Source organism: Bufo gargarizans, chromosome 3 (genome assembly GCF_014858855.1).
Source record: "Bufo gargarizans isolate SCDJY-AF-19 chromosome 3, ASM1485885v1, whole genome shotgun sequence".
Lineage (NCBI taxonomy): Eukaryota > Metazoa > Chordata > Amphibia > Anura > Bufonidae > Bufo > Bufo gargarizans.
In genome coordinates, this window is record NC_058082.1 from 322,911,932 (window position 1) to 322,984,020 (window position 72,089).

At 43.6% G+C, this 72,089-nt stretch overlaps 2 protein-coding genes across 2 annotated transcripts; one reads left to right on the forward strand and one right to left on the reverse strand.

Annotated features, from left to right (window-relative positions):
• Positions 1-19,075: 19,075 nt before the first annotated feature.
• On the reverse strand, positions 19,076-33,949 carry C3H1orf109 (chromosome 3 C1orf109 homolog). Its single transcript, XM_044287110.1, has 5 exons — positions 33,815-33,949; positions 26,534-26,806; positions 23,500-23,679; positions 21,043-21,164; positions 19,076-20,316 (listed from the first exon to the last, which is right to left on the reverse strand). The coding sequence occupies exons 2-5, from the start codon at positions 26,803-26,805 to the stop codon at positions 20,273-20,275; spliced, it is 618 nt and encodes a 205-aa protein (XP_044143045.1). The 5' UTR covers position 26,806; positions 33,815-33,949; the 3' UTR covers positions 19,076-20,272.
• Positions 33,950-33,976: 27 nt separating this feature from the next.
• SNIP1 (Smad nuclear interacting protein 1) lies at positions 33,977-44,524 on the forward strand. Its single transcript, XM_044287109.1, has 4 exons — positions 33,977-34,274; positions 38,074-38,185; positions 41,113-41,642; positions 42,752-44,524. The coding sequence occupies exons 1-4, from the start codon at positions 34,117-34,119 to the stop codon at positions 43,044-43,046; spliced, it is 1,095 nt and encodes a 364-aa protein (XP_044143044.1). The 5' UTR covers positions 33,977-34,116; the 3' UTR covers positions 43,047-44,524.
• Positions 44,525-72,089: the final 27,565 nt, after the last annotated feature.

The window sequence follows — 72,089 nt, forward strand, 5'->3', positions numbered from 1 at the left end:
TTTTTATTGTTTATGTATTTTTATTTTGGGTTAATGGGGATAATTTTTATATATTTTTTATTATTAAACTTTTTTTTAACCCATCTAGGAGGCTACTAGATTTTAGATTAGATTTTTTTAGCTTATACTATAGGCCCACATTACTGCCGGTTGCAGACATTAGCTGCGGGCCTCTGCTATGGTGCCTGCTGCACGCGCGAGCGGGCAACATGTTTAAAGACTTGTACATGTAGCGGCTGGGAGCGAAAGGGTTAATAGGTCTAAAGTAGGCTTAAAGGGAATCTGTCACCAGTTTTACACTGCTAGGTTCTAACAGCTCTACTGCATGCCGAACGAGTACCCATTTTCATGAGCTCACAGCTCTCCCTACCCACCTGCCTATGATTGACATTTTCTTTCCAAATGAATCAGCAGCAGATGGGCGGGGAGAACCAGGGGTTCATGAAAATGGGTACTCGTTCAGTATACGCTGGAGCTGTTTAGTACAAGATTTTAGTAAAATTGAGTCAATCCCCGCAGAATCTTTTTCAGATATATTGGGCAGACTAGATGGGCCAAATGGTTCTTATCTGCCGACACATTCTATGTTTCTATGTTAATTAAAGAAAGTGACCCAGCATTTTACTAAGGGGATCTGTCACTAGTTTATGTTGCCCTTAGGACACCAAAATACTGGTCACAGATTCCCTTTAAACAGGAGGACAAAATGTATTCAGTTAGCAAAAACATTGGCCATCTTGGTATAGGGCAAGGTTTAGGGCAAAAACAGCAGCCTCCATTGTAGAAGTATAGCACATAATCTTCTCAGTAAAAAAGTGGTCAACTGAGAAAACCAATATAATCTTGACATTTACTATGTTACTATATTATTTGTTTTGGCAATGTGTACTATGTGAGGAAAGTACACATGAAAATGTACCATAATATATATTAGCATATATACAAAATCTTGGTTTAGGCAACATTTACTTACAATGAAATTTCATGGAGTAATTTATTTTTTCATGCAGATTGGAAAAGATCAACAGAAACATTAAAGATTCCTACTTCATACAGCAAATTATAACTCCCTATGGGAGCTCATCATACACGTACTATATTATAAACAGGTGGAAATCTCAGATTTCATCTAACCGAATGAGTGCAATTATACATCAAACTACGTATCCCCAAGAGTAGAACTACACCCTTTAAATTATTTAAGAGCCAGAATGAGTTGAAACAGAGCAGACAAAAAAGAACCAGTGTGCGTGGTTCAGATATAAACCCAATCTATAATCTCTCAGGCAAAGTTTGAAGTTTTTGTGTCCCAAGTAAATTGTTTTACATCTAAGCAAGAATAACACATTACAAGTATGCAATTGCTATGAATGGGTTACATCATTCAGCAAATTCTGCCTACCTGAAAACACAGAAAAACATGACATTTTTTCAGACAAATGTAATATTTCAAAGAGTATAACCATGGTGTAATATGCATCTTAGGAAAGTCATTATCATAATCATAATCTTCTTGTGTATATATTCACTTGGATTTTAAAAGACCTATTTAGGCAGGCAGGCAGGCAAAACTGGCCCATTTACAATGGCATATTTTCTGCTAGTAACAACCAACACTTGATATAGCAGAACAGCCGGCACTCATTTTAGCTTCATTTACATGCAGCACAATCATTGGCACTTTTTGCGAACTATTGTTAAAGGGAATCGGTCAGTAGTTTTGACCATGCTAAACTGCTGATAGCATTAGGGAGGAGCTAGAGAGAGCTGAACAAACATACAGGAGTAGTGTATGAACTTTTATTTCACCAGATTCTGCTCTTGCAAGTGCACTACCTGCAACTTCATTGCGGTCAGCAGCACATCCTTATTTACACAGAGAAATGTCCTACCAAAAAATGATGATTGTAATCAGTGCAGTTTCTAGGTAAAACTCCCCCCCCCCCCCCCCCCCATCAAAACTGCTTGATGAAATCATATCAGAAGAGTACTTGCAACCGTCTCACCATATTTTTATTTTTATGCTTAACACAAGATTTAATGAGCGCAAAAGAAAATCATAAATTACTGCTTAAACTGCTAAAAGTCGCAGGCAGAGTGGTACAGGAGAACTGCAGTATAAAGGAAGTAAAGACTAGTCATGAAATACAATTATCAATAATGTGCAAAAGCAAAAAACTGTCATGCATTTAATAACTAACTAAAACCCAATCACAGCAGGTCTCAACTAGCACACGCAAGTAAATTTACAAAAACCAAATAACATATAAAACCAGATTCAAAGCATAGATGGCAAGGCGGATTACTGTATACTGTACATAAAATGTATGGAGGTTACACCATGCCGGACAATATAACCTCTGTGCCATGCTGTTTAACCACTTCAGCCCCGCTAGCTGAAACCCCTTTCATGACCAGAGCACTTTTTACACTTCGGCACTACACTACTTTCACCGTTTATCGCTCGGTCATGCAACTTACCACCCAAATGAATTTTACCTCCTTTTCTTCTCACTAATAGAGCTTTCATTTGGTGGTATTTTATTGCCGCTGACATTTTTACTTTTTTTGTTATTAATCGAAATGTAACGATTTTTTTGCAAAAAAATGACATTTTTCACTTTCAGCTGTAAAATTTTGCAAAAAAAAACGACATCCATATATAAATTTTTCGCTAAATTTATAGTTTTACATGTCTTTGATAAAAAAAAAATGTTTGGGCAAAAAAAAATGGTTTGGGTAAAAGTTATAGCGTTTACAAACTACGGTACAAAAATGTGAATTTCCGCTTTTTGAAGCAGCTCTGACTTTCTGAGCACCTGTCATGTTTCCTGAGGTTCTACAATGCCCAAACAATAGAAAAACCCCACAAATGAACCCATTTCGGAAAGTAGACACCCTAAGGTATTCGCTGATGGGCATAGTGAGTTCATAGAACTTTTTATTTTTTGTCACAAGTTAGCGGAAAATGATGATGATTTTTTATTTTTATTTTTTTCTTACAAAGTCTCATATTTCACTAACTTGCGACAAAAATTAAAAAATTCTAGGAACTCGCCATGCCCCTCACAGAATACCTTGGGGTGTCTTCTTTCCAAAATGGGGTCACTTGTGGCGTAGTTATACTGCCCTGGCAATTTAGGGGCCCATATGTGTGAGAAGTACCTTGCAATCAAAATCTGTAAAAAATGACCGGTGAAATCCGAAAGATGCACTTTGGAATATGTGCCCCTTTGCCCACCTAGGCTGCAAAAAAGTGTGACACATCTGGTATCGCCGTACTCAGGAGAAGTTGGGGAATGTGTTTTGGGGTGTCATTTTACATATACCCATGCTGGGTGAGAGAAATATCTTGGCAAAAGATAACTTTTCCCATTTTTTTATACAAAGTTGGCATTTGACCAAGATATTTTTCTCACCCAGCATGGGTATATGTAAAATGACACCCCAAAACACATTCCCCAACTTCTCCTGAGTACGGCGATACCACATGTGTGACACTTTTTTGCAGCCTAGATGCGCAAAGGTGCCCAAATTCCTTTTAGGAGGGCATTTTTAGACATTTGGATCCCAGACTTCTTCTCACACTTTCGGGCCCCTAAAAAGCCAGGGCAGTATAAATACCCCACATGTGACCCCACTTTGGAAAGAAGACACCCCAAGGTATCCAATGAGGGGCCTGGCGAGTTCCTAGAATTTTTTTTTTTTTGCATAAGTTAGCGGAAATTGTTTTTTTTTTGTTTTTTTCTCACAAAGTCTCACTTTCCGCTAACTTAGGACAAAAATTTCAATCTTTCATGGACTCAATATGCCCCTCACGGAATACCTTGGGGTGTCTTCTTTCCGAAATGGGGTCACATGTGGGGTATTTATACTGCCCTGGCTTTTTAGGGGCCCTAAAGCGTGAGAAGAAGTCTGGAATATAAATGTCTAAAAATGTTTACGCATTTGGATTCCGTGAGGGGTATGGGGAGTTCATGTGAGATTTTATTTTTTGACACAAGTTAGTGGAATATGAGACTTTGTAAGAAAAAACAAAAACAAACAAAAAATTTCCGCTAACTTGGGCCAAAAAAATGTCTGAATGGAGCCTTACAAGGGGGGGTGTGTGTGATCAATGACAGGGGGGTGATCACCCATATACACTCCCTGATCACCCCCTGTCATTGATCACCCCCCTGTAAGGCTCCATTCAGACGTCCGTATGATTTTTACGGATCCATGGATCGGATCCGCAAAACACATGCGGACGTCTGAATGGAGCCTTACAGGGGGGTGATCAATGACAGGGGGTGATCAGGGAGTGTATATGGGTGATCACCCCCCTGTCATTGATCACCCCCCCCTGTAAGGCTCCATTCAGACGTCTGTATGATTTTTACGGATCCATGGATCGGATCCGCAAAACACATGCGGACGTCTGAATGGAGCCTTACAGGGGGGTTATCAATGACAGGGGGTGATCAGGGTGATCACCCCCCTGTCACTGATCACCCCCCCCCTGTAAGGCTCCATTCAGACGTCCGTATGATTTTTACGGATCCATGGATACATGGATCGGATCCGCAAAACACATGCGGACGTCTAAATGGAGCCTTACAGGGGGGTTATCAATGACAGGGGGTGATCACCCCCCTGTCACTGATCACCCCCCCCCCCCTGTAAGGCTCCATTCAGACGTCCGTATGATTTTTACGGATCCATGGATACATGGATCGGATACGCAAAACACATGCGGACGTCTGAATGGAGCCTTACAGGGGGGTGATCAATGACAGAGGGGTGATCACCCATATAGACTCCCTGATCACCCCCCTGTAAGGCTCCATTCAGACGTCCGTATGATTTTTTACGGATCCACGGATACATGGATCGGATCCGCAAAACACATGCGGACGTCTGAATGGAGCCTTACAGGGGGGTGATCAATGACAGGGGGGTGATCAGGGAGTCTATATGGGGTGATCAACCCCCTGTCATTGATCACCCCCCTGTAAGGCTCCATTCAGACGTCCGCATGTGTTTTGCGGATCCGATCCATGTATCAGTGGATCCGTAAAAATCATGCGGACGTCTGAATGGAGCCTTACAGGGGGGTGATCAATGACAGAGGGGTGATCAATGACAGGGAAGTGATCAGGAAGTCTATATGCGTGATCACCCCCTTGTCATTGATCACCCCCCTGTAAGGCTCCATTCAGAGGTCCGCATGTGTTTTGCGGATCCGATCCATTTATCAGTGGATCCGTAAAAATCATGCGGACGTCTGAATGGAGCCTTACAGGGGGGTGATCAATGACAGAGGGGTGATCAATGACAGGGGGGTGATTAGGGAGTCTATATGGGGTGATCAGTGGTTCATAAAAGGTTAATAAGTGACAGGGGGGGGGGTGTAGTGTAGTGTGGTGTTTGGTGCTACTTTACACAGCTACCTGTGTCCTCTGGTGGTCGATCCTAACAAAAGGGACCACCAGAGGACCAGGTAGCAGGTATATTAGACGCTGTAATCAAAACAGCGTCTAATATACCTGTTAGGGGTAAAAAAAATCAGATCTCCAGCCTGCCAGCGAGCGATTGCTGCTGGCAGGCTGGAGATCCACTCGCTTACCTTCCGTTCCTGTGAGCGCGCGCTCACAGGAAATCCCGGCCCTCGCGAGATGACTCATATATGCGTGACTCTGCGCAGGGCTGCCACCTCCGGAACGCACATCTGCGTTAGGCGGTCCGGAGGTGGTTAATAAACAGTATAACCCCTACACAGTGTAGAGGTATACTGTATATTGTGTGGCACAGTGTAGGCTATATGTGTATAACATAAACATATTCCACATGAAAACTTACAATTACTTGGCTTGGCCCTTAGGGATCTCGGACACTACTTCAACACTTGGCTGGGGGGCTCGGTGGAGTTGATGTTGTGTTTTACCCTAATGAGAAATATTTCATAATAAGGATTTGGAGAAAGGGCAGAGGGATAGCAGAGCAGGGAGAGGTCATACCATGTAGGAGTAAAAAAAGCCCACCATAATGCCCCCCCCCAGTAGAAATAGTTCTCCTTATAATGTGCAAAACATACCCTCTTGTAATGCCCCCAGTTGAGCTAATGTTCCCATAATGTGCCAATATTAAATACCCCTTCTCAGTGCCCCCGTAGATGACCCCATAGTGCTCCTCTCCCCCTTCCCCATAGTACCCACCATAATGTGTCCCAGTATAAAATGCCCCTATACAGAGCCCCCCATATAAAATACTCCTTCTTTTTAGCCTCAGTAGATGCCCCTATAGTGCCACCCAATAATGTGCGAGTAATAAGTGCCCCAATGGATGCCCCCTAATCATGTGCCAGTAAGAAGTGCCCCCATAGATGCCCCCTAATCATGTGCCAGTAAGATGTGCCCCCAATCATGTGGCAGTAATAAGAGCCTCCATAGATGCCCCCCAATCATGTTCCAGTAATAAGAGCACCCCACCATCATGTGCCAGTAGCCCCCTTATGTGCCAGTCACCCCCCTATCATGTGCCAGTAGCCCCCCCCCTTATGTGCCAGAAGCCTATCATGTGCCAGTAGTCCCCCTTATGTGCCAGTAGCCCCCCCAATGTGCCAGTATCAAGTGCATCTCTCCTTCCCACCCATCCCCCCATGTGCCAGTTTCATAGTGCCAACCCCCCCATGTACCAGTATCAGGTGCCAACCCCCCTACCCCCATGTGCCAGTATCAAGTGCCTCCCACTCCCCCCATGTGGCAGTAACAGTCGGGTATTTAAAAAAAAAAAAACACTTATACTTACCTTCATGTCAGCGATGCGATGCAGCGCTGTATGTCCATATATGGAGTCAGTGCTTGTGTATTCTAATTTAGCCTGTATTTCAGAAAAGTTTCTGCTGGGACTCAAACCCACGACCTTCTGTATCAGAGGAAAGGCACTTAACCACACAGCTATAAGAGCGGCATAGCTACTGCCTGAAAAAATATGAGACTTCTCGTGTAGACTCGTTTATAGTTTTGATAGCTAGTGTACATTCATACACATGGCAGCTGCCCCAGCGCACTCAGCTCTGCTATATCTCTATATATGGTAGCTTCCCCAGCACACCTAGCTCTGCTACATGACAGCTGCCCTTTCACACTCAGCTCTGCTATATCTCTTTATATCTATCTACTGTATAGTAATACTTAGAGATATCTAGATATAGCAAAGCTGAGTGTGCAGTATCTCAGTGCCATAGCACACTCAGCTCTACTAGATCTCTATATATGACAGCTGCCCCAGCACACCCAGCTCTGCTACATCTATACACATGACAGCTGCCCCTGCACACTCAACTCTACTATATCTCTATACAGTTGCAAGAAAAAGTATGTGAACCCTTTGGAATTATATGGATTTCTGCACAAATTGGTCATAAAATGTTATCTGATCTTCATCTAAGTCACAACAATAGACAATCTCAGTCTGCTTAAACTAATAACACACAAATAATTTAATGTTACCATGTTTTTATTGAACACACCATGTAAACATTCACAGTGCAGGTGAAAAAAGTATGTGAACCTTTGGATTTAATAACTGGTTGAACCTCCTTTGGCAGCAATAACTTCAACCAAACGTTTCCTGTAGTTGCAGATCAGAAGTGCACAACGGTCAGGAGTCATTCTTGACCATTGCTCTTTACAGAACTGTTTCAGTTCAGCAATATTCTTGGGATGTCTGGTGTAAATCGCTTTCTTGAGGTCATGCCACAGCATCTCAATCGGGTTGAGGTCAGGACTCTGACTGGGCCACTCTGGAAGGCGTATTTTCTACTGTTTAAGCCATTCTGTTGTTGATTTACTTCTATGCTTTGGGTCGTTGTCCTGTTGCAACACCCATCTTCTGTTGAGCTTCAGCTGGTGGACAGATGGCCTTAAGTTCTCCTGCAAAATGTCTTGATAAACTTGGGAATTAATTTTTCCTTTGATGATAGCAATCCATCCAGGCCCTGACACAGCAAAGCAGCCCCAAACCATGATGCCCCCACCACCATACTTCACAGTTGGGATGAGGTTTTGATGTTGGTGTGCCACACAGTGTTGTGTGTTTCTTCCAAACAACTCAACTTTGGTTTCATCTGTCCATATAATATTTTACCAGTACTGCTGTGGAACATCCAGGTGCTCTTGTGCAAACTGTAAAGGTGTAGCAATGTTTTTTTTGGACAGCAGTGGCTTCTTCTGTGGTATCCTCCCATGAAATCCATTCTTGTTTAGTGTTTTATGTATCGTAGATTCGCTAACAGGGATGTTAGCATATGCCAGATACGTTTGTAAGTCTTTAGCTGACACCCTAGGATTCTTCTTCACCTCATTGAGCAGTCTGCGCTGTGCTCTTGCAGTCATCTCTACAGGACGGACCCTCTTAGGGAGAGTAGCAGCAGTGCTGAACTTTCTCCATTTATAGACAATTTGTCTTACTGTGGACTGATGAACAGCAAGGCTTTTTGAGATACTTTTATAACCCTTTCTAGCTTTATGTCTTCTGAGAGCTCTTTTGTGTGAGGCATCATTCACATCAGGCAATGCTTCTTGTGAAAAGCAAACCCAGAACTGGTGTGTGTTTTTATAGGGCAGGGCAGCTGTAACCAACACCTCCAATCTCATCTCATTGATTGGACTCCAGATGGCTGACACCTGACTCCAATTAGCTCTTGGAGATGTCATTAGTCTAGGGGTTCACATACTTTTTCCACCTGCACTGTGAATGGTGTGTTCAATAAAAACATGGTAACATTTAATTATTTGTGTTATTAGTTTAAGCAGACTGTGATTGTCTATTGTTGTGACTTAGATGAAGATCAGGTCACATTTTATGACCAATTTGTGCAGAAATCCATATAATTCCAAAGGGTTCACATACTTTTTCTTGCAACTGTATATCTATCTACTGTATAGTAATACTTACAGATATATAGATATAGCAGAGCTGAGTGTGCAGAGGCAGCTGTCATGTGTATAGCTGCAGCAGATCTGGGTGTGCTGGGGTAGCTGTCATATATAGAGATATAGTAGAGCTGAGTGTGCTGGGGCAGCTGCCATGTGTATTAGATGTAGCAGAGCTGGGTGTGCTGGGGAAACTATCATATATAGAGATATAGCAGAGCTAAGTGTTCTGGGGCAGCTGTCATATAGAGATATAGCAGTGCTGGGCGTGTTGGGGCAGCTGTCATGTGTATAGATGTACACTGGCTATAATAGCTATAACAGAGTCTACAGTAGAAGTCTCATATTTTTTCAGTCAGTAGCTATGCAGCTGTTATTTGCCTCCGATACAGAAGTTCATGGGTTAGAATCCCAGCAGACACATCTCTTCCTCTCCTGAGGACGGCAATACAGGTGACTAGGATTTGTCGGATTGGAATCTCATAGCGTGCAAGTTGTGACACAGGCAGGACGTCTATAAAGCAGTAAGGGCACTGCTGGGAGGTGAGAGAAGGCCGCCGCCCTGCATGTTGTTACAGTGTGTGGTGTTTGTGAGTCGCTAAACCAGCCAAGGAGCTTCCTCGCTGCTGGCGCCCCCCTTCTGACAGCGCCCCGGGCGGCCGCCTGGTTGAAGAAACTGCCCTGATTGTAATGTCCACCTAAACATTGTAAGGATGCCCAGGAGCTAAGGCAGGGATGTAATATTACCACTTTACAAAGTGCTGGTGTGGCCTCATCTGGAATACGCAGTCCAGTTGTGGGCACCAGTCCATAGAAAGGATGCACTACAGCTGGAAAAGTACAGAGGAGAGGAACTACAATTATAAGGGGTATGGAGGGATTAAAAGAATTACATTTATTTAGTCTTGAGAAGAGACGTCTAAGGGGGGACATGATTAACCTATACAAATATATAAATGGACCATACAAAAAATACGGTGAAAAGCTCTTCAATGTAAAATTTCCTTAAAAGACAAGTGGGCACTGCCTCTGCCTGGAGAAGAAAAAGTTTAGTCTCCAGAAGTGTCAAGGCTTCTTTAAAGTAACAACTGTGAATCTGTGGAATAGACTTTATCAGGATGTGGTCACAGCAGGAAGAGTGGACAGTTTTAAAAAGCGCTTAGATGAATTCTTAAAATTAAATAACAATAATGCTTATGAAAATGAGTACAAGTCTGGGCCTTACTTCCCTTTTTCTAAAATTTGCGTACCTCCCTATCCCTTGGTTGAACATGATGGACTTATGTCTTTTTTCAACCATATTAACTACGTAACTATAATACTGGTGTATAATCCAGACATAAAAATATTTAGCAATTACAATGATGTATTTTAATGTTACTGGCCCTTGGAAACATAACTAACCGTTAGTTTGGCTAAACTAACTTTCCCATACTGAATCCCTTTCAAGTCAACATATTGTCTACTGTAATTATTATTTATTGTCATCTTATTTTTATATAACCATTCAGTAAAAATGTATTAAATTACATTATTTAACACAGACAATGTTATGACTCCACGTCTGTGTTTAATAAACTTATTGGGAACTATATTGTACCCTTGGCCTGGGTAATCGGATGTCATCCACAAACTGCCATAAAACAGTGCCCCTTAGGCAAATGTATTAAAAGGACTTGCTCGGCTTTGCAGCGCGTTTCGCAAGGTTAGCGCGTGACCGTGCAGACCTGCTAGAGCTCTAGACCGACCCCTCTATTGTAATGTCTGGAATTAATTCTAGTCAAGCAACATTTTATAAATCAAAAACATCAAATGTCAGCCAAGTCATCCAAGTTCACACTCACTCCATTACAGGCTTATTTTAAACAAAGGGCTTTAAACAGGAGGCTTTTATTAGAAATACACATTTTTTAATTAGTGATGCCATAAGCGGCTAACATTCAAAGGTTCCAGTTTATATTTGGGAGTGTTTGGTAATAAAATGTCCTCAGTCATATTTATATAGCGGTAAATGCTTTTCATTTCTTAAACTGTGTGTATGGTCTATCTGGACTGGGATTTCAATTAAAATATACAATTATTTTCACTTTTAGATTGTAAGGCTATACAAGTGAAAGCTATATATTTTGTGAATCAATCATAAAAATCCTCAGTATTTCACATATTAAAGCATACCTTTCAAGCATGCACAAAAAGCCTTATATGTCCACATCATTTGATATAGGGCACACCATAGTCACGTATCTGCAATCCTCTCTCTGGTTACCTGTATTGGATACCAAAACAACAGGGCAAGTGTGCTTGGCTGTTTCCTTTATGGGATTTTCCAGGATTTAAACTGAACCTGATTGATGAGGTCCAAATCTTGGCACCCAATAGATGAGCTGCATGAAAAGGCTACGGAATCCTGTGGATATGCCATAAATGTCTAAATGAAATAAAATTACTTCTGCCTGCAGCAACCACTAGATGGGGATATATAGTGCATATAAAATATAAAGAAACTCTATCACTAGGAACTTCACTGTTAACCAATGCAAAATATCTTGTAGGGCTAATCCAGTAAATTTATACCTTTGATTTAGCAATCCATGGATTTAATCTGTGGAAAAACTACTTTTAATCCACATGCAACTGAACAGTTGCAAGTGCACTTAGGGTGGGCCCAAGCCTATCTGTGCATCCTAGCTCCTCCTGCTTCCTCTACCAGCCACTCCTTCTTTGACTGACAGGGCCAGGCGAGATGACTATGCAAGACCCTGGCCCTGTCCATCAAGAAGCAGAAAGACAAAAAAGACAATGCAACAGCAGTCTGCAAACACGAATAAAGTACAATAATGCCATAATTATACTAAATATTCTGGTGCTAATGCTACGCTCACTGTATAAATTTGAGATTCTTGGCAAATACATTTTGTACAAAATTATTTGTGCCTCTCTGCCGGTGTCAAGGCGATCTCTATAGGACAGGAACCTAACACTAAATGCTACCTGTTATGGTGCCATACTGGCCACCATAAAATACAGGAAATGTAGGTTCCACATGGATGCTGGGTCCACTAATTCACTGAAAGCCTTCTGGCACCAGGAGAGGCAAGATATACAGTGGGCTCAGCATACATGCTGGACCTGCATTCATTGGATTTAATGGAGGTCATTATGGCACTAAAAGGCAGAGTGAACCCAGCATGCATGTGGAACCTGCATTCCCTGTATTTTATGGAGATCATTAAATACTAACAGGTAGTATTTAATGTTAGGTTACCATCTTATAGAGATCACCTTGACGCTATCGGACAGGCACACATATTTTCGTACAAAATGTATTTGCCAAGAATCTCAAATGTATAAAATTACCGTAGCATTAGCATCAGAATACTTTCTATAACAATGGCATTATTGTACTTTATTTGTCTTTGTGCTTTCATCCATGGCAATGTGCACCTGCGCATTGGGATCTGCTGACTGACCTTTTTTTTCTTTGCATCAAAAAGCAGAGGTAGGAGCTGGCAGAGGAAGGAGGAGGTGCAAGGGTAAACATAATAACTTGGGCCCGTGATCATCGAACAATCAAGCGTTTCATTCAAAATAGTCAACGGGGTCGCAAGAAGCGTGTGGAAAAACCAAGGCGCAAATTGCACAAAAATTACAAGTACTTTTGCTCCAGAATGAGGCAATAGATGGCTTTGTGAAAAGTATTATTACATTCAGCTTGAAGGCCTGCTTAAGAGTCAATTTAATAGCGAAATACTTCCTTTAAACCAGTGCTTCTCAAATAGTGGGGCGCGCCCCCCAGGGGGGGCCCCAGGCTCCGTAAAGGGGGGCTTGTTCAGGGCCAGCCTTTGGGGTGTGCGTTATGCGGCAGGGAGATGAGCGCTTCCATTGTGGAAGCGCTCATCTCCCTTCCTCTGATCAGAGGCAGGCGCAGGCGCTGGACGCAATGTACGGAGCGGGGGCCGGGGGAGGGACTGGGAGGAGGAGCTGGGGGCCGGCAATAGCGGTGGGGCGGTGCGGTCACTGTACTATAGCCCCGCCCCACCGCTCCCTCCGGTATACTAATATAAAATGTATTATTGAATTAAAAGTTATTAAACATGCCCCCCTCACTCCTAATAGTACCGTATATCCGAATTTCTTCTGTATAATGCCGGCAGGCAGGCCGGGCGGCCGGCGCGTCCCTCAGTGATGTCACGTGCCTGCGCCGCCTGCTTTATGAATGAAGCAGGCGGCGCAGACAAGTGACGTCACTGAGGGATGCGCCGGCCGCCCGGCCCGCCTGCCGGCATTATACAGAAGAAATTCGGATATACGGTACTATTAGGAGTGAGGGGGGCATGTTTAATAACTTTAAACGGCGGCGGCGGGCACACGGAATCTGTGGATGGCAAAGTTAAGGGGTGGGGGTCTGTGGATGGCACTGTTATGGGCTGGGGGGGCACTGTGGATGGCATTGTTATGGGGTGGGGGTCTGTGGATGGCACATATATAACACTATTTACAGTCGCGCGGGGGGCGCAAAATGTTTTCTTCTTCCTAGGGGGGGCATGACAGAAAATAATTGAGAAGCACTGCTTTAAACAGATTTCAAAAACGTGAAGGAAAGCAGGTGACTGGGAGCTCTGAAGCTTAAAAATATGAAGATCTGACACCTAATAAGATAAATTATAGTATTAATCTAAATACAATTTTAGACATTAAAGTGTTTGAATGTGTATATTATTCACTTCAGTTTTCTAGTAAAAGCAATAGCCTAGCAATGAACTGTTATATTAGTATAATACGATTATTAGATAAAAAATACAACACGTGATCGTTCACCCATACATCAACAAAAGATACATCAAGTAAATGTCTTTGTAAGATATAATAAAAAACAGTTTGGAAGTACATCTCAGTTTGTTATGAACACAACATAAAGGCATGTTAATAATTTTGTATACTACACTGTTTGCATGACACGTTTATCTTCACAGTGATGCTTCCAAAAATGCTGGTGCCCTTACAGGTCGGCTGTATGCACTTAAAAGGGTTATTCCCATCTCAAATATGTATGGTATAGGTGAATACCATATGAAAAGTTATAATATTTAAACATAACATTTAACCTCTAAAAAAAGAGGAGTATACAAAATACAGTCATGTGAAAAAATTAGGACACCCTTTGAAAGCATGTGGTTTTTTGTAACATTTTTAATAAAAGGTTATTTCATCTCCGTTTCAACAATACAGAGAGATTAAAGTAATCCAACTAAACAAAGAAAACTGAAGAAAAGTCTTTTCAAGATCTTCTGTAAATGTCATTCTACAAAAATGCCTATTCTAACTGAGGAAAAAGATAGGACACCCTCACATGTATTCCCTCTTAAATTGGCTCAGATCTCACACAGGTATATCACACCAGGTGCACATAATTAGTAGATCGTTACTCTGCATGTTGAATGAGGCTTGCCCTATTTAAACCTCAGACATTTAGTTTGGTGTGCTCCTGACTGTTGAACTGAGAGTGAGCACCATGGTGAGAGCAAAAGAGCTGTCAGAGGACTTCAGAAAAAAGATTGTAGCAGCCTATGAGTCTGGGAAGGGATTTAAAAAGATCTCAAAAGATTTTGAAATCAGCCATTCCACTGTCCGGAAGATAGTCTACAAGTGGAGGGCTTTCAAAACAACTGCCAACATGCCCAGGACTGGTCGCCCCAGCAAGTTCACCCCAAGAGCAGACCGCAAGATGCTAAAAGAGGTCTCCAAAAACCCTAAAGTGTCATCTCGAGAACTACAGCAGGCTCTGGCTACTGTTGATGTAGAAGTACATGCCTCTACAATCAGAAAGAGACTGTACAAGTTTAACTTGCATGGGAGGTGTGCAAGGAGGAAACCTTTGCTTTCCAAGAGAAACATCGAGGCCAGACTGACATTTGCCAGAGATAAAGTTGACAAAGACCAGGACTTCTGGATTAATGTTCTTTGGACAGATGAGTCCAAAATTGAATTATTTGGACACAACAGCAGAGGACATGTTTGGCGTAAACCAAACACAGCATTCCAAGAAAAGAACCTCATACCAACTGTGAAGCATGGAGGTGGAAGTGTCATGGTTTGGGGCTGCTTTGCTGCAGCAGGACCTGGTCAGCTCACCATCATAGAATCCACGATGAATTCTACTGTGTATCAGAAGGTGCTTGAAGAACATGTGAGACCATCAGTTAGAAAATTAAAGCTGAAGCGGAACTGGACCATGCAACATGACAATGACCCAAAACATACTAGTAAATCAACCAAAGATTGGCTGAAAAAGAAGAAATGGAGAGTCCTGGAATGGCCAAGTCAAAGTCCAGATTTGGATCCCATTGAGATGCTGTGGGGTGACTTGAAAAGGGCTGTACGTGCAAGAAACCCCTCAAACATCTCACAGCTGAAAAAGTTCTGCATTGAGGAGTGGGGTAAAATTTCCTCAGACCGATGTCGAAGACTGGTAGATGGCTACAAGAACCGTCTCACTGCAGTTATTTCAGCCAAAGGAGGTAACACTCGCTATTAGGGGCAAGGGTGTCCTATCTTTTTCCTCAGTTAGAATAGGCATTTTTGTAGAATGACATTTACAGAAGATCTTGAAAAGACTTTTCTTCAGTTTTCTTTGTTTAGTCGGATTACTTTAATCTCTCTGTATTGTTGAAACGGAGATGAAATAACCTTTTATTAAAAATGTTACAAAAAACCACATGCTTTCAAAGGGTGTCCTAATCTTTTCACATGACTGTAGATATGAAGCCCGATGGATTTTTTTTTTTACTTTAAACGTTTTTTCTGCATGGGTTAAATAAACAACTCAGTTATGGATGTTTCATTTAATTCCGGTGTCCTTTTTATGGAATATTTGATAGGGCTCTCTAGGGCTTTTAAGTAGGGGCAGGTTCCAGACGGGATCCCCTTGTCAGGGTGGGTCCATAGGGCCAGGGTAGTACCTCCCCCCCCCCCCTCATTAGGGACGGATTTTAGTTGTCTTATTTTGTTTCCCTTTGATTAAAGGAATCCGTACCGGATACCCCCAATAGCGGAACAGAATGGTCATCTGAACACCAGGATGTGGTAGGAGAATTGTGTTCTTTAAATACCGATTCTGGTTTGGTACCACCATGCAGCTGGATACAGCGGTGTAGCAATAGTTTATTTTCTAAGGAACATCTAGATATTATCTAGTTTGTATATTTCTACAAATATTTTTAGTGGCCTGATTACGTTACGCTTTAATATTTTATAACTTTTCATATGGTATTCACCATAATTACATTCTGGTGAACCGCCGTTATTCTCCTTACTGCAGTCAGTGGAGTTAGAGTTTTTGATTTGTCAGGTCCCTAACACATAATATACACATATGATAATTCACACTCTAAGGCCTCATGCACACGACAGTATTTTTTCACGGTCCGCAAAACGGGGTTCCGTTGGTCCGTGATCCGTGACCGTTTTTTCGTCTGTGGGTCTTCCTTGATTTTTGGAGGATCCACGGACATGAAAAAAAAGTTGTTTTGGTGTCCGCATGGCCGTGCGGAGCCAAACGGATCCGTCCTGAATTACAATGCAAGTCAATGGGGACGGATCCATTTGACGTTGACACAATATGGTGCAATTGCAAACGGATCCGTCCCCATTGACTTTCAATGTAAAGTCAGGAGTCCCTTTTATACCATCGGATCGGAGTTTTCTCCAATCCGATGGTATATTTAAACTTGAAGCGTCCCCATCACCATGGGAATGCCTCTATGTTAGAATATACCATCGGATTTGAGTTACATCGTGAAAACTCATATCAGACAGTATATTCTAACACAGAGGCGTTCCCATGGTGATGGGGACGCTTCTAGTTAGAATATACTACAAACTGTGTACACGACTGCCCCCTGCTGCCTGACAGCACCCGTTCTCTTACAGGGGGCTATGATACGCACAATTAACCCCTCAGGTGCCTCACCTGAAGGGGTTAATTGTGCGTATCATATCCCCCTGTAAGAGATCAGGGGCTGCCAGGCAGCAGACCCCCCTCCCTCCCTCTATTGTATTATCATTAATGGCACAGTGTGCGGCCCCCCTCCCTCCCTTTATTGTAATTAACTCATTGGTGGCACAGTGTGCGGCCCCCCCCTCTATTGTATTTAACTCATTGGTGGCACAGTGTGCAGCCCCCCCCCCCTATTGTATTTATCTCATTGGTGGCACAGTTGGCGGGCCCCCCCTGCCCCCTCTATTGTATTTAACTCATTAGTGGCACAGTGTGCGCCCCCCCCCCCCCCCCTCTATTGTATTTAACTAATTGGTGCCAGAGAACACCAAGATTGGCAAATTCACCACTGGCGCCCTGTGCTCTTCACAGATGAAAGCAGGTTCACACTGAGCACATGACAGACGTGACAGAGTCTGGAGACGCCATGGAGAACGTTCTGCTGCCTGCAACATCCTCCCGCATGACCAGTTTGGCATTGGGTCAGTAATGGTGTGGGGTGGCATTTCTTTGGAGGGCCGCACAGCCCTCCATGTGCTCGCCAGAGGTAGCCTGACTGCCATTAGGTACCTAGATGAGATCCTCAGACCCCTTGTGAGACCATATGCTGGTGCGGTTGGCCCTGGGTTCCTGCAAGACAATGCTATACCTCATGTGGCTGGAGTATGTCAGCAGTTCCTGCAAGACGAAGGCATTGATGCTATGGACTGGCCCGCCCGTTCCCCAGACCTGAATCCAATTGAGCACATCTGGGACATCATGTCTCGCTCTATCCACCAACGTCACGTTGCACCACAGACTGTCCAGGAGTTGGCAGATGCTTTAGTCCAGGTCTGGGAGGAGATCCCTCAGGAGACCATCCGCCACCTCATCAGGAGCATGCACAGGCGTTGTAGGGAGGTCATACAGGCACGTGGAGGCCACACACACTACTGAGCCTCATTTTGACTTGTTTTAAGGACATTACATCAAAGTTGGATCAGCCTGTAGTGTGTTTTTCCACTTTAATTTTGAGTGTGACTCCAAATCCAGACCTCCATGGGTTGAAAAATTAAATTTCTAATTTTTAATTTTTGTGTGATCTTGTTGTCAGCACATCCAACTATGTAAAGAACAAAGTATTTCAGAAGAATATTTAAATAATTCAGATCTAGGATGTTATTTTTGTGTTCCCTTTATTTTTTTGAGCAGTGTATATGATGGATGATTTTCATTTTTGACATTAATCATGGGATAATCCCTTTGAAGGCTGCTTGGTGAATAGGTCTTTTCACTACTATAATGAATTGTGTATCCCAAAGTTCTTGTTAGTGTTGGCTCCATGTTTCTGTCTCAGCTAGACTAGTATATATTTAATAAAGGGGTGACCAGAGTCATGCGACACTCTGCTTGTCAACAGCAGCTAGGATGCTTCTCCTAAGGAAACTTGATGTCACGGGCCTGCTGTCAGCCTCCGCGATTAGCACCGCTAGCATTGCAGAATTATAACATGCATGGTCTGGTGTATGTGTTGAAATCTACATTTAAATGGGTGATAACTGCATGGTTGAAGAAATTGGGTGAAAACAGAAGTTATGATTCATGTGTCTGGAAAGACTGCAGGCTGCAGATTACATTCCCGAGGCATTTCATCACATTAAATGTCCTTCCAGAATCACATCATAAAATCACTGCCAGAGCAAACAGTGCAAACAAGCCGATAAAAAGGAGCCAGTAACATGCGGGTCTGTGTGCCTGGCATTACGCTGACAATTAGCTGGTGAGCTCCTAAAGCACACCACCAGGCATCCTTTAGCTACATGACTGCCCATGGGTGAGCAGCCAGGGGGCTTCTCAACAGCATGCACTGTATGGCTACTTAGGTCATATTCATATATCTAATATAGTAGTCACCTAGTTCAGTGGGTAACATTCACGCTGCACTGCTGCACTTTCATTGCGTTGCGATATAGCAGGGCTGGCCAACCTGAGGCTCTCCAGCTGTTGCAAAACTACAATTCCCAGCATGCCCACACTGCCTACAGCTATCAGCCTACAGCAGGGGATGGTGGGAGTTGTAGTTTTGCAACAGCTGGAGAGCCGCAGGTTGGCCAGCCCTGCGATATAGCATCACGACACTGGGATCTTTGGCCATGCAACGTGTCACCATGTAGCCCTAGCCATGAGATCAGGCTCCTGTGTGCTTTAGGCAGGATTTGCATTCTCAAAATAATTTGTCTTGAAAAAATAGCATTTATTGAAAAGAAGAGTACAACATAACGATAAAGCCACATTTTACTTTGACCTACAATTGCCATGATTTAACTTTCTATTGCATTATATAGTCAATATTGTAGAGAAAGAGGTCATGACACATTAGTATGCTACCATGTATGCGATGTGAAACACTTTAGGACTAACCTTGAAGGATTACTGAATTAACATTGTATTTCTATAAATATCATATAAAACTTGTACTGTTTTTGTCACACAAATCACTTTTTAGGATGACAAAGGAATGCAATGGATAAGTCGTAAAAGCCTGAACTGAATACATTAACGTACAGTCCCTGCAACGCAGCACAATAGCACCACCTGCTGGACAGTTTGTAAAATACAGACACAGAAAAATATCTTTTATTTCTGTGGCATAAAACATGAGAAATAAACACTGATTCTTGTGGTTGACATGTACTTGTCAGGGATTATATTTTCAAGTGGAGAGAACAAGGTCCTTCTTCTTGCATCAATCACCATAGAAGCGAAAGACACAATTCAGCAGCCTTCTTAGAGCGTAGAATGTAAGTGTAAAGTATAGGCGCCACTACACCGCGGTTGGTGGTAGTACAGTGGTAACTTACAGCACTACTACAGGGCATTGTGGCCGGCACTATTAATGTACGGCGTATACACTAAAGTAGTTCCACTTCATGTGGTTGTACTCTTATTAGAATACTATGTGTGGGTACTTATAAGGATGACTCCATTCTTTGAATCCTGTATAGAGGACTTATTTTGCAAATGTAAGGCTACAGTATATATTAGCGCATGTGCAGACAAAGCACATTCTGCTGCATGAAAGCGCAAGCTCCGGAGAGGATGCGTCTGGGGTAGCGGTCACTTGGGAAAATCATGCCATCTTGATTACCATGGACGTGGTCGCTGCCAGACCGAATTGAGGGGACACTGAGCTGGGGTGCTCAGGTAAGACATGAGGGAGCCGGGGGATTACTAGGCTAGTGCCTACAAGATCAGGGCATTATAGAAATCTTCTGCTGCAGAAGTACTACAAAAGTTCTAGTCAGAAAGCACGTACAATAACTGACCGAGCTCTGAAACCACTGGGACCATCACTGAGGTACACACTATGTCCATGGCTTTAGTCTGTGGCTTCTCGAAACAATGATACATTCAGCAACATATCTGCAGGAAGACAGAAGAATTACTATAATCTGTATATGGTACAACAAAAGCATAAAGATACTGTACCCATGCAGCCACGTAAGAATCGCTGCTGCAGATGTGAAAGTAGCCTAAGCAAGTAACTGACACATCTACTATTAAAGTGTTAGGCACTATGTGTAGGCTGCGCTTCAGAACTGGCACAATTGGTGGCCCCCACAGACTCTGGGACCCTGACTTAAATACACCCTGGCCCGTATCCATATAGGAACAACTTTGGGATCACGCTGTATTCCCATCTTAACATTTATGGTACCTCCATAAGATATGCCATAAATGTCCGATTGGGGCAGGTCCCATCTCTGCACCGATCTCAAGTACAGGAGGTTACAATTTCTGTGAAAGTGGTAAACTTCTGGGGTCATTTATCTAAACTGGTGTGAAATAGAACTGGCTTAGTTGTCCATAGCAACCAATCAGATTCCTCCTTTCCTTTTCCAATGGGTCTGTCAAAAATGAAAGGTGGAATCTGATTGGTTGCTACGGGCAACAAAGCCAGTTCCACTTTACACCAGTTTGATAAATGACCCCATTTACTTTTCATTAAGACATGGCTCTGGTGAGCCAAGCATGGCCATCTGTTACACAGTCACCCCTTCATTTGAATAGGTGTTATGTAATAGCATCTGCACCCTTGTTCTAGGGCTGGCTGGGAACAAATATCATTTTCAATCATTTGTACATTACCTTCCACAAGATGTTGATTTGTAGCAAATTTGTCATCTAATCTTTCCCAAGAATGAGTTAAATTCTTGATATCAGACAAGTGATTTTCCTGCACTTGTAGAAGAAGCTTCCTTTGTAAGTATCTATATCATGGTTAAGGAACTTTTTTCTAAATTTCAAACCTCTCTCAAAAGCACTAGAACTTTAGGGTCCTACGTACACGGCTGATGTGGGGCCTATACTGAGTGTCAATCAACAATATACAAGTCACTCGTTTTAAATGGCTTTCACAGAACCCGATGCAAAGTGGAAAGGGGAGTGTATGCTCTGCTTACATGGAGCAATGTGCTGCCAACAAACAATATTAAAGGGGTTGTCCCACAAAGATATTCTGGTTTTTAAACCAGCACCTGGACCCTGTAAGGTACACAGCTGGTTCTAGCCTTGTTAGAAAGAGACCGTCATGTACTGTACGATGTCTGATTTTTATATTTTATATTAATCATGAGATAACCCCTTTAAGTGGTGCAGGAAAGATTTGATCATCCAACATCTTGTCATTTTGCTAGTTTGTCAGGTGATTGGTGGCCGCTTTATAGGGAACAATAACTGACCCAAGCCTGATCTGCATAAAAGGGACCTTAAACTCGCTTGTGTGAGACCAGTCTAACGCATAGAACTCGCAGCGTGTGTCTGCTGAAGCTCCCGTCCTGACAGGATTGCATAGCATTATATTGATTTATGATGCTATGTAACCCGTAGAGTTCTGGAATGTATTGCATAGCACAGACATAATGCTGTCAGTGTTATACTTTACATTCTAGAACTCTACAGGTTACATAGCATCATAAATCAATATAATGCTATGCAATCCTGTCAGGACGGGAGCTTCAGCAGACACACGCTGCGAGTTCTATGGAAGTGACAAACAAAAATGCAAAAAACAGAAAACTGTTCTGTCAGAAAGGGGTTAAAGTATCCATTATTTAACCCATACTATGTAAAATGTAATCGGAAATGCCAGAAATGCTGCTTTTTTTCTTCTTGCCTCCAAACAAATTAATTAAAAAGCAATCAAAAAGTTGTACCACTAAATGGTACGAATGAAGATGTTAACTTATACTACAAAAAACAAGCCATCACATAGATCCATCAAAAAAGAAAAAAAAATATGGCGACACAAAAACAAATTACTGTTTCTTTGTGAAAAAGTAATAAAGTAAAGTTAACATATTGTGTATGCAGAGTGGGGAAAAAATGTAATTCATAAAGCAAAAAACAACAGTGGAATTGAAGAGACTACCTAAAAGTTTACTGATATGTACCCCAAAATTTAACACAAAAAAACAACTAGTTTTCATACAGATGTGTTGATGGAAAAAAAAAGTTAAACCTTTTGCATGCCTGAAAAAAAAAAAGGCATTTTTTTTTTTTTTGCTCATATAGCGCAGTTTGGGTTACTGTTACATAATAATTTAAAGTGGGTTTCCAAGATTTTGAAACTAATGACCTATCCTCAGGATAGAAAAGTGCAGACGGTGTCAGCAGCATCTCACATCATCGACTTTATTCGGACTTCAAAGCAATAATACAAATGGCAACGTTTCGGCTGATAGACAGTCTTTGTCAAGCCTACTCACATTGTGTTACATACATCAATTTATAGTAAAAACAAGTGCGCCACCCCCATCCGGATTATCTAATTGCGGGCAATGGCACGGCCTGACCAATGAGAATGCGTATTTACTTAACCTAATACACCTATATGCCTCACCTGAGTATCCAACAATCCTCCTAAAGGTCCATCATCGCATAACGTCTGTAATTGCTAAGACTCAAATATAGAGCAAAACAACACTTGCCATGTCCGCCGTGCGCATGTATACCAGCTGTCCAATCATTCACATCATCATCAATGGTCCACTAGTGTGAAAGTACCTTTAAAGGGCCAATAGAAGGATTATTACAGGCTTTTCAGCTCTTTGCTGTCTGTAATAGGGTTGTCTTCCATCCCGATTCCTTCCTTTCCTCTAATATGGTCCCCCTAATGCAGTCTACATTTACCATTATGCATCTGGCTTTGCAGAGACAGAGGGGGCTGAGTCTTATCACATTAAGAACAAGGAGTGATAGATCAGAACAGAAAAATTGCTGTCTCCTTACTCACGTTGCAGAGTAGTACATCCTAGGTGATGCAGCTTCAGCCTGTCTCTCCTGCCTCCTGCTTGTGATAGGTTTCTTCATGACAGCAGTATAAAACGCCAATATTAATAAATTCTCCCCATGGTGTTTGGGAATACTGGGGACTGCAAACATCTGTGGGTATACTGTGATATAAGCTTGTATTAAGACATGTCACACAGACAGAGTATTCCAGCACGTGCGGAGACATGTACTGGTATGGCTACAGGTACAAGGAGTCCATCTAAGATGGAAGAATGTTATGTCAGTCCATTTTGAACAGTTTAGAAAGGATACTGGTTTCGGTAATATTTTTCTGTGTCTTGCAGCCACTCCAACATGTCAGCTACAGAAGGGCTGTGAGAAGTGCGCTCCAGGGATGCCTCAAGGCTAAGCTTCTCTGCACTCACCTCATAAACATAGAGGACCGATCCCACCTGGTGACTCACAGAGTCCCTTACTCTTTGGAGTACACACCTGCAAAAACATATAGCATATATCATACCTTCCTGAAGGAATCGGCCAAAGAAATTTGAAGAAGTAAACATTAGACAAATTGCTTAGGATAAAGTTCTACATGGAAAAAGTATATACAGTGCTGTGCAAATGTTTTACCCTGGGTTCACACCTGAGCGTTCGCGATGGAGCGCTCTGTATGCGCGATTGTACCAGAGACAAGCGAACGCCCATTGTCGCGCGTTCCCGGAAGTCTATGTACGGGAACGCGCGACAAGACGCCCCAAAGAAGCTCATGTACTTCTTAGGGCGTCGGGCGTTTTACAGTGCGATCGTACACGCTGTAAAACGCCCAGGTGAGAACCATGCCCATAGGGAATCATTGGTTTCTCCTTGTTGAGCGTTTTACAGCGCGTAGGAACGCGCTGTAAAACGCTCAGGTGTGAACCCAGGGTTAGGGTCCATTCACACGTCCGTTTTGGTGTTCCGCATCCGTTCCGATTAAAAACGGAACGTTATGCGGATCCATTCATTTTCAATGGAATCAGCAAATAATCGGACAGCACTCATGGTGCTCTCCGATTCCGTGTTTCCGTTCCGTTCCGTGGGTTACGTTATTCGGATCCTGGAAAAAAAAATATACCCTGTCCTACTATTTGTCCGATTTTGCGTTCCGTCATCCCATTCTAGTCAATGGATCCGTCGAAAATCTGGAAGACATGCTAAAAGCATCCTCATGTCATCCAGATTTTCGGATCCGCAAAAAACAGGAACGTTTATCTGGAAAGGTAAAAATACTGACGTGTGAATGCACCCTTAGGCAGGTGTGAAAAAAATGCTGCAGTGTAAGAATGCTTTCAAAAATAGAAGTGCTAATAGTTTAAATGTATTCTGCAGCAGGACAACCACCCCAAACATACAGCCAAAGTCATTAACCCCTTCAGAACCCTTCACCTTAAGGACCAGGCCAAATTTTGCTATTTTGACATGTGTCACTTTATGTGGTAATAACTTTTGGAAGACTTTTACTTATCCAAGCCATTTTCTCGTGACATAATGTATTCTATGTTAAAGGTAAATTTGACATGATATGTTTTATCTTTATTTGTAAAATATATTTTTTTTTTATTACAGAATATTCGCTATTTTCTAAATTTGAATTTCTCTGCTTTTATGATAACTCATAAAATAGTTATTACCTAACATTTACCATATTTCTACTTTTACGTTGGCATCATTTTCTAAATGTTATTTTTTTATTTTTTAGGACATTAGATGCCTTAGAATTTTAGAAGCAATTCTTAAAATGTACAAGGAAATTTTCCAAAACCGACTTTTTTCAGGGCCAGTTCAGTTTTGAAGTGACTTTGAGGGGGCTAACATAATAGAAACCACCCATAAATTACCCCATTTTAGAAATTACAACCCTCATATTATTCAAAACACATTTTAGAAAGTTTGTTAACCCTTTAGGTGTTCCACAGGAGTCAAAGCAAAAAAGGAGGTGAAATGTAAAAATTTAATTTTTTTATTTCCATTTTCTTGTAAGACAGCAAACCTCAATATTTATTAGCCTAATTCTGTAGTGTACAGATACATCCTATATGTTGTCATAAACTGATGTGTGGGCACACCACAGGGCTCAGAAGGTAAGGAGTAGTGTTGAGCCAAGAGAGCTTCGAATGCTTCATCGGAAGTCGCTTCATTCAAAACTTCGGAATAATACTGTACAGACTGTCTGGACTCCAATGAGCTGAAGTAAGTTATTCGTGAAGTTGATCGTGACTTCGTTGAATAACTTCAGTAATTGATTTTTAAAGTGGAAAACCACTTTAAAACTTGAAACTGAACTCTGCTTCGGTTTCAACTACTACCTCAAATTTTAAAGTGGTTTGTTACTTTAAAAATCAACTACTGAAGTTATTCAACGAAGTCACGCGCGACTTCGCGAATAACTAACTTCGGCTCATCGGAGTCCATACACTAGTGAGGAGCGCCATATGCTTTTTGGAGAGTAGATTTTGAGGTACAATGGAAACCCCCAAAAAGTGACCCCCATTTTAGAAACCACACCCCAAAGGAATTTTTAAAAGCGTTTAGTGAACCAAAAGGCATTTCACAAAATTTAGAAACACTTGAGTGTGAAAATGGAAAAAAAAAATAAAAAATTTTCTTACAGGCCATAATTTTTTTTTTTTCACAAGGTGTAACAGGAGAAAATCACCCACTGGTTCTACAAGGATGAAGCTTTGTTATAGGATGTTTTGGGCACCCATGCAGTTCACAGTCTGCCCATCAAGTGCAGGGAAAGCCTCATGGGTTTTCTTTTGCATGAGACTTTTTTCAAAGTGCAAAAGTGTCTGTACTGACACTTGTACAGGCGTTGTTGTGACTTCTGGTCACTGGAAATGTTGATGCAATGGGAGTTATGAAAATAGCGCAGTATCTGTCCGATTGGCTGTTTCCGTAAGCCTGGCTACCAGGCGCTAGCGGTTAGTACCATCTCACCGTGGAATCGACAAGATGGGACAACCCCTTTAAATTAGACGTTTCTACACGGTCTTACAGATTACGTTAGCTGACAAATATGTTCCTCAACTCCCTTATAAACATGGTGTAGCCAAGCATGCATGTACAGTAGAGGAGATAAGTATCACCAGATGTATCTTGCAGCTACTTATGTATGTGGAAAATGAAATCCCCCAAAAAATCAGACTTTTTGAAAAAGACCACACAGGTCGAAACGTCGTATTGTGTTGGTGAATAAACCTTTGGAAATTGAAGACTGGAGTGCTGCGTTTTTTATACAAGCGATTCACGATGTATACAGGTATCAAATACACAAACCTAACATGCAGCCACAATGGAAACCTACATCTTATCATTTAGCTTCTCAAGGGTGAGGTCCACCGCCGCCTCAAGCTTATAACGAAGACGATCCTGTAGATCAGGAAAGCCACCCAGAGGAGTCTTTGAGAAGGTAACTTTTTGGCAAGACTGCAACTGCTCAGCCAGGTTACTCAATGAGCTCACCAGGGGACCACATGCCAGTATAGTCCGCTTCCACTCCTCCTGCTGTTGGTCTATAGTATCAAAGCACCGTCTGAGGGACTGCTGCACAGAAAGCAGCGCTGCATCTTCTGGCATGCTAGAATGGGAACACACAAAAGCACACAACATGTCATAGAAAAGTCCACCATATCAGCTACTACCTTTCCCAAGATACCAAATGTGGCTCGTCAGCAACAAACAGCACAGTCACCTAGAGTCCTGCAACTGCCTGGCATTTAGGGTTGCACCGGGTATCGAATTACCTATACCCAATCGATAATTTTGTACTCAGATCGACACAATACCGGGATTTGCCATTTATCTACTGCGCAGCCTAGTATCTGTTAGAGAACATGGCACGCGCCACTCTCTGTGTGTGTGCTCCTAAGCAGCAGAGTGTAGAAAGAGGGAGTCCCTCCGTCCCCACTGTGCCGCGGCTGCTGCTGTCACCAATGAAAAGAGAGGGGGGGGGGAGGGGAGGAGGGGAGGGGCTGTGGCCACTGCGCCACCAATAAGGATAACTAACCTTTTAATACAAATGTAGGCGGCGGGTGCCAGCGGTAGAATCACATACCCGGCACCCGACCTCTATGTCATGGCGCTGCGATCTGCCGAACCACGGCAATTAACCTCTCCGGTGCCGCACCTGAAGAGTTAATTGACAGGGATCGCAGCACCTTGTCATAGAGGTCGGGTGCCGGGTATGTGATTCTACCGCTGGCACCCGCCGCCTACATTTGTATTAAAAGGTTAGTTATCTTCATTGGTGGCGCAGTGTGCCCCCCCCCCAACCCCAGTATTATAAATTATAATCATTGGTGGTGCAGTGCACCCCCCCCAGTATTATAATCATTGGTGGAAGTGGCCACAGGGTCCCGCCCCCTTATTGGTGGTGCAGGGGCAGCTTCCGATGTGAGCCCCAGCAGTTAAATCGCGGGGCTCTGATCGGTTACCCTGTCAGCCAGGACACTACTGAAGCCTTGGCTGCCATGGTAAGCTCCCTGTTGCTGTGTGCACAAAGCACAGGGCAGCAGGGACCGTGTGAAGTCCTATTCACCCTAATAGAGCTCTATTAGGGTGAATAGGACAAGGGTTCTAGCCCCCTAAGGGGGGGCTAATAGTTATTAAGTGAAAAGTAAAAAAAATATTTAGTTAAGAATATTAAGTTTAAAGGGAACCTGTCACCTCAAAAATGCATCTACAACCGCCAGCAGTACCTCGTAGTAGCCCGCAGCCTGTTAATATGTTTAATCCTGTTGTCCGATGCTGCGTAAGTTCGAAAAACGCTGTTTTATTCTCCATCAGCGCTAAAGTGCCGGCCAGCTTGAAGTCAAGGGGGCAGCGGCCTTCTTGCTCCAAGTCAAGGTAACCACGCCCCCTAACCGTCCCCTCTTGCCTGAAAGTGACAGTCTGCAGTGTGGCCGCGATTCCCCAAGTCTCGCGCATGCGCATTGCGCCGCTGAAACCCAGCTAACAGCAGCAGGAGATGGTATAGCTCATTACTACAGAGCGCACCGCGCATGCGTGAGACTTGGGGAATCGCGGCCACACTGCAGGCTGTCACTCTCAGGCAAGAGGGGACGGTTAGGGGGCGTGGTTACCTTGACTTGAAGCAAGAAGGCCGCTGCCCCCCACTATGGCGCTATGGAGAATAAAACTGCATTGTTTGAACTTACGCAGCATCGGACAACAGGATAAAGCATATGATTATTTACAGTTTGCGGGCTACTATGAGGTACTGATGTCGGTTGTAGATGCATTTTTGAGGTGACAGGTTCCATTTAAATCAGCCCCTTTCCCAATTTTACATATAAAATATATAAATAATAAACAAATAAACATATTACTTATCGCCACGTCCGAAAAGCCCAAACTATTAAAGTATTGTAAAAAACATCTCCTATGCATCAGAACGCTGTAACAGAGAAAAAAAGGCGCAATTCGCCATTTTTTTTGTCACCTTGTCTCCCCCCAAAAAAATAGGATAGCACTGTTCTATTATGGGCCAGATGTTCCATAAAATGTGGTATGCCCGTGGCTTTTTGGTGTTTGTTTTTTTTGCGTAGTACTGAATGGTATTGAGTATCGCAAGACTTACTATACAAGGTTAGGCTGCAGTTTTCTTGCAGACTGAAAATCATGGCAAAACCACAATGTGTGAACACAGCCTTGAGCTTTATAGTCGGACCCACAGTTACAACTCACTTTTACTGCTTACCTAACATGAGTGGAAATGTACTAAGCAGATCACACCAGACTTCTGTCACCATGACGTACGCCACACTTAGGCCTCACGCACATGGCAGTTGTCCGGCCATGCCCGTATTGCGGCCCGCAAACTGTGGATCCGCAATATACGGGCACCAGCCGTTTGTGCACCGCATCATGGATGTGCCCTACAGACATGTAAACGGCATTACAATGCACTCAAGGCGGCAAAGTTATAGTGCAGCTGTCATGAGACAAGGGCACCCCTAGGTGCTCATAGAAGATTAGAGGGGTTGTCTGAGATTTTGATACTTACAGTATATCCTCAGGATAGGTCAACAAACCGGCGCCGCTGCAGCTCTCAGACCTCCCTGCCGTCAACATGCAGTTTAATGCAGGACACGTGGACGCCGCAGCATTGACGTGTCCCCCATGTGTCACATGACCCAAACCATTTGATGACGCAGGTAGACCTAAGAGCTGCAGCAGGGTTGGGGGAGTGAAGGAACAGGAACCCAGCCACTCAGGTAAGTTTGATTCCCTCTGCATGTCCAGCCACACTACAGGGTATGCCCAAAAGGCATTTGGGGGTGACCCACCACTTTAAAACAATGTGGAACATTTTCAAAATTCGCCTTTTTTTTTTTTTTTTTGCAGTCATATTTGCTAAAATTTGCGCCTTATTTATTATCTTTTCATAAATCTGGTTTGTCTTTTTTGCTTTGAGTCTGACCTCTAGTGGCCGTTTTCTTGTAAGACAGATTCAAATTCAGTAAACTGGTCCCAATAGTATGGGCATAAAATTGTGGTGCAAGGGAGCTGAATTTTGGCTTTTTTATGTAAATGTGACTCAATGGGAGCATCTCTGAACCAAACTTGGGGGAGCAGACGCCCCCTGTCTGAGAAAAACATGAAGCTGTTGAACCAGGAAACCCCTGACAGAAATCAGATATTATGTAATCAGCGCTGGGGGAGAGTAATTAAAACTGGTTTAGGGCACTTTCACACTAGCGCTATTCTTTTCCGGCATAGAGTTCCGAGAGCAATCCGTTCAGGATGCATCAGGATGTCTTCAGTTCAGTCTTTTTGCCTTTTCAGTACGGAAATAATACCGCAGCATGCTGCTGTTTTATCTCCGGACAAAATTCCAGAATGCCGGCATTTTTTCCCAATGAAGTACATTAATGCCGAGTGTTCCGGCAAAATGGATCCGGCAAAAAATGGTAAAAATATAAATACCGGATCCTTTTTTTTGGGATGACACCGGAGAGACGGATCCGGCATTTCAATGCATTTGTCAGACAGATCAGGATCCCTGATCTGTCTGACAAATGCCATCAGTTTGCATACGTTTTGACGGATCCGGCAGGCAGTTCCGGCGACGGAACTGTCTTCCGGAATCCTCTGCCGCAAGTGTGAAAGTACCCTTGAAGGAAAACTGGCTTAGTTGCCCATAGAAACCCCTCAGATTCGACCTTTCATTTTCCCAAGGAGCTCTAAAAATGAAAGGTGGAATCTGATTGGTTCTATGGGCAACCAAGCCAGTTTTCCTACACACTAGTTTTGATTGTTGAGCTTTTAATATTGCTGAGTCCTGACGTATCCTCAGGATAGGCCATCAATATCAGATCGGTGGGGGTCCGACAGCGGGCACCCCTGCCGATCAGCTGTAAGAAGAGAAGGCGCACGCAGTGTACAGTACACGAACCTTCTCCTGGCTCTCTTCCTGCTCGCTGCTCTATGTCTATGGTGAGCAGGAAGAGAGAAGGAAGACAGCGCGCGTGCCATCCCTTCATAAAGCTGATTGGCAGGGGTGACGGGTGTCAGAACCCCGCCGATCAGACATCTTCAATATTAAAAGCCCGGAGATCCCCTTTAAGACTAGGGCTAAACGGCAAATTGTGGCTGCGCAACAACAAGATCAGAAATGTAGCATTACCAACAGCAACTGCCAGTGAATGCGGTCACACTCAAAGCCAGGAGTTTCACTCACGGCCACAAAGTGACCACATTCACTACCATTGCACTGCACATTGCTGTGTAACCCTAGGCTATAGCGCCATGACAGCCGCTATGTATGTGGATCAGGCTGTGGTCAATGCTGGAAGCATCTTGGAAAATCTACAAGATGTACATGTTACATAGGGAGGTAAACATGGAGGCATCTGAATGTAAAGGAGGCGAGATATGAAATAACATAATCAAAGGGGTTGGCCACGTTCTGGCTACTGTTGACCAACAGTGATGGCCCGCGAACACATGTGATCTGCCATCTTAACTGACAAGTACAGCGAGGCACAGGTAAGCCCTTACCTGTGCGCGAGCCGGTCTGAAATGAAAGGCGGTCTCCGGGAGCAGGCAGTTGCAAGAACAGCCGCCGGGGGCCTTCATCGTGCTGTTCTCGGAACTGCCTGCGCCCGCTGCATTTGTCTCAGACTGGCTTACCTGTGCCTCTAAGAGAGAGAGAAAGAAAGTGTGAGGGTCAGACCGATCTGTTGGAAAGGGGTTCCACTAGATCTGAAAGACTTGAGGCGCCTCGGGTTTATAGGAGTGGAAATGGAGAGAAGGTTGGGTGTTGAATACTAAAGGCTGCTCCGGGTATAGTCAGGTCGACAAGATGTCTGCCTGTAGAGAATACAGTAGTGAGCCAAGTAAGGGGACTGGTGGGTAGAGATACCCTTCAGATCTCGCCTATTTGGAATATACCCTTTTGAGCGCCAATAGTGGTTGATTGTTACTGATTGGTATTTGGGCTTTGTGTTGGTATGAGGAACAAGTTTTTTGGATGTAGGGGTGTGTATATATGTCTCGAGCTGTGAGATAAAAGCACATATATGTTTACGCATATATAAACGCGTATAAAAACCTGCAAAAAAGGTCAAAAGATTGTATCTATATAAAAGTCTAAAACATTTTCACACGGGTAGGATTAATGCAAACTGTCTCAGGTGCCTAAGAGACTGTGTTCTGCAGCATCGTGCGCTGTATGGTATGGTACAGTATGTAAATCAATGGGTTAAAAATCTGTGTCCAAGGATACCATTATACATATATTTAAAATAACATATATATAATATAAAATAAAAAATAATATTTTTAAAATTTTTTCAATTATTTTTTTTTAAATAATGTAATAACGTGGGTTCAGTTACTCACTTCACGAGGGGGGCGGTTTACCAGGATAAGCATAAAACACCTGTAAACCAAGTACCCCCCCAGCCTGGATCGCTTCTAGAGTATTAACGGATGAAGGCAGCAAATCACACGGGTGCTTCTCTTCAAAGGTCTTTATTTGCATATGTAAGTAAATCCGGCTCAACGCGTTTCGGGACAGGCACGTCCCTTCATCAGGAGCAATATTATTGTTATTGCTCCTGATGAAGGGACGTGCCTGTCCCGAAACGCGTTGAGCCGGATTTACTTACATATGCAAATAAAGACCTTTGAAGAGAAGCACCCGTGTGATTTGCTGCCTTCATCCGTTAATACTCTAGAAGCGATCCAGGCTGGGGGGGTACTTGGTTTACAGGTGTTTTATGCTTATCCTGGTAAACCGCCCCCCTCGTGAAGTGAGTAACTGAACCCACGTTATTACATTATTTAAAAAAAAATAATTGAAAAAATTTTAAAAATATTATTTTTTATTTTATATTATATATATGTTATTTTAAATATATGTATAATGGTATCCTTGGACACAGATTTTTAACCCATTGATTTACATACTGTACCATACCATACAGCGCACGATGCTGCAGAACACAGTCTCTTAGGCACCTGAGACAGTTTGCATTAATCCTACCCGTGTGAAAATGTTTTAGACTTTTATATAGATACAATCTTTTGACCTTTTTTGCAGGTTTTTATACGCGTTTATATATGCGTAAACATATATGTGCTTTTATCTCACAGCTCGAGACATATATACACACCCCTACATCCAAAAAACTTGTTCCTCATACCAACACAAAGCCCAAATACCAATCAGTAACAATCAACCACTATTGGCGCTCAAAAGGGTATATTCCAAAAAGGCGAGATCTGAAGGGTATCTCTACCCACCAGTCCCCTTACTTGGCTCACTACTGTATTACCTGTGCCTCGCCGGACTTGTGAGTTAAGATGGCAGATCGTATGTGTTCGCGGGCGAACAATGCGAACTGGCCATCACTGGTCATGTGATGTCTCCTGCATTCAAATACACTGCACTAGCACTGTTGGGTGCCTGAATGGAGGAGGCCTAGTGATGTGTCTGGTCATGTGACCCTCCACAAGCGGCCATCTTATGGACAGGGCTTCAACGACCCAAAGCCAGTTATTAGCAAAGTCGCGCGTCACCAGAGGTACTAGTCGGAACAGAAGCCAAGTTCGGTTTCAAGTTTTAAAGTGGTTTTCCGATAAATAAATAAATCGACTACCGAAGTTATTCACAAATAACTGAATTCGGCTCATACATTCTAATACTGCACAGAGATGAATCTCCACACAGTATTATTCCGAAATTTTGAAGGAAGCGGCTTCGGATGTAGCATCTGAAACTCGCTTCGCTCATCACTTATGGTGATCCTTGGAATCTTTGGGACTTCAGCTGTTGTAGAACTACAACTCCCTGCATGCACACTAGGCTGCTCATATAACTACTGTAACGGTGAACGGAGCATTCTGGGAGTTGTAGTTTCAGAGTAGCTGAAGGGTCGACTGCATGCCTTACAGCAGGCATCCTCAAACTGCGGCTCTCCAGCTGTTGTAAAACTACAACTCCCAGCATGCCCGAACAGCCTACAGCAGGCATGGTGGGAGTTGTAGTTTTACAACAGCTGGAGGGCCGCAGGTTGAGCATGCCTGCTTTACAGCATCAGACTGATCAAAATATAAAGCCCTGGCAAATTAGAAGTACCTGAGAGTCGCGGCTGGGAACACGCCCCTCTACGTCATCACTCTGTCAACAAGCTTTATTGAAACATACAAGAACAAGTGACCACCACATTGCCGGAAGTTGTATCGTACGATATGCCTTGCTGACAGCGGTACGGTAACGGTATATGGTTTAGAACATATTGCTACCGTAAAATCTCTCACGTGTTTTCGCAACATACAGCCGGAAGTCAGCGGCCGACCACCGGAAGCTAGACCTCCCGGCAACCTCTGCTGCTTCCGGCGTCGTAGCCGAGGCTACCCGCACCTGGTTCTGACGGAGCGATGAAGGAGGTCAGAGATGAGGGGAGACACAAGAAGAAGAGGCAGTACAGCCCAGTCCCAGTGAAAGAGGAGAGGGGGAGCCCGGCCAGGCGTCACCGGGCACCGCGCAGCCCCGGCGATAGCGAAGGGGATTCTCCGGCGGCCCGGAAGAGGAGCAGGTACGGCCGAGCGTGAGAGCGGACGTGTCTGTTATTATTACCGCACCTGTAGCCAGATAATGTCTACACTAGCGAGCAGCAGTGCTCGTATACAAAGGGCCTCCGACTTCCTGGCCGTTCTCCCAGCAAAGTAAATCTCCACAATTGGGATACACAACACATTAAGGCCGTTTGCACAAGAGCACCTTGGAGCGATTCAGTTTAATGGATCCGCCCGTTCCGCAACAAGATAGTGCTTCCGTTCCGTGCTACCATTCCGCATCTCCGGATTTGCGGACCCATTCAAGTCAATGGGTTCCCATGCCTGTTCTTGTCCGCAATTGCGTATAAGAATAGGACATGCTCTATCATTTTTGCAGGGACTCCAGACGGAACTACGGGTGCAGGTAGTACACGGTGTGCTGTCTGCATCTTTTGCAGCCCCATTGAAATGAATGGGTCGGCACTGTTCCGCAAAATAGCGGAATGGATGTGGACTGATTCATACAGTTGTGTGAAGGAGCCCTAAAGGGGGAATGCAGGTTGTCTAAGGCCTCTTTCACACTTGCGTTGTCCGGATCCGGCGTGTACTCCACTTGCCGGAATTACACGCCGGATCCGGAAAAACGCAAGTGTACTGAAAGCATTTGAAGACGGATCCGTCTTCAAAATGCTTTCAGTGTTACTATGGCACCCAGGACGCTATTAAAGTCCTGGCTGCCATAGTAGTAGTGGGGAGCGGGGGAGCAGCATACTTACCATCCGTGCGGCTCCCGGGGCGCTCCAGAGTGACGTCAGAGCGCCCCATGCGCATGGATCACGTGCCATGCGATCACGTCATCCATGCGCCTGGGGCGCCCTGACGTCACTCTGGAGCGCCCCGGGAGCCGCACGGATGGTAAGTATGCTGCTCCCCCGCTACACTTTACCATGGCTGCCAGGACTTTAGCGTCCCGGCAGCCATGGTAACCACTCTAAAAAAGCTAAACGTCGTATCCGGCAATGCGCTGAAACGACGTTTAGCTTAAGGCCGGATCCGGATCAATGCCTTCCAATGGGCATTCATTCCGGATCCGGCCTTGCGGCAAATCTTCAGGATTTTTGGCCCGGAGCAAAAAGCGCAGCATGCTGCAGTACTTTCTCCGGCCAAAAAACGTTCCGTTCCGGAACTGAAGACATCCTGATGCATCCTGAACGGATTTCACTCCATTCAGAATGCATTAGGATAATCCTGATCATGATTCTTCCGGCATAGAGCCCCGACGACGGAACTCTATGCCGGTAGACCATAACGCAGGTGTGAAAGACCCCTAAGGCCGAATGCACACGGCCGCAGTACAGTATTACACTGGTATAGATCATACCAGTATATTACTGTACTGCGGCAGAAGCAGGAAGCACACAGCGTCATAGCAACCAATGACGCCGTGCACTCCTGATCTCAGCAGGAATCCAGCCCGTGGTTCCACGGACCGCTCACGGCCGTGTGCATTCGGCCTAAGGGTGAGATCTGATCAGTCCTCCACCAGGCCGGCGCCGCTGCTTCAATGGTCCTCAAGTGCCCTGGAGCATTGCGATCTCATGCTGTAGATGCAAGGACCCGGCTTATTGGCTGCAGGGGAGTGAAGGGATTCTGGCAGCAGTGGGGGATTGAAGTGCTGAGGTTTTCTTAAAGGGAACCTGGATTTTGGGTATAGAGCTGAGGACATGGGTTGCTAGATCAGTGTTTCCCAACCAGTGTGCCTCCAGCTGTTGCAAAACTACAACTCCCAGCATGCATAGACAGCCTTTGGCTGTGCGGGAATGCTGGGAGTTGTAGTTTTGCGACAGCTGGAGGCACACTGGTTGGGAAACACTGTGCTAGATGGCCACTAGCACATCCGCAATACCCAGTCCCCATAGCTCTGTGTGCTTTTATTGTGTAAAAAACTGATTTGATACATATGCAAATTGCGCTGAGATGTGTCCTGTACGTGAGATAAGTCCACCGTGAAGGAGCCCAGCACCGCCCCGCATCCTCAGAATCTCCTTCTTGCTCCCTGACTTCACAAAGCTAGCGCATGCACAGTGTCGGCATTGTGTTCCTTCCCTGTGCTGGCATCAGCCTCAGGGAACGAACTGCACATACGCTAGCTTGCACTTTGTGAGATTACGGCGCTCTAGCTTTGTGACGTTGGGGAGCAAGAAGGAGATTCTGAGGATGCGGGGCGGTGCTGGGCTCCTTCACGCTGGACTCATCTCAGGTTAATTTGCATATGTATCACATCTTTTTTTTTTTACACAATAAAAGCACACAGCTATGGGGACTGGGTATTGCGGATGTGCTAGCGGCCATCTAGCAACCCATGTCCTCAGCTCTATACCCAAAATCCAGGTGACAGGTTCCCTTTAATTTTACTAACTTCCTGCTAGACAATTTGTTTAAATATCCCATGAAGACCGGGTGCTCCATGTCATCACACTGTGAATATTCCGGAAACTCCATATTTGTTTATAGGGGTTTTCTGTACTAGATGCTGACAACACCAATAGTCCTAGACTGTACTGCTTTAGGGTTCTTTAGACTGCCGTATGTTGCTTTCTGCATCTGATCTGCAATTTTGTGGATTAGATGTGGGCCCATTCACTTTTATGGGGTCCTAAAGTCTATGGGTCTGCAAAAATGCCAAATGCAATCCGTACAGCAAAAAACATACGGCCGTCTGAATGAGCCCTTATAAAAATAAATCAAGTGCTTGCCTGTCCGTGGTCCTGCTGTGCCCACGCCGCTGCCCCATTCCCAGGATGTGACTTCTGCAACCAACCACAGGCCTCAGTGGTTACATTTGCTATTGGAGTGACGTTTAAGCACATGTGAGGGAATGTTCACACCTGGTTTTTGGTGTGGATTTTTTTCACCTTTTAATTCAAACCAGCTTTTTTTTTTTTTTTTTTTTTTTTTTGCGCGCCTTGGAAAAATGGAGTGTCCTGTCGATTCTTGAGGCGGATTCCACAGGAATAAAGATCCTTGTCAAAACCATGTCTGGAAAACAGATTCTGCATCAGGTTTTTTCAGCACTGAAAATCATCATTGTTAACATACCTTGACGGTGCTGAGGCCAGCAATTGTCCGCAGCAGCTACTGGACATGGCCAGGGAGCAGAGCAGCGGGACCTCAGACAGATGAGTCTATCTAATGTGGCACAGTTTAGGACTATTGGGGTCCTATGCAGGACAGCCTGTGCTGTAAAACTTTGAGGCCAGGACCACACAAATGTATCGTGGATGCATTCTGCTTCCGTATTTTGGATGTCTAACCTAGATCAACCACAGGTTTACCTAGTCTGAACTCACAGCAACCCAGTTCCTGATGCTGCTGTGAGTTTGGACGTGTAAACCTGTTTGGTCGCGCATCAGAAATACACGCGCAAAATGTGCCTGAGCCTGGCCTTGGTGTTCTTCTACAAACTGTGTATGTAGTCCGGAATCTGTGCGGAGGCTCCTGCCTGTACCTCTGCCACAGACGTCATCTGTGGGGAGGCTCCTGCCTGTACCTCTGCCACAGACGTCATCTGTGGGGAGGCTCCTGCCTGTACCTCTGCCACAGACGTCATCTGTGGGGAGGCTCCTGCCTGTACCTCTGCCACAGACGTCATCTGTGGGGAGGCTCCTGCCTGTACCTCTGCCACAGACGTCATCTGTGGGGAGGCTCCTGCCTGTACCTCTGCCACAGACGTCATCTGTGGGGCGACTTGTGTTGTTACTTAGACATTGAGACCGTGCATTTTAGCCCTTTTAATACCATTTACATTTAGGTACTAAACATTTATTTTATGTGAAGGTCACCAGGGAAAAGGAAAAAGTCATCTATCAAACGAAGCAGATCTCCGAGGAATCGGAGGCACCGGAGTGCCAGCAGGAGCCCACCACACCTTCCTGTTAAAATAAAGCAGGTACACGGTCCTTGTGAGCCACCAGATAGTAGCCCCAGTAATTAGCCGTGGTACAGTGCGGGTTTGCATAATTTGTGCAAAATCAAGCTATAATCTACCCAGCTACTTGATGGCATGAGTTCATTGCTTAAAGGGGTTGTCCCATGAAAATGCTTTACAATTGTCACACCAGGCCCTGGATCTGAATCCTTTTGTAATGACAGGTAACGACTTAGCATAGCCTCTGAAATCTACCTGCTGTGCGCTCTTCTTGTATTGAGATGGAAGCACACGCTCAGGTCCATCCTCCCACTGCCACCAGCCGCAGTGCAAAGGACATGTCCCCTGAGAGTGCACTCCTCCTGAGCTGTGATAGGGCGAGCATGGACAAGCCCCTTTAGCTGCAGCAGAAAAGACACTCCTCCTGAGCTGTGATGGGCAGAGCATGGACACGCCCCCTTAGCTGCAGCAGAAAAGACACTCCTCCTGAGCTGTGATAGGGCGAGCATGGACACGCCCCCTTAGCTGCAGCAGAAAAGACACTCCCCTGAGCTGCCAGCTTGATATAAATCTAACAGAGCAGTGAATTGGAAGATCTCTGGATCCATGTGAGGTACAGGGCTGGGTCTAGCTTTGTTAGAAAGAGATTGTCATGTACTATATGATGTCTGCTTTTATTTACATTAGTCATGGGATAACCCCTTTAAGATCTCTCTGAAGAAAGCCACTAGGTATGTTTGTACTTCCTGACATTGTCTGCTGGTGATATGATTCTACAAGTAAGGCTGGATACCTTTTGGGGCCAAATAGACTTCAGCCCATTCTGCTGGTGCCCACCTTTTTGGACTATTTTCTATGGAACTGTAGTCAGAATCATTTCTCAGTGACACACAGGGCTGTGTAGAACGGATCTGATAAGCAGGGGGCTGCATACACAGCATGCATTTTGTCATTTAGGCTGGGTTCACACGGGCGTGTCCAGATTAGGTCCGGATGCGTCCCGGTGTATTGCGGTAAACCCGCGCGATTAGGTACGCAATTGCAGTCAGTTTTGACTGCGATTGGGTGCCGATGTTCAATTTTTATTGCGCGGGTGCAATGTGTTTTGCACGCGCGTGATAAAAAAACAGACTGTGGTACCCAGACCCGAACTTCTTCACAGAAGTTCAGGTTTGGGTTCGGTGTTGTGTACATGGTTATAAGGGAAAATAATAGCATTCTGAATACATAATGCTTAGTAGGTGGTCAATTGAGGGTTAAAATAAATTAACTCGCCTTCTCCTCTTGATCGCGTAGTTCCCGGTCTCTTCACTTCTCTAATGATGAACTACCGGCTAGGACCTGTGGTGACGTCCAATCACAGGTCCATCACCGGTAGTTCATCATTAAAGAAGTAAAGAAGAGACCGGGAACTACGCGATCAAGAGGAGAAGGTGAGTTAAATAAAAATTAACTCACCTTCTCCTCTTGATCGCGTAGTTCCCGGTCTCTTCACTTCTCTAATGATGAACTACCGGCTAGGACCTGTGGTGACGTCCAATCACAGGTCCATCACCGGTAGTTCATCATTAAAGAAGTAAAGAAGAGACCGGGAACTACGCGATCAAGAGGAGAAGGTGAGTTAAATAAAAATTAACTCACCTTCTCCTCTTGATCGCGTAGTTCCCGGTCTCTTCTTTACTTCTTTAATGATGAACTACCGGTGATGGACCTGTGATTGGACGTCACCACAGGTCCTAGCCGGTAGTTCATCATTAGAGAAGTGAAGAGACCGGGAACTACGCGATCAAGAGGAGAAGGCGAGTTAATTTATTTTAACCCTCAATTGACCACCTACTAAGCATTCTGTATTCAGAATGCTATTATTTTCCCTTATAACCATGTTATAAGGGAAAATAATACAGTGAATAGACTGTCACCTAGCAACCATGCGTGAAAATCGCACCGCATCCGCACTTGCTTGCGGATGCTTGCGATTTTCACTCAGCCCCATTCACTTCTATGGGGCCTGCGTTGCGTTATAAACGCACAATATAGAGCATGCTGCGATTTTCACGCAACGCATAAGTGATGCGTGAAAATCACAGCTCATGTGCACAGCCCCATAGAAATGAATAGGTCCAGATTCAGTGCGGGTGCAATGCGTTCACCTCCCGTATTGCACCCGCGCGGAAATCTCGCCCGTGTGAACTCGGCCTTAGACAGCCGCTTTCCGTATGTCCTCCTAGACTGATGTTCAGGATCTGACGCTATAGGCTGCAGACTCATCTCAAGCATGTATCATATGTTGGGTCAATCACTTAAATTAGGGCACCATGTCACATACCACTGTTACCTAGTAGTGCAAGGGACAACCGCCAAAGGGGCTGTCTCACTTAATAAAATGGCATTTACCGGTGTCATGTAGAGAAAATTAATAAGGCACTTACTAATGTATTGATTGTCCATATTGCCTCCTTTGCTGGATTCATTTTTCCATCACATTATACACTGCTTGTTTCCATGGTTACGACCACCCTGTAATCGAGCAACGGTGGTTGTGCTTTTACAATATAGGAAAAAGCATCGGCCTCTCTGGTTGCTGGGACCGTGGGAGTGTGCATAGGCCGGTGCTTTTTCCTATTGTGTGCAAGCACAACCACTGTTGCTCGATTACAGGGTGGTCGTAACCATGGAAACTAGCAGTGTATAATGTGATGGAAACATGTATCTAGCCAGCAAAGGAAGCAATATGGATAATAACAATATATTAATAAGTGTCTTGTATTAACTTTCTCTACATGATAAATGCCATTTGCTGAAGTGAGACAACCCTTTAAGTTTTTACACCTTATTCCCCATAGGGGTTATTCAGATTCTTGCTTCACTTGTTTTGTACAGCTTTATAAACAATTTTAATAGTAAAGTATAGCTGACTGCTTACTACTTTACATTGAATGTTTCCTAAGGAAAGAGACGAGCACTCTCACAGAACACATGATGAGCGCCAGCCCACGTATAGGGAAGAGGAACCCAGGAGGGACAGACATAGAGACCAAACCGATAGGGGCCGCCACAATGTGTCCCGACACAGAGAAAGGGAGCGGGAGGAGAACAACTTAAGAGAGCAGAGAGCAGATAGGAAATTCCACAACAACCGGAGGAGAGAAAGAAGGCAGAGAGAAGAGCAAGAAGAGGAGCCAGGAAACGAGTCCGACAGTGCCAGTAAAAATAAGGATGCGCCAAATTTTGAACTTTCTGGAGCTTTGCTTGAAGACACAAACACTTTCAGAGGTGTGGTAATAAAGTACAGTGAGCCCCCGGAAGCTCGCATCCCCAAGAAACGCTGGAGGCTGTATCCTTTCAAGAATGACGAGGCTCTCCCTGTCATGTACATCCATAGACAAAGTGCATACCTGTTGGGCAGGCAGCGGCGGATTGCTGATATACCGATTGATCATCCTTCCTGCTCCAAACAACATGCTGCCTTGCAGTACAGGTAACATATACGTTTTCATTAAAAGTCGGCCGAGAATGAGACCACTTTTCTTATTTTTAGCCATGTTCTTAGGTTAGTAGCTGTAAAAAGCTAATGCCATTATATGATGGTGGGACTATGTTTTTGACACTTAACCTAGTAGTAAATCACTTGGACTTCTGCTTCAGGGTTATTCGAAAAAAGTAAATTGTGAACAAATGTACGTCAGCAGTCGGGTATTTAAACACTGAGCCCACCATAGCCGCCGGGCGCCCCCTATTTTAAACAGCAATCGACTAAGCTAATGTATGCAATCGATAATAATCATGTCAATCGCACACGTTTAGCCCTTCAGATGCAATGGTTAAATGTGACTATGGCATCAGAGCTCAAAAACTGGGAGCATGTGCTCCCAGCCATGCACCGGTCCCCCCTAACGAGGATCAGAGAGGGTGTGCGGCAGCCTTGGTCCTCCTGAATGATCCGAGGCTGCAGCACATAGGTTCCTATGGAGAGTTTGCCTGTGGCAGGGCTACATAGGGAAACGGTAAACTTCTCATACACTCCAATGCTAATGATTGCTTGCTCAAGTTCCCTGGGGGGACCTAACTATACTACAATTGTATGCAATCGTTAATTGTGCCTTTAGAAAGTATAATTTTTCCCTAAAAAAAAACAAGCCCTCATACGGCTATGTGAGCGGAAAAATAAAGTTATGGGGAGTAAAAAATGGAAAATGCAACGGCCCACTTAACAGTTTTGCCCGAGTTCTGCTCGGGCTTTGAGAAAAGTAGTTAACAGTTCAGCCTGAGCAGACCTCAGGCAGCAGGGTGAGGGGGGGCTGGGTAGAGGTTAGAGATATGGGCCTGATCTTCTTTGAAAGCTGACAGTCTAAGCTTTAAAACAAGCTGGAGATATAGCTGTTAGAAATCCGGCCAGGAGTAATAGCAGCTATAAGTGAATGCAGGTTTTAGCTGCTTTCACTCACGATCTGGTTTCTAATCTCCCCAATATACAGGAGATAATGCTGTGAATCTTGTAAAGGTCCATTTATTTCGGCTACTTTGAGGAAATATCGGGAATAATTAAGATTCTTAATTTAAAAAAAAAACTTTTATTTCTGTTTCTAGGATGGTGGCGTTTACCCGTAAAGACGGAACCCTAGGTAGACGGGTCAGACCATACATCATTGATCTTGGGTCTGGCAATGGCACTTACCTGAACAACCAAAGAATTGAGCCACAGCGGTACTATGAACTAAAAGAAAAAGATGTTCTGAAATTTGGCTTCAGCAGCAGAGAATACGTGGTTCTACATGAATCGTCGGATACTTCCGAAGTGGACAACAAGCAGGATGACGATGAGGAAGATGAGGGGGAAGATGAGGCGACAGATGAGGAGAAAAATGAGGGGACAAATGACTAACAAGCTTGTCCTGCACCTTCTTGCCTGTATCGGGAGCAGTGATTGCTGAATCCCTGCCTCTTAAGACTGTACTCCTACTTGAAGATGCAGGCCTTGTGGCATCGGTGTGCTTTTCCAGTCCTCAGGTGTAATTGAACAGTTACTTCTCAGATACGCTTCTTTCTAGACACTGCTGTATTTTTTTATTCTGTACATTTGTAATTGTGTATTATATTAGTTTCATTAGATTTCTCCATGCCCACGTGTAGGTATGACAAACTGCTATTAAATGTTCAGTGTCGCCTCCCAAATAGTTTATTTAATGAATTGGTTGAGAAATCTTCGAACAGTACATCTATGCTGTGTATCCGCAGGTGTCAAATCAGCAGCGTTTTACATGGTGAGCAATGTGGAGGCGATTTTTAAGAAATCTGATTCGCACGCAGAAAATAATCTGCCCTGTGGATTGTCGATGTGGCCGTACGCTGACAGTGCTGTCCATATTACACAAGCACTTGAATTCTTTTAAGCACGGTGGCAGTCAGAATACATTCGGCTGAAGACATGGGGGAGATTTATCAAACTAGTGTAAAGTAGAACTGGATTAGTTGCCCATAGCAGCCAATCAGATTCCACCTTTCATTTTCCGAAGGAGCTCTGAGAAATAAAAGGTGAAATCTGATTGGTTGCCATGGGCAGTTCTACTTTACACCAGTTTGATAAATCTTCCCCTATATGTCTGACTTCTTACTCCGCATTTGGTAAATGGTCAGGGATGTGTGTATCCAAAATCATGGACAAAATTGCTTGCCTCCTTTGAATTGGATAAAAATCGCCTGCAGGACTTCCTCCTTTTCTATCCATGATTCTTTTATCTACAATATAGAAAGCAAGTAAGGAAAATCTTCAACTGATGCAGATATTTGAATTGGAGACATTAAGCACTAAAGCATGCCATAAAAGGTGGCTGAAATAGTCCATTTTGACCATTGCTGCCAATGATCTAGTGATCTGTCGTTCTCCACTGTGGCGCATAGCGTGATCATGTGATTGCAGCCAGTCGTTCCCCCTTTGATGGATGTGTCAGGCTGCAGTGGTCCTGTGGCATTACCTGCCATTGTAGACAGGACTGGCAGCATGGAAGATGTGGTTTTAAAGAGTTGGGGGGCCTATTAGATGGAGCGATTATTGTACGTATTTCAGAAATTATCATGTAATAGCATTCAGCGATAAATCGCTAATTTTCTGGTGATCTGACAGACATTTTATTCTTGGAGTTAAGGTATTTCTTTTTCTAGTTTAGTTCAGATCTGACAAAGATTATCACTACCCATTGAGAAATCAGCCAGGCGGTAAGCCAAAGCTCTGACTCCTTCACTAATGGCCGATAGTGAAATAATACATTTCCTGTAAAATGGTGACGTCAGGCTTTTTCTTACATTCATGTAAATAATCAGGCTACTTACAAGTTAAAGGGACTCTGTCACCACTTTCTAACCCCCCCTTTTAAAACTATTGTTCTATCCATGCCGCCCTTGTGATTACAAAGGTGTTGTTATAAATTTGCCGTCTCGTTTTGATAAAAATACCTTTTATGTAACCTGTCAATCTCTTTGGATAAGGTGCCCAGGGCGTTTCTGAGGGTCTGAAGCTGCCGCCCGCCGCCGTTGGTGCCCAGCTCCTCCCCTGATCCTTTCAGCGCCGCCTGAATGTAAAGAAATCCGCCTCCGGCTCTTGCTCAGTCAGTGACCCCTCCTCCTTTTCAAAGATCTCGCGCGTGCGCACAGGCCTGTGCCTGATGCGCCGGTGCGGACATTTAGAATCAGCCTCATTGAGCGAAGGAGGGGGCACTGACTGAGCGAGAGCCGGAGGCGGATTTCTTAACATTCAGGCTGCGCTGAAAGGATCAGGGGAGGAGCTGGGCACCAACGGCGGCAGCTTCAGACCCTCAGAAACGCCCTGGGCACCTTATCCAAAGAGATTGACAGGTTACATAAAAGGTATTTTTATCAAAACGAGACGGCAAATTTATAACAACACCTTTGTAATCACAAGGGCGGCATGGATAGAACAATAGTTTTAAAAGGGGGGGTTAGAAAGTGGTGACAGAGTCCCTTTAAACCTTTTTTATTGGAACACAAGTTCTGAAATTCCTGATATTTTCTAACTTCTTGTAAGTAAATATGCAACACACTATGCATTTAATAACTGGAAGACACTTGTACACATCATAATCGTAAGAAATCTATTAATTTGTCCTCAGAAAAAGTTAGAAAAGCTTCACCTGTACAGTAGATGTAAAATAATGAGACAAAGATAAATCATTTCAGAACTTTTTCCACCTTTAATGTGACCTATAAACTGTACAACTCAATTGAAAAACAAACTGAAATCTTTTAGGTAGAGGGAAGAAAAAATATAAAAACAAAATAATATGGTTGCATAAGTGTGCACACCCTTAAACTAATACTTTGTTGAAGCACCTTTTGATTTTATTACAGCACTCAGTGTGTTTGGGTAGGAGTCTATCAGCATGGCACATTTTGACTCGGCAAGATTTGCCCACTCTTCTTTGCAAAAACACTCCAAATCTGTCAGATTGCGAGGGCATCTCCTGTGCACAGCCCTCTTCAGATCACCCCACAGATTTTCAATCGGATTCAGGTCTGGGCTCTGGCTGGGCCATTCCAAAACTTTAATCTTCTTCTGGTGAAGCCATTACTTTGTTGATTTGGATGTATGCTTTGGGTCATTGTCATGCTGAAAGATGAAGTTCCTCTTCATGTTCAGCTTTCTAGCAGAAGCCTGAAGGGTTTGTGCCAATATTGACTGGTATTTGGAACTGTTCATAATTCCCTCTAGCTTAACTAAGGCCCCAGTTCCAGCTGAAGAAAAACAGCCCCAAAGCATAATGCTTCCACCACCATGCTTCACTGTGGGTATGGTGTTATTTTGGTGATGTGCAGTGTTTTTGCGCCAAACATTTTTGGGAATTATGGCCAAAAAGTTCAAACTTGGTTTCATCAGACCATAACACCTTTTCCCTTTTGCAAAATGTAGCCTGGCTTGGATATTTTTCTTCGTAAGAAAAGGCTTTCGTCTTGCCACTCTACCCCATAGCCCAGACATATGAAGAATACAGGAGATTGTTGTCACATGTACCACACAACCAGTACTTGCCAGATATTCCTGCAGCTCCTTAAATGTTGCTGTAGGCCTCTTGGTAGCTTCCCAAGCCAGTTTTCTGCTCGTCTTTTCATAAATTTTGGTAGAACATCCAGTTCTTGGTAATGTCATATTTTCTCCACTTGATGATGACTGTCTTCACTGTGTTCCATGTTAGATCTAATGCCTTGGAAATTCTTTTGTACCGTTCTCCTGACTGATACCTTTTAACAATGAGATCCCTCTAAAGCTTTGGAAGCTCTCTGTGGACCATGGCTTTTGCTGTGGGATGTGACTAAGAAAATTTCTGGAAAGACCAACTAGAGCCGCTGAACTTTATTTGGGGTTAATCAGAGGCACTTTAAATGATGGCAGGTGTATGCTGACTCCTATGTAACACTATTTTGAATGTGATTGCTTAAAGGGCTTCTGTCAGCCCACTAAACTGTATTTTTTTTTGGGGTTAATAATAATCCCTACACTGCGAGCTCCCTATACATATGTTAAAAAGCTATTTTTATAATATGTAAATTACCTTGCTACCAGCAAGTAGGGTGGCTACTTGCTGGTAGCAGCCGCATCCTCCTCTCATAATGACGCCCCCTCCGCTGTGTGATTGACAGGGCCAGGGAACGGGATCGTTCTCTGCTGGCCCTGTTTGAATTCAAAATATCGCGCCTTCGCCGTACCTGTCTTTAATCGGCGCAGGTGCACTGAGAGGCGGCCGCTCCATCCTCAATGCGCCTGCGCCGGGTGTAGATGTGACGTCATCGGCGCAGGCGTGTAGGGATTATTAACCAAAAAAAAAAAAAAAACGGTTTAGTGGGCTGACAGAAGCCCTTTAATTCTGAACACAGCTACATCCCCAGTTATAAGAGGGTGTGCACACTTTTTCAACCACATTAGTTTTTTTTTTTGTTCCCTCCACCTAAAAGATTTCAGTTTGTTTTTCAATTGAGTGGTACAGTTTATAGGTCACATTTAAAGGTGAAAAAAGTTCTGAAATGATTTATCTTTGTCTCATTGTTTTACATCACAGAAACCCAAGACTTTTTATATCCACTGTATGTCCTGGAAACGCAGAGAATTGTGTCTAAATGGGAATAAAAGGAACGTGTAAAAATTGAGCATCTGCAGCACAGCTTCAGGCATTGTAACTAAGGGCCTTTGTGCAGCTTGGAGATACTGAGTATTAGGCCTCCTGTTTACGTTTCATTTTTTTGCGGTTCATATAAGCACCGTGTACGGAACTATTCATTTTAATGAATCCGCAAAAAAAAAAACTGAAGGTATTTCCGTTCTGTTCAAAGATAGTACATGTCCTATTATTGTCTGCATAACGGACAAGGATAGTACTTTTCTATTAGGGGCCAGATGTTCCGTTCCGCAAAAAACTAAATGCACATGGATGTCATCAGTATTTTTTGCTGACCCCAAAATACTGAAAAAGCCATACGGTCGTGTGAAGGAGGCCTTAAGGAGAGGTGAGAACTGATTCTCACATGGTCAGTATTTTGTATTTCTAAGCTGAAAATCAGGAGTAAAATGGAAAAATGTTCACTTTTATGTATCTTGGACCATTCCTTATAAATACTGATGCAAAGCATGTCCATGGGAAGTGACCAAAGTAAATCTAAAGCGACCCTCTGGTCAAAATTCACATTGACTGGGGAATGAACACCTTGTGCTCTCCGTTTCATCTTTCTAGCTGCAAGGCACTTCACATGAGCAGTCAATCTAAGAGCAGGGCTAGAGATGTAGGGAGAAGCTTTGGGGGCATCTCAGATGGCAGAGCCTGAAAATTAGAGGATCTGCAACTGAAAAGATGAAAAAAAGATCATGTGGTTTTTTTTTTTTGTTTTGTTTTTTATCAGTTCATGGGCCAAATGTCCTCCATATATCCTTAGTGGTGTAAACAATTGCTGGACTGTGATAAAAGGTTGAAAGGATATTTTTTTTTTTTTCCAATTTTGTTATCATTTCCTAAATCTGTGCGTGCTGTCAGTGAATGAAAACATTCTTCAGAGGCTAGCAATCTATCCCTGGCAGACGATTCACTACAGTAGAGCTCTGATCTGTTGGACAAGATCAGGATGGGGGTTTTCAGTTTAAGAGAACTTGAAAATGGTGAACTATAAAACATCTAGGGATGAATTTAGTGGGACCTGGTTTCTGTCCAAACTGAGCAAATTGTGACACATTAAGGCCTCATGCACACGACGGTATCCGTATTTCAGTCTGCAAGCTACAGATCTGACAGATACCAGTACCTTCCATACTTTATGCATTTCTCACTCCCATCAATAGAAATCAGAATAGGACATGTTCTGTAATTTGCGCAACAGACATACGGATGCTGTCTGTTCATGGAAATTAATGGGTCAGTGTGCTATCCGCCAAAAATGCGGATTGGACACATGCAAAATATGGTCACTTGCATGAGGCCTCCTTGCCTGTCTGTGCACCAGAAAATCTAAGGTTCCTGGTATAAACTATAGTAAACCTGCCAGGCGGTAAGGCCATACCCACTTCTTGGGAACATGGTGAGAGCGATCAAAAATGGCCAAAAAGTCACACACAAGGCTTGTACCAAAATTTACGACTTCTGTAGCCCAGTTTTCAGGATAGTTGCAGTCTGACGGGGTTCTGCTGCAGCCACCTTGCTCCATGCTAAACGTGCATTGTACTTTTTAGCTTTGTTTTAATCTGTATACATCACTTGTATGTGTGGTGCCAACTGTGCCATACGTGTTTTGTACTGTAAATACTCCCAAAATATGAAATAAAGTCTACTTTGCTTATTACACACAATGTTGCCGCTGAATACCACCTTGAATATACCCCATACCTCGCTTTACTAAGAAGTTGATGCCAGTTTTTGGTATAAACTGTGCCAAAAAGTCCCAAATCATGATGGCCACCAGTTTCACAAAACATTGTGACTTTTCTCTGCATTCCCTAAATATAAAAATTAGTAGTGGTCTGTGAGTTTTAATAAAAAAAAGTATTATTGGTTCAAACCTATGTCTGGTCTTATGGCAGGAGCAGGTCTCAGTCTTGGACCTTTACAAAGCCCCAAATGCAGCATATTTGTTAAAGGGACTGTCCAGAAGTTTAATTTAGATAGCCTATCCTCAGGATAGGCCCCCGATAGATGATCGGCCAGGTCTGAAACCCTGCTGATCTGCTATTTGAGAGTAACCCCGGTCCATTTATTGTGTAGTGGGCAGAGCTGATAAATGCAGTTACTTGCTCCGTCCACATGATTTGGATAAGAATAAAAATCGCTACCAAAGTTATATACCATATTTTTTGCCCAATATGACGCCCCCCCCCCCCCCCCCTCAAAGTGAGGGGAAAATGTCAGTGCATGTTATGGGGCGAATACTAATGACCACTTCCATTATGGAACCATTCATTAGTACAGGAGGACCAGGAAACGGCGAATGCAGCGCTCCACGGGCCCTGTACTCACTACTTCCTGGTCCTTGGCCTCACACTGTGCGCATGAGGAGCAGTGGCAGTGTCTGGAGCAGGAGAGGTAAGCTCTGATCTGAGGTCTGCTTGGGGGGTCATATATGGGGGGTCTGCTTGGGAAGGTTCTTATTCACATTTGGGCTGTGAGCTGAGGTCTGATTAACATTGGGGGTCCGATTGGGGCTCTAATCTATCTGACTAACATTGGGGGGTCTGATTGGGGCTCTAATCTATCTGGTTAACATTGGGGGTCCGATTGGGGCTCTAATCTATCTGACTAACATTGGGGGGTCTGATTGGGGCTCTAATCTATCTGGTTAACATTGGGGGTCTGATTGGGGCTCTAATCTATCTGACTAACATTGGGGGTCTGATTGGGGCTCTAATCTATCTGACTAACATTGGGGGTCTGATTGGGGCTCTAATCTATCTGACTAACATTGGGGGTCCGATTGGGGCTCTAATCTATCTGACTAACATTGGGGGGTCTGATTGGGGCTCTAATCTATCTGGTTAACATTGGGGGTCTGATTGGGGCTCTAATCTATCTGACTAACATTGGGGGTCTGATTGGGGCTCTAATCTATCCGACTAACATTGGGGGTCTGATTGGGGCTCTAATCTATCTGACTAACATTGGGGGTCTGATTGGGGCTCTAATCTATGTGGTTAACATTGAGGGTCTGAGCTGAGGTCAGATGAAAAATATTCTTTTTCTTATTTTCCTCTAAAATCTAGGTGTGTCTTATGGGAAGGTGCGTCTTATAGGATGTAAAAATACAGTATCTGAAGATCACATCAGGGGTCACTATTTTCTCATACAAGCAAAGCTTATATAGAAAAATGCGCAATAACAGAATGGAAAGTTTTTCATATGGATGCCATGGAAGCACCATGTTATGGATCTGCTGCCGGGTTACTTAATCTGCATGAGTCAGGTTATGTTCACATTTCATTGCAGGGTCCGGGAACAGCTTCCTAAGTCAATGGGTGCTGTTAGTGTCCATCATAGGATGGAGCAGAAAACCAAATTTTAATGGAAATGTAAACAGCACCTAAGGCTACTTTCACACTTGCGGCAGTGTGATCCGGCGGCCAGTTCCGTCGTCGGAACTGGCCGCCGGATCCGCCGATCTGCCGCTGACTGAAAGCATTTGTGAGACGGATCCGGAGGCGGATCCGTCTCACAAATGCATTGCAAGGACGGTTCCGTCTCTCCGCTTGTCATGCGGACAGACGGATCCGTCTTGTACATTTTTTCACATTTTTGCCGATCTGCGCATGCCGGAACGACGGATCCGGCATTCCGGTATTCTGAATGCCGGATTCGGCGCTAATACATTGCTATGGGAAAAAATGCCGGATCCGGCGTTCAGGCATGTATTCAGTTTTTTTGGCCGGAGAGAAAACCGTAGCATGCTGCGGTTTTCTCTTTTGCCTGATCAGTCAAAACGACTGAACTGAAGACATCCTGATGCAAACTGAACGGATTACTCTCCATTCAGAATGCATGGGGATATGCCTGATCAGTTTTTTTCCGGTATAGAGCCCCTGTGACGGAACTCTATGCCGGAAAAGAAAAACGCAAGTGTGAAAGTACCCTAACATTCCCATTCCATACTGTTTGGCTACATGCACACGACATGTAGATGCCCCCAAAGTACATTCCAGAACTGTAAGGCACACAAGCGTGACAGATTGTCTCCTGATGCGTTCAGGGTGTTTTCAGTGAAATTCGCACCATTTTGCAAGCAAGTTCAGTCAGTTTTGTCTGCGATTGCGTTCAGTTTTTTCTGAGCGGGTTCAATGCGTTTTGATGCGTTTTTCACGCACGTGGTAAAAAACTGAAGGTTTACAAACAACATCTCTTAGCAACTATCAGTGAAAACCGCATCGCACCCGCACTTGCTTCTGGATGCAATGAGTTTTTCACTGAAGCCTCATTCACTTCTATGGGGCCGGGGCTGCGTGAAAAACGCAGACTATAGAACATGCTGCGTTTTTCACGCAACGCAGAACTGATGTGTGAAAAAAACGCTTATGTACACAGACCCACTGAAATGAATGGGTCAGGATTTAGTGCGGGTGCGGGGGCTGTGCACATGAACTGTGATTTTCACGCATCACTTGTGCATTGAGTGAAAATCGCAGCAAGCTCTATATTCTGCGTTTTTCACGCAACGCAGGCCTCATAGAAGTGAATGGGGCCGTGTGAAAAAAGCAAGTGCGGATGCGGTGCGATTTTCACACATGGTTGCTAGGAGACGATCGGGATGGAGACCCGATCTGTATTATTTTCCCTTATAACATGGTTATAAGGGAAAATAATAGCATTCTGAATGCAAAGTAAAATAGTGATGGAGGGGTTAAAAATAAAAAAAAATTAACTCACGGAGTCCACTTAATCGTGTAGTTGCGGATCTCTGTCTACTGTAATGTTGAGCTGCCAGCTAAGGACCTGTGGTGACGCACATCACATGATCCAATGGTCATGGTGATGAACCATGTGATTGGACCATGTGATGAGCACAGTGACGTCATCAAAGGTCCTATTCCTGTGCACAGCAAAGATGACAGAAGAGAAGCCGGGCTGCGCGATCAAGTGGATTAAGGTGAGTTAAATTTTTTTTAATTTTTTTTTTTGTAACCCCTCCAGCGCTATTGTACTATGCATTCTGTATTCAGAATGCTATTATTTTCCCTTATAACCATGTTATAAGGAAAATAATAACATGTACACAACACCAAACCTGAACTTCAGTGAAGAAGTTCGGGTTTGGGTACCAAACATGCCGATTTTTCTCACACGCGTGCAAAACGCATTACAATGTTTTGCACTTGCGCGGAAAAATCGTGCATGTTCCCGCAACGCATCCGCACCTTTTCCCGCAACGCCCGTGTGAAAGAGGCCTAAGGGTTACATAGCGTCATAAATCTAAATAATGCTATGCGACCCCAGCAGTGCTGGGAGTTGCACTGCAAGTCTGGAGCGTGACACTCGCTCGTCTGAAAGGGGCCTAACAGACTTAAAAAAATAGAACATGTTCTATCCTGTCCGTTTTCACTGATCGACAGCCCTCATACAATTGAATGGGACCATTTTTTAACATGCGTTTTTCCGAAAGGCGTCAGTGAAAAACTGACAGTTTATCCATCTTTAATAGACTTTTTTTTCCCACTGTTGTGTGCATATAGCCTTTCTGTGATTATTCCACAAAACTAGTCCACAGTTAATCCACCGCATGGGCACCTATCCTGAAGAAGCACTCTTCAGTACTGTTGTTTTTGGTCTATAAACCTTTGTCTGCCCTATGAAAACGAATGTGCGGCAGAAACTGGTGGATGGAGTAAATGCGTATCTCACAGCTTTTTCCTGTGTCCTTACACAAGAGGGAGAGCTGCTGTCCTAGAAATTGATTTAAATCCTTTGGCACAAAGTGTTTTCTCAAGTATTAATGTCAATTCATGTATGTATGGTGTCTTTAAAGGGGTATAGCCTACAATAAAGAATTGAACAGTACTGTATTACTGTGAATTCCGAGATCCGAAAAAATAGGCTTAATACGAGTTGGGTACATAAAGAGTTTACTAAACTATGATAAAAATATATACATACAGAGTAAAGTAACAGTCATGAAAGCTGTGAACAATTGAACCAGCCCCCCATCGACCAGTTCCCAACATGGCAGCTGGTTGACGCCCATATGATACTAAGATAGGTAGTGGGAGCAAAACACATCTTACCCTGACGATGTTTCTAATGGAGCTAACCTCTTTGTTACATAGGTAGATATTTTCTAGCTCCCTGGCCCCCTCCTAAAAGTCTTCAGTGTTCAGTTCACATGTGCAGTTACTTCAGACCTCAGGAGCGGGACCAGGTATCTGGTACTGTACCACTAACCAAGGAATTAAAGGGGAAGGAACCGCTACTTTGCTACACATTTTAGCCCTGGTTCCATTTTAATTTATTTCAACTCTTTTGAAAATAAATCAATATATGCATATATATTTGGCTTTCAGGTGAAATTTATGGAAAACATAAAAAGTTCACGGTACAGTGATATTATACCATGAAAGTAGGGCATTTAAGTAGAAGCAGGTAATGGTGATTTCCTCATCTCAAACAATTTATTGAAACAAAAGCCAACAACAGTGGTGGGTATACCCCCACAAAAATGTCAATGTCTCAACAACTTGTCATGTGGCCTTGAGCATCAATAACAGCTTGACAGTGACGTCTCATGCTGTTCACAAGTTGACTTATTGTGTGCTGAGACATGACATCCCACTCTTCTTGAAGACCGTCCCGCAAGTCATTGAAGTTCTGGGGTGCAGAGTTACGAGCCTCTACACCACAACTCAGCTGATCCCATAGGTTTTCAATGGGATTCAGGTCTGGATAAAGTGCAGGCCTCTCCATTTGAGGTACCCCAGTCTCCAGCAGCTGTTCCCTAATGATGTGACCTCGATGAGCTGGTGCATTCTCGTCCATGAAGATAAAACCAGGCCTGTATTGTTCATGCAAAGGCACAATGGCTGGATTAATGTTATTCAAGGCTGATGCATAGTGCTCTCCTTGACGTCTCTATGGTCTGACATGACACTTGGGTGCCTCTCACCTCCCTTAAATGTGCCTGTAGTTGTGTAGCATTCATCATCCGATTCCGCAGGACATTGTTCACAATGAAGCAGTAATTATTGTGGGATGTGGCCAAAGGACATCCACTTCTATGACTTTTGGAAATATCCCTAACTCGTTTTATTGAAGTTTAACAAGAAAGGCATGTTACATCAGCAAAAGTAAAGAAGTAATGAATCCAGGGTAAATCCCACGCAGGGGATACAGTGCAAACACAGCAGTACGGGACAGTGTTGCATTAGATTCGATACAGCAAGAAGGTGTACTAAGTCAAATATCATCTAGAGACTGCATAGTAGAGGAGACATAGCCTCAATACACATAGGCATAACATTATACATCGGCAGCTGAATACATACAAGCATTATGCACAGTCAAAGGAGATGCGCACCATTCACCCCACACTTTGTCAAACTTTTGTGGACACTTCCTGTGAATATAGACAACCTTTTCCATGCTGACAGCCTGATTGACCAGCGCTTTCCATTGGCCCAGTATAGGTGTTCTATCATCCATCCATCTCAGGGCAATGGCTTTCCTGGCAAAGAATAGGGTTTCGCTCAGAAGAATCCTGTGGTGGTGACCCCAAACCTCCTCATCTAGGATACCGAGTAAACAGCTTTTTGGGCACAACGGTACTGCATTTGGGACTATAGCGGACAGTACCCCTACCACAGCTTCCCAGAAGCTCCTTAAGTACGAGCAGTCCCACATGAGATGCCAAAAATCTGCCCCGTCCTGATGACACCTGTGACACCTACTATGTGGCAGTCTACCCATTTTATGCAATCGGACAGGCGTAAGATAACTTCTTCCCTAACTTTTTATGAGTATTGTATGTGCATAAATATATATATATATATATATATATATATATATATTGTGGGGATTTGCTCTGGTAGACAGGCCTGCGGATGCAGTATAGAGGCAACGACAACGTCTTTAACTTAAACAGTTCAGTGTTTTATTCACACCTAAGTAAAGTGACAACAAAAAGGCAGTTTCAAGGAAAAAAAGTCACCTTGAGTCTGGTGTTTGTTTACATCAACCAGCAACACATAAGTCCTTGGGTGAAACAGAAGTCCACTTGCTTTCATCCAAACAGGATAGCAGGCCTTAATCCCGACCCAAACTCTCAGGCCCCAACACAGAGACTGGCAAAGCTCCACTGTCAGATGGAGGATAATTCACACCAGCTGAGACTGCTGGCTGGGTTTTATATCCCTAACCAGAACCCGGCCTGGGGCGTGGGGATCAGCCACCCACCCTGCACTTTGGCTACTCCCAGTAAGAGCCGGCCCGCATCGGCTTTACAGCCACATTAAATAACCAATAGTGTCAGTTAGTACTAGCTGGTGCTGACACTTAAAATTACCGGCTGTTACCTCACCGAGGCCAGGAACCTCGGTGACACATATCTTCCATCAATGTCGGCCCCTTGCGCTTTCCTACAATATACATATACAGTACAGACAAAAAGTTTGAACACACCTTCTCATTCAAAGAGTTTTCTTTATTTTCATGACTATGAAAATTGTAGATTCACACTGAAGGCATCAAAACTATGAATTAACACATGTGGAATTATATACATAACAAAAAAGTGTGAAACAACTGAAAATATGTCATAATTTAGGTTCTTCAAAGTAGCCACCTTTTGCTTTGATTACTGCTTTGCACACTCTTGGCATTCTCTTGATGAGCTTCAAGAGGTAGTCACCTGAAATGTTTTTCACTTTACAGGTGTGCCCTGTCAGGTTTAATAAGTGGGATTTCTTGCCTTATAAATGGGGTTGGGACCATCAGTTGCGTTGTGGAGAAGTCAGGTGGATACACAGCTGATAGTCCTACTGAATAGACTGTTAGAATTTGTATTATGGCAAGAAAAAAGCAGCTAAGTAAAGAAAAACTAGTGGCATCATTACTTTAAGAAATGAAGGTCAGTCAGTCCGAAAAATTGGGAAAACTTTGAAAGTCTCCCCAAGTGCAGTCACAAAAACCATCAAGCGCTACAAAGAAACTGGCTCACATGCGGCCGCCCCAGGAAAGGAAGACCAAGAGTCACCTTTGCTACGGAGGATAAGTTCATCCGAGTCACCAGCCTCAGAAATCGCAGGTTAACAGCAGCTCAGATCAGAGACCAGGTCAAATGCCACACAGAGTTCTAGCAGCAGACACATCTCTAGAACAACTGTTAAGAGGAGACTGTGTGAATCAGGCCTTCATGGTAGAATATCTGCTAGGAAACCACTGCTAAGGACAGGCAACAAGCAGAAGAGACTTGTTTGGGCTAAAGAACACAAGGAATGGACATTAGACCAGTGGAAATCTGTGCTTTGGTCTGATGAGTCCAAATTTGAGATCTTTGGTTCCAACCACCGTGTCTTTGTGCGACGCAGAAAAGGTGAACGGATGGACTCTACATGCCTGGTTCCCACCGTGAAGCATGGAGGAGGAGGTGTGATGGTGTGGGGGTGCTTTGCTGGTGACACTCTTGGGGATTTATTCAAAATTGAAGGCATACTGAAGCAGCATGGCTACCACAGCATCTTGCAGCAACATGCTATTCCATCCGGTTTGCGTTTAGTTGGACCATCATTTATTTCTCAACAGGACAATGACCCCAAACACACCTCCAGGCTGTGTAAGGGCTATTTGACCATGAAGGAGAGTGATGGGGTGCTGCGCCAGATGACCTGGCCTCCACAGTCACCGGACCTGAACCCAATCAAGATGGTTTGGGGTGAGTTGGACCGCAGAGTGAAGGTAAAAGGGCCAACAAGTGCTAAGCATCTCTGGGAACTCCTTCAAGACTGTTGGAAGACCATTTCAGGTGACTACCTCTTGAAGCTCATCAAGAGAATGCCAAGAGTGTGCAAAGCAAAAGGTGGCTACTTTGAAGAACCTAGACTATGACATATTTTCAGTTGTTTCACACTTTTTTGTTATGTATATAATTCCACATGTGTTAATTCATAGTTTTGATGCCTTCAGTGTGAATCTACAATTTTCATAGTCATGAAAATAAAGAAAACTCTTTGAATGAGAAGGTGTGTCCAAACTTTTGGTCTGTACTGTATATATATATATATATATGTAATACCACACACTCACACACCAAGATGAAGGTTGGCATGACTGTTGTGCACGATGTGGCCGTAAGCCACACTGGGATATGTACCCTGTGTTACCATGGCCACTGGCACGCCCCCTTGACGCCGTGCGAGTGCGGCCGTGTCACGTGTCCTTTCCCTCCTCCCACTGCCGCAGCGCCTGCGGTGCGCTCCACTGGGTGACGGTGCGTTCCAGGGAGCGTGCGTGGTGACGCGGCTGCGTGGGGTGGTGGGTGAGAAACGTCTGGCCCGGCGCATGGCAGATGGAGGGACGCCAGTGCTGGCGGACTCGGCGGGTCCATGGGCGGTGAGTTCCATCAGTTTTTAAAGTTTAATATGATGCAGCTGCATCATGAACAAGGAATTTTAACCCTTACCCTAAGTTCACACCTGAGCGTTTTACAGCGCGTTCAAACGCGCTGTAAAACGCCCGACGCATAAACAAGTTCTTGAGCTTTTTTTGGGCCGTTTGTCGCGCGTTTTGGCCCATAGACTCATTGGACAACACTGCAGTCAATCACACAAACGCGCGTTTACTATTGCAAAAAACGCGCGACAAATACGCGCGTTTCAGAAACGCTCAGGTGTGAACCCAGGGTTAATGTACAGAGCACGTTTGCACTACACTTATATAATTGGGTGTTGTACCTAATGGACACTGTCTGTGCATGCTAAATTGTTATGTATAAATGAATGGTATATAGACTGTACGATGCACACTATCGATTTGTTTTATAGATCATGTATAAGGGAATTATTGTTTTGACATTAACATGTTGTATACACAGAATGTCATGTGATGATGTGGTGTTTGATGATCATGTGACCCTATTGTTAACATGTGTTTTCACTGATTGCACTGAGTTTGTAATGAATTGTGGGTATATATACCCAATAGTAAGCACTGTTGTGTAGCTTGACAAAGGCCTCATTGAGTAGGCCGAAACGTTGCTGGGAATAAAGTTTTAGGGTCGTCACCCTGTCACCAAAAGCTGGAAGTGCTGCCTCGTCATTTGTTGAGTATATATATATGTATATGCAATGGGTATTATAAAGTGGTATGTTTTGGTTTCAAAGAAAATTCCATATATCTACAAAATAAGTAACCTATTCTACATAATATATCAACCATATTCATTCAACCATACTGATTAACCACCTGACGACCGCCCATTGACTATAAACGTCCTTGGGCTGGTAGTTTAATCTCTGAATGGATGTTCTGGAACGTCCATTCAGAGATGGCAGCTGCATGCTAATCGTGCAGCTGCCGAGCGGGGGCCCGCTGTCAGTGATAGTAGGGCACCCCAGAGAGAAGGCAGGGACTGTTCCTCTGTGTCCCTGCCTTGTAGATCACTGTATACACAGCGCTCAATGATTGCTGTGTATACAGATCAGGAAGCGCTAGACCAAATAGACATATTTGGTATAACCGCATCCACAACGACTGGCTCTATAATAATATCATTTGATCTACCCCATCAGGTGATCGCCGTAAAAAAGTTAATAAATAAACATTGCACCAAAACATATTTTTTTGTGAGCTCACCTCCCAAAAAACATAATGTTAATCAATCAAAAAGTCGTATGTACCTCAAAATGGTAGCAATAAAAACGTCACCTCATCCTGCAAAAAATGAGCGCCCACACAAGACCATAGCCAGAAAAATATGGCTCTATGGAAATTGCAAGACAAAAACATAATTTTTTTTCTAAAAATGCTCTTATTGTGTAAAATGTAAAAAAAAAAAAAAACATTTTTTTTTACATATTTGGTATCGCCGCGTCCGTAACATTTGGCTCTACAAAAGTTTTGCATGATCTACCCCATCAAGGGGATGGTGTAAAAAAATAATAATAAAAATTGTGCCAAAACAGTTTTTTTAGTCACCTCACAAAAAACATATCAATCAATCAAAAAGTCGTATGTACCCCAAAATGGTAGCAGTAAAAACATCACCTCGTTCCGCAAAAAACAAGCCCTCACACAAGACTATAGCCAGAGAAATGAAAAAATATGGCTCTAAGAAAATGGCAACACAAAAAGATGATTTTTTTTCTAAAAAGTTATTTATCGTGTAAAACATAAAAAAAAAAAAAAAAAAGTAGATATATTTGATATCTTTGCGTCCATAATGACCGGATCTCTAAAAATATCACATGATCTACCCCATCAAGTGAACGGTGTAAAAAAATTTGAAAAATGACACCAAACAGCTTTTTATGTGACTTCACCTCCCAAAAATGAGATAAAAAGCAACCAGAAAGCCAAATGTACGCCAAAATGGTGCCAATAAAAACTACTGCTTGTCTCGCATAAAATAAGCCCTCACGTAGCTCATTCAACAAAAATGTTTTCACTGTGGGGTCACGTCAGGGACTCTTCAAATGCAACATGGTGCCCAAAGACCATTCCAGCAAAATCTGCCCTCTAAAAAACATATGCCGCTCCTTGCCTTCTGTGCCCTGCCGTGTGCCCAAACAGTGGTATATGACCACATAAATATTGAGATTTGTTTTGTTGTTAACCCTTGATGTGTTCCAGGAAAAAAATTATTAAAATGGACAATCTGCAAAAAAGGGGACATTTAGAAATCTCACCTTTTTTTTGCTTTAATTCCTGTGGAATACCTAAAGGGTTAACAACATTTCTAAAACCAGTTTTGAATAGTTTGAGGGGTGTCATTTCTAAAATGGGGTCATTTATGGGTTGGTTCTATTATGTAAGCCCCACAAAGTGAATTCAGAACTGAACTAGTCCTTAAAAAGGTTGACTTTGGAAATTTTCTTAAAAATTTTAAAAATTGCTTATAAAATTCTAAACCTTCTAGCGTCCTAAAAAAATTTCATTACATTACTAAAATGATGCCAACATAAAGTAGACGGATGGGGAATGTTAATTAAAGGGTTTCTGTCATCAGAAAAATCATTATATAGCTGGCTGACATTAGCGATGTGCCAATGTCAGCAGAACATAACTGTATGACTTATATCTCCCTGCCTGACTTTTATAATATGCAAATGAGCCTGTAGGTGCTAGTGGGGCGTTGCTGCAGCACCTATTGGCCCAGTCTTCTCACCCTTTGGCACGCCCATATCCAGTTGATTGACGTCCTAGTTCTCCTCTGTGCCGTAAAATCCTGTGCCTGCGCCCTCCCGTTTAGTATTCGGCGCAGGTGTAGTGAGTGAAGCCAGCAGCAGGAGAGCGTCCTCCACTCACTGCGCCTGCGCGAATACTACACGGGACGACGCAGGCGCTGGATTTACGGGGCACTGAGGAGAACTAGGACATCAATAGACTGGACATGGGTGTGCCAAAGGGTGAGAAGACGGAGCCTCTAGGTGCTGCAGCAACACCCCAGTAGCACCTAGAGGCTCATTAGCATATTATACAAGTCTTTATTTTGGATTTTTTTTAGAAATAAAGGTAAAACATATTGATTCAAATTTACCATTAACATGAAGTACAATGTGTCATGAGAAAACAATCTCTGAATGGCTTGGATAAGTAAAAGCATTCCAAAGTTATTACCACATAAAGTGACACGTCAGATTTGCAAAATTAGGCCTGGTCAGGAATGGGGTAAATGGCCCGATCTGGAAGTGGTTAAAGAATACTGCCCATAATAGTTTAACCTGAAACCACCTTGGCACCACTGGTCTTTAAAAAAAAAGAGAACATGCTAAAAAACTCTTGTATGTTGGACTAACAAGAGTTTTTTTTACATTACTTTCACAACTGTGGCTCGGAGATCTGGCTGCCAGATCTGGCAGATAATGTCGGAAATCAGTCGGACACAAACCGCAGTATGCAGGGGTCTTTGTCCAGCCGATTCTCTGCATTTTTGCCGTAATGCAACCAGACCTCATTATACTTAATGGGGCCTAGGAGCATTCCGTTTGCATCCGGCAGTGCTAGATCTGGCATCAATGCCGCAGATGTGAAAGTAGCCTTAGTAAGGATCTTCTTTGCTTCTGATCTTCCTAAATGCATAGTCCCAGAGTGCCGTAAACGTAAGGATCTTGATGTTGGAATCCTCCTCTGGTTGACCTTGTCTTGTCTTTAAAGGCAACAGCATTAGCAGTTGATGCTCATCCCATTAAAGGGCTCTACCAACACAAGTATCTAAGTCTATTTTCCATTTTCTTGGGTTCCTGAACACCAGACTGCATGACGTATCATACCAGGACATAAATGTGAACTTTCCTATTTTTCAGCTGCTCATCAAAATCCAGTCTTTGTAACTTCTCTCCATGTTGATGTATGAAGGGATTGCAGGTGTGTTCACAATCCTAAGTGCAGGTTTCAGAGCCTCTTTTCAGTGGTTGTAGGACAGTCCATAACCTTGTCTGAGGGGGGAGCTTTAACACTAGGACCTCCTCCCCTCAGTGGTCTACAGGTCGTTGTATAAAGTAATCGGCCATGCTGGCTGGTTGGTTAGTGTACTGCAGGAAGTCTTGGGCAGACAAGTTGCACCCCGGTCAACAGTAGGGCAAGCAGCAAGGCCTTGTTCAACATGGCAAACCAATGGATAAAGCCCTTACTTGTCGGGTGGCAGGAAGGCCTGGTGGTAACTTGGCGGTACTTGGGCACTGCTGAAGTTGTCAGTTCTGGCTCTGCTAAAGGGTTTGAACTCAGTCTATGGCAATATGTCATTTACTTCCCACCACTGCATCAGATGGATTAAACAAAAAAAATTAATGTCCTATTATGACTTTTGTTGGTCCAACACTGCTTTTAAATAACATTGCACAATGGTACCATAGAGGTGATCTGCAAAAGCTTTGCTAAACCCTATACCTAATCTAATTGTACACCTACATATACATGTCATTCTCAATTAGCTGTTCAATATTTGGCCCAATATACAATAGGGCTGGGGGACTAGTTATGGTACCCATGCCCGGCCTGGCGTCTCTGTACTTGTGCTAGTAGGCACAGCCCCACTTTTTCCATCTTGCCTGTTCTGGGGCCAGTCATGAAGTAAGGTGGGAAAATACAGTACAGTGGAGAAAGCTGCATTTCAGCTTTGTCGGCAATATAGTATAAAGGCTCCATGTTATGCATATGCACTGAGTTGTGCCCAAAATATACATGTCTAAAATAAAATATATGTATAAATAAGCTATGCCCTTCTCTGTAGGTAAACAAAAAAAGATTCTTCCCAATGGAGCAGTAAAGGTAGGTTCACATTTGTGTTTAACGAATCTTTCCGGCATAAGTGCCAGGTTTTGGGCGTAAAAAAACTGCTGCTGTCTAGCTGAAACCTGGCATGAGTGCCAGAAAGCGGCTGAATCAGATTATAGTCAATGGGATCCAGCAGTGAACTAGAGCGTCGAGCTAGGCCGAATCCGATGAATTCAATATGAACCTGCCCTAAACAAATCATAGCTGTCACTGTGTGGTACTGAACGACGCTGGGTTCCCCTCCCTTCCCCCCACCCCAACCACTTCACACACATTCCCTCAGATTTAACAGCTAACCTGACCCTGTTGACAGTGAACTGTGAGACCAGAAAAACAAAAAATATATTAATTAATCGTAAATCCAGTTAAAATGTCTAATTAATCATGATTTTGATCATAATCGTCCAGTCCTAGTTCCTATGGAGCCCTACCACAGACAGGACTCCATAGAAATGTATTGCTGTGGTAGCCTTAAAGGGAACCTGTCACCAGTTTTATGGTGTCCTAACTAAGGGCAACATAAATAAGTGACTGATTCTCTTAGCAAAATGCTGGGTCACTTTCTTTAATTCACCCAGTCAATCTGCCAATATCTTGTATTGAAAAGCTCCAGCTGATAATGATGAGTCATGAATATTTATGAGCTCCTGACTCTCCCCGCCTACCTGCTGCTGATTGACAGTTATTTTCCATATGAATCAGCAGCAGGTGGGCAGGGGAGTGGCTATAGCTCTGAATTATAAAAACGCTGGACTCACTGACATCACGCTGGACTCAAATCAGCTCATTAGCATGCGGCATGTGGCATCTTTGTGTGTATATTATGAGGTAACCATCTGTCACACCAGTAAGTGAATACATCTAAGGTATTTTTTAGTAGTTAATGATTGTATATAATTAGTTAGATTATAATCAAATATCCACATGGCAGGTTCCCTTTAAAGGGGTTGCCCATCATAGAAAATGGGAACCTGCACCAAGAATGGAGCAGAGAAAGGTGGTGGAGGGCGCACTGTGCATGCACAGCCATCCTCCATTCATTTCTATGGAGCCGCCGAAAATAGCCAAGCACTGGATAGGCCATTTCCGTTGGCCCCATAGAAATGAATCGAATCGGTGGCCGTGTAAGCGCGGTGCGCTCCTATTCACTTGTATGGGGAGGGCGCTTGGAGGTGGCCGGACCCCGGGGTCCTCCAGCCACCGCTCTCCCCGCGGTCCTCCAGCCACCACTCTCCCTGCTCTGTTCTCGGCGTAGATGCAGGTTCCAGAGGTGTAACCCGCACCTATCAGATGATGGGGCATATCTTAGCGATATGCCCCCATTGTCTGTGATGGGAATACCCCTTTAAGGCTGCCAAAGTGAATGAATGACTTTCCCAAGGAAGCCGCCATAGATGCTGTGGTCACAACTGACCACAGCATCTGAGGGGTTGAACAGCTGGGATCAGCATCATCGCTGATCCCAGTCATTGAGTCCAGGTGCCAGCTGTATTACACAGCCAGCCCCTGCTTTTTATAGAGTGAACTCCGCATTTAAGACCACTCCATACTTCTTATAGTCTACCATGACTATAAGATGCAGTGATAATGTCAGATCAACATCTGACAACTGCAGCCAATTACTGGCCTCATCAACACACCCAAAAGGCCAGTGAGTGACTGGCTGTAGCAGTCTTGTTGTAGAATCCAATGAGACTGCGGAACTCTCTACCAGAGGAGGTTATGATGGTGAGCTTGTGAAAAGATTCCAAAAGGGACCTGGATGTATTTCTGCAATGTAACAATTTTACAAGTTATTAGATTTCTGGAGAAGGGTCATTGACCAGGGAATTAAAAATATATGGCGAAAAGCATTGGGAAACCCCTCCTAATTATTGCATTCAGGTGTTTAATTCAGACCCATTGACACAGGTGTATAAAATCCAGCACCTAGCCATGCAGTCTGCCTTTACACACATCTGAGAAAGAATGGCTCATTTCAAAGAGCTCCCTGAATTCCAGCACAGTACTGGAATTAGATGTCACCGCTGCAAAGAGTCTGTTTGGGAAATTTTTTCCCTCCTAGATATTCCATGATCAACTGAGAGTGGTATTATTGCAGAGTGAAGGAACCAGAGCAACTCGGCTGTAACGTGTGAGACCAGGTAAAGCTACAGAGTGGGGTCGCTGAGAGATGAGGCGCATAGTGTATAAAAGTCACCAACACTCTGCTGACTCAATAACTCGACAGGTCCAAACTTCCTCTGGTGTGTCAGGACCTTCCAGGCATGGATTTCCATGGCCCAGCAGCTGCATGCAAGCCTTACGTCACAAATGCAGTGGAGTAGTATAAAGTGCACCGCTAGGGATGAGGGAATCGACTTCGGATGAAACATCCGAAGTAGAATCTCATAAAACTATGTTTCAATACTGTACGGAGTGAGCGCTCCGTACAGTATTAGAATATATTGGCTGCGATGAGCCGAAGTTATTACTATGCGAAATCTTGCGAGACTTTGGGTAATAACGTCAGAAATTAATTTCTACTGTAAAAAAAAAACATTTCCCGAACTCGGATTCGGTTCCAAGGTACCACATGTTTCATCCGAAGTCGATTCGCTCATCCCTATACACTGCCAACGGACTGTGGAGCAGTGGAAATGTGTTCTGTGGACTGAAAAAAATCAAGCTTCTCTATCTGACAGTCTGATGGATGAGTCGGGTTTGGCAAATGCCCGGAGAATGTTACCTGCTTGACTGCTTTGTGCCAACTGTAAAGTTTGGTGGAGGAGGGATAATAATAATTAGGGGTTGTTTTTCAGGAGCTGGCCTAGGTCCCTTAGTTCCAGTGAAGGAAAATGTTAAAGGTAGGTCATCAGTATCTTATCGGTGGGAATCTGATACCTGGGACCCCTGCCGATCAGCTGTTTCAGAAGGCACCAGTGCTCGCAGTAGCACCGCAGGCTTTTCTCTGCTCACTAAGCACAGCTCCATACATTGTACAGCACCTGTGCTTGGTATCGCACTGAGCCCCATTCACTTCAATGGGGCTGAGCTGCTTCTAGGCCATGAGACCGATGAACGTGACATGACTTGGCCTACTGCTAGCGCCAGTGCCTTCTCAAACAGCTGATCGGCAGGGGTCCTGGATTTCAGACCCCCACCGATCATATACTGATTATCTATCCAGAGGATAGATCATCAGTGTTAAACTCCCAGAAAACCGCTTTAAAAGGGTTGTCTGCTTTTTTATTGACACCCTATCCTCAGGATAAGACACCGGTATCAGATTGGCGGCCAACTGCTGGGACCCCCTCCAATAAGCTGTTTGAAGAGAACACAGCTCTACCTTCTCTTCACTTTACCTACTCGCCATGGACATTACCGCGGCGATCAGGTGTAATTACAACTCAACCATCTCCTTTCACTTCAATGGGATGGCTCCTTCTTGTTCACTTGAAAAAGAATGGGTCAGGATTCAGTCCGGATGCTATATGTCACAACACGCAACGCATCCAGACGGAAAACTTGCTCGTGTGTAAGGTGCCTTAGATCTCTTTCACACAAGGGAGTTTTAAGGTCGAATGCCATGTGTGCTGTCAACAGATAGAATCTGGACTGAAGTCTGACCCCTTCATTTCGTATGTGCACATGCTTCATTTTTTAGTGACTGTCTTTGCTGTCTATATGTGTTTTTCACGCAGCCCTGGCTCCATGGAAGTGAATAGGGCTTGCATGAAAAGCGGAAGGCATCCGGATGCAATGGGTTTTTCATTGATGGTTACTAGGAGATGCAATGTGTTATGCCTCAGTTTTTAGTCACGCCCATGAAAAACAGATCGAAAAGTGACGGCATCAACGGAGAAAAAAATGAAACACTGAATGCAATTGGAGAAAAAAATGATTAAAATGTGCAAAACCATTAGTTTTTCCCTGAAAAGACCCTGACTTATATGCAGTACAGTGTATTACACTGTCAGTGCTATACTGACAGACACCATCAAGGTTCACCAGAGAGGTGCATCCTGATGGGCACATACATACAAGCAAAGACATCTGCACCCCCACAATCTCATTTGTAGGGTGCTGATGGGAGACAGAGGGAGTCCTCTTCCATCTAAGGCATTTAGATACCACGGTTGCTATTGACAGCTGCATCTAAGGGTATCAATGGCCCAGATCTGTACTTCTGCTGGTCCAGTCTGATATGGCAGGAGCCCAGCTTTCCATTGCATGGAGCACTTATTCTAGGCCTTTGTAGAAACACGGTGGCTTAGAATAGTCCAGTAATACGCGCCGTAGAAACCTGTATTGGCAGTCATTAAGTGGTTAAACATGGTAATTCCGTAAAGAAAATGCTACAGCAAGAGAAGATGATGAGACATGAGAGGAGGCTGAGGTGTAGTAATGAGCAGCAGTTCTTGTATGCAGTCTCCATTACCACAGCCTGTCCTGTCCGTCCTCTCTGTACTTCATGTCTTCTCATGAACTAAATTCCCCAGAAATTCAGCTGAAGATCTTATCATCTGTATCCAGGATCATAATCCCAGACAAGTAGAGAGGAGGATGAGGAGGCAGCTCTTTACCTCAGTGTTGTGAAGTAACTTGTCCTCATTTGTGATCAGGACAGGTATTGTGCGTACTTATTGGACAGCAGCCATTTTGTTTCCCCTGATGATAGCTCCACAGACAAAACGAGCCATCATATATATTTATTTATTATGAAGTAATATTTAAGTATTTTCATTTTCTTAATTCCCGGAGAACCTCTTGAAAATGTTTTTTTATGGGTGGAGAGGATAAAATAATAAAAAATAAATAAATAAAAACGGCTAGAAAGGGTTAAAAATACAGTGCCTTGAAAAATTATGCATGCCCCTTGAACTTTTTCACGTTACACTCACAAACTTAAAGAGGACCTGTCGCTAAAAAGTACAATACAATCTGAAAGCACCATGTCATAGAGCAGGAGAAGCTGAGTGGATTGATATACATGTATGTGGGCAAAGATTCAGTAAAACTTGTAATTTTTACATTTACATCTGCAGCCCTGTGAAAAACTATCGGTACAGGAGGGAGGTGTTATCAGTGACTGACTGTGAACAACTATCGGTACAGGAGGGAGGTGTTATCAGTGACTGACTGTGAACAACTATCGGTACAGGAGGGAGGTGTTATCAGTGACTGACTGTGAACAACTATCGGTACAGGAGGGAGGTGTTATCAGTGACTGACTGTGAACAACTATCGGTACAGGAGGGAGGTGTTATCAGTGACTGACTGTGAACAACTATCGGTACAGGAGGGAGGTGTTATCAGTGACTGACTGTGAACAACTATCGGTACAGGAGGGAGGTGTTATCAGTGACTGACTGTGAACAACTATCGGTACAGGAGGGAGGTGTTATCAGTGACTGACTGTGAACAACTATCGGTACAGGAGGGAGGTGTTATCAGTGACTGACTGTGAACAACTATCGGTACAGGAGGGAGGTGTTATCAGTGACTGACTGTGAACAACTATCGGTACAGGAGGGAGGTGTTATTAGTGACTGACTGTGAACAACTATCGGTACAGGGAGGAGGAGCTACCAGTGACTGACTGTATGCACACTATACAGAATGCTATCACTCACTGATAACACCTCCCTCCTGTACCGATAGTTGTTCACAGGGCTGCAGATGTGAATGTAAAAATGTCAAGTTTTGCTGAATCTTTTCTCAAATATATAATACAAATATATACATCAATCCGCTCAGCTTCTCCTGCTCTATGACATGGTGCTTTCAGATTGCATAGTACTTTTTAGAGACAGGTCCTCTTTAAGTTTGTGAGTGTAATGTGAAAAAGTTCAAGGGGTATGAATAATTTTTCAAGGCACTGTATTTTTAACTCTTTCTAACTTTTTTTTTTCAATTTTATCATAGTGCATAGTTCTTTCAGATTGAATTGCATTTTTTAGTGACAAGTCCTCTTTAAATGTATTTTATTGGGATTTTATGTGATAGACCAACACAAAGTAGCAAGTATGTGTGAAGTTAAGAAAATTATACATGGTTTTCAAAAGTTTTAATAAATAAAAATCAGAAAAGTGTGGCATGCATTTGTATTCAGCCCCCTGTACTCTGATACCTCTAAATAAAATCCAGTGTGACCAATTGTCTTCAGAAGTCACCTAATTAGTAAATTGAGTCCACCAGTGTGTAATGTATTCTCAGTATAACTACAACTGTTCTGTGAAGGCCTCAGAGGTTTGTTAGAGAACAATAGTGATCAAATAGCATCATGAAAACCAAGGAACACACCAGACAGGTCAGGGATAAAATAGTGGAGAAGTGTAAAGCAGGGTTAGGTTATAATAAACAAAAATATCCCAATCTCTGAACATCTCATGGATCACTGTTCAATCCTCCATCTGAAAATGGAAGGAGCATGGCACAACTGCAAACCTACCAAGCCATGGACGTCCAGGCAAAAAGAGCACTAATTAGAGAAGTAGCCAAGAGGTTCATGGTCACTGGAAGAGCTGCAGAGATCCTCAGCTCAGGTGGAAGAATCTGTCCACAGGACAACAATTAGTCAGTAGTGTTGAGAGAACTTGTGTTTTAAGTTCGGCATCTAAAGTTTGGGGTTATCAAAGAATCGCATTATGGATTCTAATTTCCGTTATGGTCTGTGGTAGCGGAATCCATAACGCGTTTCTACGATAACCCGAACCCAAACTTTAGACGCCGAACTTAAAACACAAGTTCGCTCAACACTATTAGTCAGGTACTTCACAAATCTGGTCTTTATGGAAGAGTGGCAAGAAGAAAGCCATAAGGAGCCCCTTTTGCAGTTTAGCACAAGCCATGTAGGGGACACAGTAAACATGTTAAAGAAGGTGCTCTGGTAAGTTGAGACCAAAGTTGAACTTTTCAGACCAAAAACAAAATGCTATGTGTGTAAAACTAACACTGCACATCACCCTGAACACACCATCCCCACCGTGAAACATGGTGGTGGCAGCATCATGCTGTGGGGATGTTTTTCAGCAGCCAGGACTGGAAAACTGGTCAGAGTTGATGGGAAGATGCATGGTGCTAAATACAGGGCAGTTAGGCAGGTTAATGGTCATCCATATCAGATGGCTAGGGGTTGCACCCCTGGCACCTCCTCCAATCACATGCTTTTGGCAGCAGCCAGATGTCTCTTTAACTCCTTAAGGACCGGGCTCATTTTAACCTTAAGGACCAGGCCATTTTTTGCAAATCTGACCAGTGTCACTTTATGTGGTGATAACTTTAAAACGCTTTGACTTATCCAGGCCATTATGACATTTTTTTTCCCCGTCACATATTGTACTACATGGCACTGGTAAAATGATGTAAAAAAAAACAAAACATTTTTATTTATAAAAAAATACCAAATTTACCAAAAATTGGGAAAAATTTTGCAAATTTCCAAGTTTCAATTTCTCTACTTCTATAATACATAGCAATACCTACAAAAATAGTTATTGCTTTACATTCCCCATATGTCTTCTTCATGTTTGGATCATTTTGGGAATGACATTCTATTTTTTAGGGATATTAGAAGGCTTAGAAGTTTAGAAGGACCAGTTCAGGTCTGAAGTCACTTTGTGAGGCTTACATAATATAAACCACCCCAAAATGACCCCATACTAGAAACTACACCCCTCAAGGTATTCAAAACTGATTTTACAAACGTCGTTAACCATTTAGGTGTTCCACAAGAGTTAATAACAAATGGAGAAAAAAATTCAGAATGTCATTTTTGGGGCAAATTTTAAATTTTAACCAATTTTTTCAGTAACAAAGCAAGGGTTAAAGGGAGTCTGTCACCACTATATGACCATATACAGCACTTACATGGCGCTGTAGCACATCTATACATGATTCTAATGGTACCTTTGCTATTTTCTTTAGACATTCAGAAGCAGGAAAAACAATGTTTATTTCATATGCAAATGAGCACTCGCAAGTGCCCAGGGGCGGCGTTCCGTGTGTAGGTGCCTAGGCTGCTCTGCCTTTTTAACTGTTACTCCTTCCCCAGCCTCTTCCTTTGCCCGCCCTCCTATTGCCTTGTATCATTGCTAGGTCCGGCCGAGATCCCGCGCCTGCACACTGCTTTGCCGGCTGGCGCATGCGCACTAGTTGAATTGATGCCGTACCCAAAATGGGCATGGCAGTGTGCATGCCACGGCCCGGCGAAGCAGTGCGCAGGCGCGGGATCTCGGCCGGACCTAGCAATGATACAAGGGAATAAGAGGGCGGGCAAAGGAAGAGGCTGGGGAAGGAGTAACGGTTAAAAAGGCAGAGCAGCCTAGGCACCTACACACGGAACGCCGCCCCTGGGCACTTGCGAGTGCTCATTTGCATATGAAATAAACATTGTTTTTCCTGCTTCTGAACTTACCAGGAAAGGTTAAAAGACCTTAATATGTATAGCTTGGAAGAAAGACGAGACAGAGGGGATATGATAGAAACTTTTAAATACATAAAGGGAATCAACTCGGTAAAGGAGGAGAGCATATTTAAAAGAAGAAAAACTACCACAAGAGGACACAGTTTTAAATTAGAGGGGCAAAGGTTTAAAAGTAATATAAGGAAGTATTACTTTACTGAGAGAGTAGTGGATGCATGGAATAGCCTTCCTGCAGAAGTGGTAGCGGCAAATACAGTGGAGGAGTTTAAGCATGCATGGGATAGGCATAAGGCTATCCTTCATATAAGATAGGGCCAGGGGCTATTCATAGGATTCAGATATATTGGGCAGACTAGATGGGCCAAATGGTTCTTATCTGCCGACACATTCTATGTTTCTATGTTTCTAAAGAAAATAGCAAAGGTACCATTAGAATCATGTATAGATGTGCTACAGCGCCATGTAAGCACTGTATATAGTCATATAGTGGTGACAGACTCCCTTTAACAGCCAAACAAAACTCAATATTTATTTCCCCGATTCTGTAGTTTGCATAAACACCCCTTATGTGGCCGTTAACTACTGTAAGAGCACATGGTAGGGCGCAGAGGGAAAGGTGTGCCGTGTGGTTTTTGGAAGGCAGATTTTGCTAGACTGGTTTATTTACACCATGTCCCATTTGAAGCCCCCCTGATGCACCTCTAGAGTAGAAACTCCATAAAAGTGACGCCATCTAAGAAACTACACCCCTCAAGGTATTCAAAACTGATTTTACAAATGTCGTTAACGCTTTAGGTGTTCCACAAAAGTTATTGGAAAATGGAGATTAAATTTCTGAATTTACATTTTTTGGCAAATTTTCCATTTTAATCTATTTTTTCCAGTAACAAAGCAAGGGTTAACAGCCAAATCTCAATATTTATTGCCCGGATTCTGTAGTTTGTAGAAACACCCCATATGTGGCCGTAAACTACTGTACCCCTAGAGTAGAAACTCCTTAAAAGTGACCCCATTTTGGAAACTATGGGATAAGGTGTCAGTTTTGTTGCGACTATTTTTTGGGAACATATGATTT

Bases quoted from the DNA above. Each gene is read 5' to 3' on its own strand.
- C3H1orf109 (XM_044287110.1), bottom strand. From the start codon at position 26,805: ATGCCAGAAGATGCAGCGCTGCTTTCTGTGCAGCAGTCCCTCAGACGG. The intron at 21,165-23,499 runs GTATCCTTTCTA...ACCATGATATAG, and splicing joins GAAAAATATTACCGAAACCA to ATACTTACAAAGGAAGCTTC. The intron at 20,317-21,042 runs GTAATGTACAAA...GTCTTCCTGCAG, and splicing joins AAATCAACATCTTGTGGAAG to ATATGTTGCTGAATGTATCA.
- SNIP1 (XM_044287109.1), top strand. From the start codon at position 34,117: ATGAAGGAGGTCAGAGATGAGGGGAGACACAAGAAGAAGAGGCAGTAC. The intron at 34,275-38,073 runs GTACGGCCGAGC...TTTTATGTGAAG, and splicing joins GCGGCCCGGAAGAGGAGCAG to GTCACCAGGGAAAAGGAAAA. The intron at 38,186-41,112 runs GTACACGGTCCT...ATGTTTCCTAAG, and splicing joins TTCCTGTTAAAATAAAGCAG to GAAAGAGACGAGCACTCTCA.